The sequence below is a fragment of the Thalia democratica genome, chromosome 2 (assembly GCF_965202585.1).
Source record: "Thalia democratica chromosome 2, ktThaDemo2.hap1.1, whole genome shotgun sequence".
Taxonomy (NCBI): Eukaryota; Metazoa; Chordata; class Thaliacea; order Salpida; family Salpidae; genus Thalia; species Thalia democratica.
The window spans coordinates 76,101,754-76,173,842 of record NC_139166.1 but is presented as its reverse complement, the minus strand read 5'-3'; the positions used below and the strand labels follow the sequence as shown (position 1 = coordinate 76,173,842).

The window sequence follows — 72,089 nt, the reverse complement described above, 5'->3', positions numbered from 1 at the left end:
CTAAAAAAATTAAACATTTATAAATTGCCACGTGTTCTCAATGTTCTGCACCTTGACGTAATCAACCAACTTCTTCGAAAGGTTCTCGCAAAATGTCACTGTAGTTTTCAACTCATTCATAGTGTGGTGATCATTCAGCTTGTGAACCTCCCTTTCCAAAATCGCGCTCAATTTTTCGACTTGGCTTTGTAATTCTCCCTGGTTGCTCTCGAAGACACTTTTGGTTGTGGTGTCGTCCCTTAGGTAGAAGGCGAACACGTAAGAGTACATGAGAGTGTTGCGGCACTCCTTCAACACATCACACGCTTTCTTTATAACATCTCTTTGGAGCCAGTTTGCGGGCTTGTCATTGGCATCCGGAACATCTTCTTCATCGGTGTCCTCTTGCCAATCCTCGTTTTTGTGAACTTTTTGCGGTTTCCGGTACCTTTCGTAGATGCTCTCAATGGTGATGGCGCTTTCGAACTCGAGACTTTTCTTGTGTCCGGCGTAAAACTCGTGGTAACCGAGGTACCTTTTCAGCGCTCTCCTCTGATCCGAAATGTTTATGGCTTCCACCCGCACCTCGCACTTGTGCATGTTGTCGTGGTCGGAAACTTCGAGGCACAACCAGCAAAACTCGTACTTGCACTTTCCGCACAAAATGTGGTTGCATCCCCCGTTCTTTTCGATCTGAGCCTGGCAGTTCGGGCACTCTTTGGTGTTGGCGCCGATCCAGTTGGCAGTTTCGCTGTCGTCATTGCACTTTTTGATCCACTTTTTAAGCATGTCGCAATCCAATGGGTCGTGCCAATTCCATTGGCAATTAAAGCAGCTTTTGTGTCCCTTGGAGCATTCCACGTTGTAGTTGTTGTGAAACTCTTTACACCTGAATGCTATTTCGCAGTCGGTTCCGGGACACCAAGCAGTGTTTTTGTTGTTGTCCACGTAAGACTGACCAAACAACCGCAAGAATTTCTCCTGGAGTTCTTCATCTGCTAAGGCGTTTAAAATATCATCGAAACTTAGTAGCTGCTCGCAATCTTCACCAGGACATTTAATATCAACAATCCGGTTGTTCATGTTTTCAAGGATAGAATCTTTCAAGCACCCTTTACAAAGCACATGGCTGCATGCAAGCTTTGCTACATCATTTCGGCAGATATCATCCATACAAACTTCACATTCCAAATTGGAACAATCTGTTTGAATAGATTGGAGTTCAAGTGAAGCCGTTTTATTTCTTTTACTTCTACGTGTTCTACTTTTTTTTCTCTCAGTATTCAAGGCTTCAAGTGCTTTATCAACATCCCAACCGTTGTTTTGAAGCAAACGTCTGGCCTCCGGTTCACTGACACCATCTGCATTAGAAATGAAGTTTTCAATTTCAGGTTTAGCGCTTTCTAGAATGGCACGTTGTGAAAGCTCTTCGAAGACTGAATCTTTCGGAAGAACTTCTTGGATGACTTCTATTTCACTTTCACAGTCGCTGTAGCTGTTGTCAGAATCGCCCGTTTCAACTGATGATTCACTATCCGAAGAATTGCTCACATTGTCTTTTGGGGATTTTTTTTTAAACCATTTCATGTTTTAATTTTATGATTTTAAATCTGTTTATAAAATATATTTCATTAGTTATTTTTCAGAAGTACTCAATAGTTCTTTTCAAAACAGAGTTTCCCGAATTAATTTTTATTATTATCTCATTCTATTAATTAAAAACATTATTTAACCATTTAAAATATCATCCTTTTCTAGTAGTTACTTATCCATTAATGCACTTGTTTCTTCTAGTAATTGATTGTCATAGTTGCTCCTTAGCGGTAATGTTAACTACTTTGCCCCTATATTAGTGTATAAAGCTGTCTTGATTGACCAATAACTGTCGTGATGGGTCCTAAACTGTCCTCATCAGTTATCTTTTTTTAATCTTAAAATTTGCACACAAAAATTTGCAGACTTTGTAATTTTTTATAAAACAAAATTGATACGACTAAAAACGTACACAAACTAGCAAAACAGTAAAGAGCTTAAGCGTGACCACACCACACTTAATTATTTATGAACACTATCTATATTTCTGTTTTTATATTTTTTATTAGTTTAAATTATCACGTTGTACAATTTAAGATTATGTATAAGATGCTTTTTACATTTAAATGTTAAACTTTTTTTTTTGCTGTACATGATAATCAATAAAAGCAATAGTAGGCAACAGTTAAGAATATAGTAAAAAACATATTTTATTATGTTTAAAGGGTATAATAAAATTTAAATCACCATAACAAATTAGTATTTTCAACATATTGAGCATAAGCCTTAGTAGGTTTTAAAAAGCTTTATAAGTTAGTAGTGAACACATTTAACTTATAAATACTGTTATTGAAAGTAAATTAAGTAATTAAGTTGGATTAAAAAAAATTGCATTAATAAGTTTAGCCTAAGGAAAAATAAGTTGTTTAACTAAACATTTTGATATACTGTATCAATCAGAAAATTAGTATATACACACTAAACTTATCTTAACATAGAACTGAATGCAAATCTTTAACCTATTGATCTAAACAGACATTGAAAATTATAAAAATGGAAATATTAAACCTAAGTTAACCATTGAAAAACAAGATATTTAAAATAGCTTAAATACAAATCTTCTTAAATATAACAAAAGGCTGGTCTGACTTTTAAAAACCAAAAGCTAGCTTGGTACAGCCAGATTTTTTCAAAAATAAAACTAGTCCAAGTTAATATGGTAACTTTACTAATTTCAAACTAGTCTAAGCATGAGAGCCACATACCATCTATAAACAAATTCCTATGTATCTGAATTACTTTAAAAACTGTAGACTAAACTGTTTTAAAATATTTTTTATATTTAAGTTTTTTTTTTGATGCCATAGCGGAACAAATTACTTTAAGTGATTAGATATTATTCATAACTAGCTTTAAAAAATATAAATTCAATAGTGTTAATTGGAAGTAATTAGGTTAAATTAGTCAGAGTTACATCAAACTGACCCGAATAGCTTGTAAAAATATTATGAAAAAATAGCATGATCTAAAAACTAAAGAAAATACAAACATATCTTAAATAAAAGTATAACCACAATAATAAAAAGGCTGCCATCTACAATAAAACACATTTAAAAATATGTTTCTAAGTTAAAGAAACTAATACTATATTTTAGGTTTAGCTTTGATAAAACCTTAAAAAAAAGGAATGAGACAGACTAATGTTTTTCAAATCTCTAATTAAATATTTTAAACAAGCTTGAGTGCGTGGAAACCATGCAGTGAACAATTTTTATAAAAAACTATAGTAATGTTTCAACATTTTTATAAGATAGGATTTATAAGATTTTATTAAGATAAGATAAGAATATTCAAATTTTCACTTTTAAATGAAACTTTTTAGCTTAAGTAAAAAATTAAATATATAAATATTTAGATGTCACGATAATCATTTCTAAAAACTTTTAAATGATACTGTTGAAGTATCAAGATAAGGCAGCTTTATTTTTAGTTATGCACCAAGAACAATTTTGAAATGTCATTAATGTGATTTTAATGTATTCGCAGTTGCATGGTTAGTTTTTTAATTGAAATATTAAAACAACAATAATCTAACATTAAAAAAATGTCATAATAAAAAGTTCTCAGTGAACCTGCTTTGATAATACACAAATTTGTTTTTATTCTTTTTTACAGGGTAGTCACTCTCTAAGTTAATAGTATAAAAGTGTATAAAAACATTGAAAAAATGATGTTAAGCTACTTCAAATGTGTTTAAACAAAAAACAAATAAAAGTTTACATAAATGGTAGATTTTTTGTGCCAAATCAAAATTTTTCTACTTAAAATGTGAAAATGTTTTAAACTCCAGGTTTTGTAGTAATTTTATTCAAAATTACAGGTTTTTTTCTGATTTTTAGCCTAAATTGTCAAAATTCAGGTTTTTCTAGGTTTTTGGCAAATTTTTTTAAACAAATAACTTAAAATACCCAAAAGCAGTGAAGTACATGATTTATGCTAATCTGAGTATATATATAACTTTTAAAAACTACCTGCATAGAATATAATGCTAAATTGTATTTAAGTAAAACTCTCAAATTTTTTAACTATATTATGTCCTGGCTTCTGACTTTTTCATACCTGAGTTACATATAGTTAGTTAGCTTGAGTTTATAAAAAATGGGAAATATATTTGAACCAAAAAATGAAAGAACAATCTGTTAATAATCATTAAATGTTTAAAGTTTATAAACAATAGTAAAAGTATTAAGCACAAGCAAAACTTTTAAAAAATTAAGTACAAAAAACTGACCAAATGTATAAAAAGCTATTTAAAACTAACCTTAACTCTACGAAAAAATATTTAAACAAGCTTGAGTCAGGCTAAATTTTTCAAAAAGATTTAAACTAGCCTTAGTTATACTTTTATACCTAAGCTAGCCAGAATTATTCTGACTAGCCTAAATGAATGGCAACCTTGATTTAAGATACATAAAGTATTATTCCAGGAAATTTATTTTTTGCGAGTAACTAAGTATAATCCCACACTAAAAGCATAGAATTAAAAAATTTCATATAAAAACTTAATCTAGTTCATCATAACAATTTAAGCTAGTTTTTTTAAATTAAAAAATTGATAGAAATAAGAGGAGGATTCCAACTGCAAAAAAAATTATAAATAAGATTAAAACTGGAGTAAACAGGGTTGCCAAATGTTTTTGGCAAATTTTATCCAAGTTTACAAAAGTAAATATTTTTGGGTCTATAATATGTTTAAAGTTAAGTCTAGGAAAAAAATGGGAAAACCTAGTATAAAAACATTAAAAAGATACTGTATAGTTACTTCAAACGTGTTTTAATAAAAACAATTTTTGATTATGACAATAAAAGTTTGTAAATATGGTAGATTTTTTGTGCCAAATCAAAATTTTTCTACTTAACATGTAAAAATTGCTTCAAATTCCAGGTTTTATAGTAATTTTTGATCAAAATTTCAGGTTTTCTAGTTTTTTTTTCAAAATTTCTCAAACTTTATATTTTTCCAGGTTTTTTAGCCAAAACTGTCAGGTTTTTCCAGGTTTTCAAGTTTTTTGGCAACCCTGAGTAAAACAAATAACTTGAAATACCCAAAAGCAGTGAAGTGATTTATGCTGATCTAAGGATATATATCATAAAAACTATCTGCAATGTAATGCTGAATATTTTTAAGTAAAACTCTCAAATTTTCTAATTATACTGGGTCCTGGCTTCTAACTTTGACTTACCAGTTTAAAAACTGCATATTTTTTATTATTAAACCCAACTAAATTAGAATAAAAGGTTTGAAAACTAATAAGTTTTAATAATTTAATGCAAAACTATAAGTTAAATTCCTCTTTTAAATTTCTCAAGCATTATCCTTTAAAAAAAACAATCAAAAAATTAATATTAGTGCATTTTGTATTATTGTAAATATCCAGTTTGAAAATTAGTTTTTAGAATTTTTGTTAACTTTTGACATACTTTTTTAACTAAGAATATTAATGAAAGAAAAATATTATTTTAGATAACCTGTTTTAGAAAGCTACTCCTTTTCTTAATATTTATATAACTTTTAAGTTTAAGAGCAAATGTCTAAATATTTAAATATTGGTTTTTTAGCAAATTTAAGAAATTTATATAATCTAAGTGCATTGATAAAAAACAACTTAGGTTGGTTTTTTGTTTAACTTATTTTAAAATACTTTATAATATCAGAACTAAAGTGCTTTTTAAATATGCTTTTCATTAAATATCTAATTTTTATACTGAATAGCAACACTTACCTATCAACTGTCTTCTACAAAATGTACTAAAATAAAAAAATTCACTTACATTACTTTTACATATTTTGTTCAATATACTAAACTAAAAGCCATTTTGTAACTATAAGAACATAACCAGGGAAAAACAAAAGGAATAAAACTAAATACTACTTAGTAAATAGTAATAATTCGAAACTTTCTTACTAAATAGAAATTGCTATGTACTTACTAAACATTTTGTAACTTAATAAATGTTTGTTTAAAAAAGTAAAACTTAAATTTTTTTTTATATTTATTTCAAGCTGCTTTAAAAAGCTTTTTATTCCAAATTAAACTTGCAGTAAAATGTTGCAGAAAAGCATTTATACCATGTAACGCTTTAAATACACTTTAAATAACTATACACTACTTTAATACAGTGCTTCTGAACCTTTTTCTAGTGGCGGAACCCTTTTCTAAAGTTCAACTTTTCCGCGGAACCCCTAATTAAATTTTACATAAAATGTTTAATATAATATTTCCTGCAAAAAACAAAATAATTTCAGTGAAAAACGAATTTTTTAGCAAAACTATATCATTGTTAGAACTCATATTAATTGTAATAGTATGAAGTTGAGTCAAACTCAAAGTACGCCAGAGGCAATAGGTATTTTATGATTCTATAATAAATAAACGAAAACAAACATGATTAATTGCAACGTCATAGAAATCTTTCCTTGCATAATAAAAACAAAATGAGAGCTAAATAACGAAATGAACATGAACCTAACCGATTTCACAGATTACTGTAATAACCGGGTAAGATGCCTAACGAAAAATAAATAAAAAAAATTTAGTGCGAAACTTGAACTTGTCTCTTATCAAAAAGCATGTCAATGCGCGGCTGGATTTTGGATAGACTGAAACGGAGACAGGCAGATAAGGTTGGAGTCACCATACAGTTTGTTTGCTTCGTTTTAATGTTTGTTACATGCGAAAAGCCGAACTCGCAAAGATAAGTGGTGGTGAAAAGTAAAAGAAATTTTACTGCACGCTTTGCTAAGACGGGGTACTCTTTATAAAATAATATAATTTTTTAAATATTAAAAGTTTTTGTCATTTTCTTTAGGTATTTTTTATAAATGAATATCAAAAAAAATATCTTTGAGTTATGATAATTAAACAGAAAAAGCATTTAATAATTAAATAACAAACTTTAAAACTTGGCTAACACATAGACATTTAAACATTTTTATCATGTAAACTTAAAAAACTATTTCAAACTCAATTTCTGTTAAAGTTTTAAAGACCTGGCCACAACTTTTAAAAATTAGAGTATCATTTTTTATAATGTAAGATTTAAAAAAATTATTTCAAATTCAATTTTCTGTTAAAATTTTAGAGGCCTGGCAATAATTATTTTTTAATCATAGTTGCATTTTCACGTAAAAAAGTAGCTTTTATACATATTAAATTTTAAATCAAGCTAATAGACATTTTATTAAACATTTTTATAGCATTTGAAACAAAATAATATACCAGAAATAAGTTTCTGATAAAGATTTTTTATTTAGTTTTATTGTGTAAACATTTAGAATTTGTTTTGATTGCTCCTACATTGTTTGTTTTAGTAATAATACCAGTATTTTCATGAATTCACTAAAAAAAGAAATTCAAAAAAATTTGCTAAAATTTGCACTACCAGGACACCTATTAATAATGAACTCCTAAAAATCCTACCGCTAGATACACACTAAGCATATCAATAAATGCTATTTTGTATATGTTTTCCATTTTATGTGTTCCATTTTTTGAAGTTTTATGATTTATGTTTTTTTCTTTCAAAATTCCTTTTTAAATTTTGAAAGGCTTCGCGGAACCCCTGAGAGGCGTCGCGGAACCCTAGGGTTCCGCGGAACCCCATTTCAGAAGCACTGCTTTAATATATATTTCAAATATAAGTCCAAAAAGATTCGCATACTTTACTAATCAGCGTTTTTATTGAGTATAAATGCGTTTAATTAGCTTTATAACCCTGCTAAATTTAATAGAATATATTAATTGAAATTTAAATACTTTCATCAAGCGACTGCTATAGACATTTTAAATAACGTCAGGCTGAGCATACTTTAAATAACGCTCATTTGCTTTATGAAATGAAAAAAGTGTTTACAGTTTACATTGTTGAAAAAAATCTAAAAGCAAAAAAGTCCCGACTCGGGAAAATTTTAAAATCAATAATTACAGCTGTTTTATCACTATAGTAACTAAAATGCTAAAGTAACAAATTGTAGCTAAAGTTTTTCTTGTATTTTACATTTTATTAAATTTCATGAGTTAATCTTTATTGCCTTTGTTGAAACAAATTTTTTTTAATGTTAAATTAAATAAGTTTTATTTTACAATGTACTTTATCATTTTAGCACCTTGTTTGTAAAATTAATACTTTTTATTATAATACTTATAAAAATTTGCTTATTTTTTTTAACAACAAAAAGTTAAGTCCTCTAAAACTTTTTTTTACCTTGAAGTTTAGAAAGGATAAAAATACTTTTACAGTATAAGATTATTTTCTTCTATAACTTTACATTTTATTTATAATTATATTTATTGACTATAACTTTTTTGCATTAACATATTTAAAAGGTTAAATACATAAGTTATTCAAAGTAGAGAAAACTTAATTGTTTTTACATCCTTGTTAATTAATAAAAGTTTGAAACAACATTATTAAAGAAATAGTTTAATGTTTAATTTATAATATTTATAGTGAAGTTTGTTTAATGAAATTTTTTTTGTCCACAAATGAAAGTTGTAAATTAGTAGGCTGAATTTTTCTAATGTAACAACTAAATAGTATAAATTTGTGGCTATAATATGGATAAAAAATTTTAATAATGAACTTAAAATTTTTTTGTTAAAATCATTTTATACCTTAGCTTAGAATGGGAAAACAATCTTAATATAAAAAGCTATTTATTATAAATATGTTGTAAAAATTATTTATTTATCTTTTATGTTTAAAAATCCTACTGCTGGGGATCTTTAATAGTATTTGTTTTAGTTTTATTCAAAGGCGGCGCTTTTTACCATGTCTGGACTCCAGACCAGAGTTATACAAACCTAGCCTAAGTTCAAGGTAATGGTGAAGAAAAGCTAACAAGAACTAATAACTTGAAAAAACTGCGGTTCAACCTAGAACACCTAACAAATTCCTGTACAGAGATCCTTCATGCTGAGTACTTCCTGGGCATGCACTGCACATCCAGTCGAGTACGTGTTTAAAATTTCCATTCAGACTTTTTTCTTTTTCTTTTAAGCAGACTATTTTGGACTGAACTTTAAGGTGCATTTAAGAGGGAGATTGCTGCAATGACAAAATTACTTGAGTTTTAGAGTAAATGTTTTTTAATCCTAAAAACTAGCCAGAAGTTTATTTAAAATGCACTAGATTATGCAAAAATCTGTTAACAAAGTCTGAGTAAAACTTAGTTAAAGTTATCTCAAAGTATATGCTTTACATTAATTGCACAAAACCTAAAATAAAAATAATAATAGTTTTGTGATAGCTAATTGTCTCTTTTAACCTTTCTAACTTTACTTTCAACTTAGTAAATATCCATCTTTTTAATTTATTTTTAATTCTAAAAAACAAAGTATAATTATTTTGTGTAAGTTTAAGTTTCAGAAAAATTGTTAATTTTATTTTTAATCTAGTTGTTTTATTAAAGCAATTTTTTTTTCTTTTATTTACTGCTTGATTTATAGAACCATCTTGAAACCTTTAATGAAATCTATTATGCTAGGGATACTATCAAAAGTATTCAAAAAGAAGATTTTAAAAACTCTCTCAAGTTTATGAGTTATATTAAACTTTCATCTAAACACATATGTACGCAAAGTTCTGACTGAAAAAGTATGTAGTAAAAAGTAGTAGCTTTTTTATAAAAATAAGAGCATGTTGAAAATAATTTAACTGAAAAACAAATCAAAGAATAACAAAAACTAAACAAACATATATATAATGCACACTTCAACAATGTATAAATAAGAACAAGCGTCCAGTTTAATACCATAAAACCTATAAACAAGTATATTGAAATTAAAATTTGAAAAGAAAAAAACAAAAACAACAAATGATCAAAGTGCTGGTTATTTTCACGGCTCAGTGCAAGCAACAGGCGGTTGCCAACCGTCACGTTCCGAGCAAGTCGATTCGCCGTCGTTCGCAGCTACAAAGCCACCACTACATGTGTACTTGACCGTAGTTCCAACAAACAGGAGGAAGGTGTATACTCGGCCCCCGGCTTCGTCGTTCACATTTGAAAAATTCTCATTTGCAACATTGTCGTAATCGGAAAAATCTCTTAGGCATGCTGTGAAAAACGAAAACTTACTTGTGTGGTTGATATCTTGATACATTAGTTCAATATACTAATGTTATGATTTCAAAATATTGTTCAAAAATAAAACATTTTGCTTTAATTTTATCTGTGTAAATACAAAACTATGATCTTTTTCCCACAATTCTAAAACAAACAGAAAAATTATTTAACGCTACAAAACTAGAAATGTAGCAAAACTGTTTTTTTTTAAATTAAGTAAAATAAATTAATGTTAGTTGTACACAGCTTGTTTGAATGTACTCGTAAGTTTGAAACATAAGACTACTTTTATCAACAAATTGTTACACAAAGCTAGTTTTAAATTACCAAGGGCAAAAAAAAAAGCTTTAAATTTAGCTGCAATTACACAACCTCTAAGGCATTTTGGCAACGGATAAGGCCACCAAGGTTTTCCAGTTTCGCAAGTGAGCACTCTTTTGTTAACGTCGTCAATAAAATAATCTCGATAGCAGGATAAATTTCTTTGGCGCCTCGTCCAGCTTCCTTCGCTGCCAACATGAACGAATTCATCTGGACGATTTATAAATGCCAAGCTGTAGGGAATCGCTGCATTTTTAGGATCAGGGCAGGTTTCTACATAATCGCAATAGGTTCCACGTCGCAACCTGTTGCAAAACGTCAACAGTTAATAGTAGCGAAAGTGACAGAGTTCGTAACAGGTAAAAAAAAAATTCAAAAGATCATAAAAAAAAGCATTAAATAAAAACATTGTATTTTATATCTACTTTTGTTATAAGTGATAACTTTAAATTTTTTGATATATTTTAGTTAAAAGTAGAACTCACTTAGACAGCAGTTTGGAGCTGTTTCCGGGCTCCACTGGCCAGTCCTGCCACATGTCAAAAGAATTTTTCTGTCTCTGACGTCTGCAGGAAACAGTTCGTAATTGTCGGCCTTGCAAGAAGTGTACCTGACAGTGGTGTCTAAGAAATACCGGTTGTTTTCAACGCTGTATTTATACTCCACTTCGTATTCATCTACTTTAGGTGGTTCAGGACATTCTGTTAAGAACATAGTTGTTAAAAGTAGCCTTACTATACAGTTTTTAAAAAACTGCAGTGTACCAAACACAGGTTTAAAAACCCAAAAGTTGTGGTAATTATGTATTAAGCAGTTTTTGCCATGATACTTCAGTCAATAGTTTTAAAAATAAGATTACGAAAATCTAGTTTATATAACAATTTATCATAATTAGTCACAGTAAACAATATACTTTATTTTCAAAATTGATCTAACCTTTCATGCAAATTGCTTCTTTTGTGTTGTTCCAACTACCGTTGTCCAATCACTCGTAGACGTATTCAACTTCACTGTCATATAAAACAAAATCGCTGTCGCATTCAATTCGCACAACTTCTCCAGGCAAACGATTACCGGGTGGATGCTTTTGATCTAAAATTTCTACTGACCCGTCTGGCACATTAAGCGAAGGACATTCTGTAAAGTTATGTGTTACTTGGAATATATAACTATTCATTTGTTGACTAGTTTTAATTTAATAAACATATTTTAACTTATTTAAGATGACACCGTTTAAAAGATTGAGTTAGGAATAGTGGTTCTGATGCAAAGAGGTTCTCTTGTATTGTTGTAAGATCCGTTGTCTCAACACTTGTATACATAATCACTTGATGTTTCATTATGAAATATATAGCTATTATACAAGTATAACTTAAAAAATCACCATCTACGTATACTTCGCTTTTTTTTTAGACAAGACGTTAAAAGGTATCCGTGATGTAAGACTCGATAACCGAAAGGTTCTTCGTGCACCAGGTCCTTTGACCACACTTTTTGAGCGTTTTTTTTTTCTCGATCGAATAAAATATAGAAATAGTTGCCTGATAAATCTGACAATAAACATTGTTTTACCAAAATCGTAAAAATATGTTTTATATTATTATGTATAACTATTTTACAAAAAAACGAAAAAGTTATTACCTCACACCACTAAAAAAATAAGTAATTTTTAAAAGCAATTTTAGGTTATTTAAAACAGGAATTCAAAATCAATGATTGAAATATTATATATTTTTAGTTTTGAATTTTCTCAAGTAAAAGCAAACATAATATTTAACAATTAGGTTTTACACTTACAATTTTTGAAACTTCAGTGTTTTTTTAGATTATAACATGTTCAATTTAGTTATTTTGATTAACAACAACATTAACGAAAAAATAAAGTTTTTAAAGAAATAAACAATTTGACCAACTTTTTAAACATTCAAATTCATTTTTCTTCCCGTTTCCACCATTTACACAGTTGTAAGTTGTGCTCACAGACTCTGGCACCAAAAAGTACAAATTTTTGCAAGTGTAAGTAACTCTTTGCTCAATTGTTTCTGAATTAACTTGATACTCTAAGTTAATAGTTTTTTCTGCGTTTGGTAATGTTGGTGATTGGCCACAATCTGCAAAAATACTAGAATTTTTAGAAGTAATTTGTAAATTATAAAACTTAAAGTTAAGCATAACGTAAAAAAATTACAAAATAGTAATAAAGTTTTGTTAATTAAAAACAATAAGTTTCTCAATAGGCAATATGGAAATTTTCAACACGCAATAGATAGTATATAAGTTAAACTGATTTTTTTTTTTTACGTGTTGTAGTGTAAAGAACAGCATTATAAGTTTGAGGAAAAGAATATTCAAGTAAGATAAATAGTTATTTAAACAGAGCTTGTTAGATTATAAAAAAAAACTTTTATCACACCAACTTTTTACCAAAAGTATTGCTATTTTAGATAAAGATGTTAATTACATTTTCAAGACTTTTAACTATTTAACTCTTATTTAAGTACAGCACAATAAAAAAACATTATTTTTTTAAAAAGTATATCACTTAGAATAGAGTCAAAATTTTGATTAAAAAATAAGGATAATTCAAGCTGTTAATTTAAAAGTACAAGCATGTTTTATTATAGTTATCAATGAATAAGAAAAAAATTTATAACACATATTTGCTTATTCATCATTTTATAAGGTTTAATTTTGAAAAAAAAGTTCATTAAAAATAACATACTTTAAATTCTTAACATAGTAAATTTACTTATAAGAGCATAGACTAAACAAATACCAACTTTTATTACACACATTGTTTTTAAAACTCACTTATTTTTAAACAAACGGGCGGATATCCCTTATTCCATTCGTAAGTTCCGTTTTTCAAACATTTCAACAAATCAGAAGAGTTTTGGTTGATGTAGTACCCCTGAGTACACTTGTACTTATATGTAGACCCGTTTGTGGGCACATTTGGACCAGTATAATGCCCGTTTTCAGGTTTGGTGGTTCACTGCAAACTAAAGTATTTGTAATATTAAAATATGATTTTAACACAATCAATATTAAAAAATTATATTTATATTAAATGAAAAACTACTTTTTTAAATTCTCGATGAAAATAAGCATACAAATTTTGATTTGACCAAGGCAACTGTAGCATAAAAAACATTATCATAAGCTATTATTTTATTTTTCATTTCGTAAAAAACATTAAACAACTTGAAGTAATAGTAACTAACTTATTAAAGTTTGCCAAATTATAGATATTATACTACAAGATGAGCACTGCATTTACTTCATTCAAAGTTAAAAAAATATACTTTCCAGATAGTTTTAGTTTCACCTAGATTAGTTGTATAATTTAAAAGTAAAAAATAATAAACAGTATATATTTTACTATCAAAGTTAAAAATAATCTTTTTACAGTATACAGTGTTTTTTAAGAAATCAGTAACTTAAATTATTTTTTTGTAGAATTTATAAAGATCTTACACTAGTTCAATTGAAGCTTTTAAAAAGTAAGCTTTTTAAATCAAATAACTTAATTTAGATAAATTTTAGAGGTTCTATTGTTTGGTTCAAACACATCTTAAACTATCAGTAGTCAAATGAACGTACTAAACATATATTAAAAACGAAAAAAAAAATAACTTTTTTTTTAATAACTTTCAGTTAAGTAACAACTACTAGTAGATCAAAAACTTAGTTATTATTTAATTAGCTTTTTCTATATCAATATCTCAAACTTTAAGAATATTAAGTTGCAGAAAATATTTTAGAGTATTCAGTTTTATCATTTAATTTTTGTATAAATTCTATTTGAATAAGGCAGTGCAATTTGTAAGTAAAACAGAATTATTAAACGAATATGGGGAGAGAGTTACCAGTGCTATGTTGAAAAATAGATTGAGAATTTGAGTTTAGTGCAAAAAAAGTCAACTGGTAAGCTTATTACTCAGATGAAGGAAGTTAATGATAAATTTGCTGATCAAAAGAAAGTGATTGACTCTTTGCAGCATTCAATTGACTTTTTGTATTCAAAATTTGATGTTATGCGGACAGAGATGAAAAAATCAAGGAGGATGTAAAAACTGTGAAATTAGAAAATGAGAGTTTGACTAAAAAGATGTTTGATATAGAGAAAAATAATAAGCAAGAAAACATTAAGCTAAACCAAATTGAAAACTGGACTAAAGGCAACAATATTGAAATACAGGGTGTACTGGCTTGTGAAAAAGAAAATGTTGAGATTGTTGCAATAAAGGTTTTAAAGAAAGTAGATCCAAGAATAGAGAGACATAGGTATAATCCTATATTAGTTACATTCAAATCTAAAGATCAAAAAATTTAAATAATGAAAGAAATACAGAAGTTATTTAATGCTGATTTGACTGACATAAAGGCTGAAAGGGTTTATCTAAATGAAAATTTGTCAAAACCTAGTAGAAACCTTAATTATCTTGCTAAAAGGTTTCAAAAAGAAAAAGGTTGGAAATATGCATGGTCCTCAAGTGGCACAGTTTTGTTGAGAAAGGATGAGAAGTCAAAAGTAAATATTATCAACTCAGTTGAAGATATTGAAAAACTGCAGAACTAACAATAAGCTATTTGTTTATCTTTTAAACTTATTTAAAAATATTATATGTTTAAATGACTTCTGTAAAACTTAAATTAGATAGTTTAGTTGATTTAGAATGTGTTTGCAGGGTGTGTCAAAATGAATTTGAACCCCCAAATGTCGATTCTATCTGTTGTGAGAGATGGTTACATGTCCAATGTTCTGATTTAAATGATTATGAGTATAACTTTTATAGATCTTTTTTTAAGATCATTTTTATTGTAAAGATTGTGTGAGTGAGTATGAATTAGGGAAATGATGCAGGGAAATTATGAATATTGTAAAATTTGTTATAAAAAGTTTTCTTCTTCAGATGAGTACTTGTATCTTGATGTTTGCTTTATGTGGATGTATCATAAATGTTCCACTGAGTGTAACAAGAGCTTAGTTAAAATGAGTAAAAATGGTTTACTTTTTTTTTGTGAAAATTGTGAAATAAAAAAAAACTGTATGTTATAATTGTAAATTGCCTTGTAAAATTAAAAAAAAACATTCAAGTTGCTTTTTATGTTCTTAAAGATTTCATGTTGAGAGTGCTAAAATAAAACTAAGTGAGCATAAGAAAGGTATTTGTAAATTGTATTGTTATGACTGTGAAAATTCTGTCTTTTCTATTCAGAGTGTCAATAATTTTGATTATGATTATTAATTTTGCTTATTAATGTTGAACTTGGAAACAGTAAATGTGTTATAGTTGGTCATGTGTATAGACATCCAAGTTCTGTATTTGCTTATTTTGATAAAAATTTTCTTTGTGCTTTAGATTTTTTGAGTGAGAGAAAAAAGAATTATGTTATTGGTGATGTGAATATTAATTTGCTAAAACTGGCGTACTCTTGACTATTTAAACTGTATTTCTAGTGTAGGTGTAAAACAATTTGTTATCCCTCTAACATAGCATTCTGCTGATTTTTTCTTCTAATTCATTAATTGACAATGTGTTCTCTAACTATGATTGCAAAATTCTGAATGTTGGTGTAGTGAACTATAATGTCTCCAATCATATGCCTGTTGTGTGCAAAACTATTTGTGAAAGGGCTAAAACTGAAATTTTTAATAAGAAATATGTTTAAAATTTTAGTACATTTGATGTTGGAATCTTTTTGAATAGCCTTAGAATGAAATTGCAAAATATGAGGTTTTATGCAGTATGTTGTGAAAATGTGAATAAATGCTGGAAAGAGTTTGAAGCTATTTTTAGTAGAACAGTTTGTTATCATGCTCCAATCAAAGTATTAAATAAAAAAGAACGATTCTAAAAGCTAAACCGTGGTTATTATAGGGTATAATTAATTCAAGTAATAAAAAAACCTAATGTTTTAATTTGCAGTAAAAGACAAACAAAAACAAATTTCTGTTACAATTAAAAAATATATAAATTTACTTAATTGACTTATATAATTAGCCAAAAAACTTAATCTTTAACAAATAGTTAAGTATAATAAAGGTAACAGCAAAAAATTATGGAAAATTGTAAATATTATAGTCTGCACTAAATCTACTTCAAGCTGTAAAATAAATGGTGTGCTTGACGAAAGTGGTAAGATTGTGAGTGACCTGAAAAGAGTAACTGATTTAATGAAAAAAAATGTTGTTAATATAGCTGACAAGTTCTTTAATGAGAAGAGGATGCTTTTCATTTAAATCATGAGTTTTGTTTTAGTTCAGTATGTATTTATTTTGTATTCAAAGAATTCACTAATAGCGAAATTGAGATGTACATTAGGAATATGAGATCAAATAAAAGTATGCAATCTGATGTGCCAAGTATATGATTTGTAAAACTAAGTGCAAAAGTTATTGCTCCTTATTTATGTTACTGTTTAACAAATGTGTAGCGTATGGTGTGTTTCCCGAGTCGCTTAAACATGCTAAAGTGGTACCAATTTAAAAGTCTGGTAATAAAATGATGTCAATAACTATTGACCTATTTCCCTAGTACCCCTTTTTCAAAAATTTTTGAGTCATAAGTGTGTGAGAGGTTGGATTTATGTTACATTTACTACAAAGCTATTTAAATAATAGAAGCCAATCAACCGTTATCAATATGTTGTGTCTGAGCATGAAATTGTGAATTTCGGTATGCCGCAAGGTTCTTGTTTGGGTCCTTTGTTGTTTGTTGTGTATATTAAGGATATTTTTTTCTTTTACTGAGATTAATATGAGACTGTTTGCTGATAATGCCTGCTTAAGCTACCAACATAGTGATCCTGCTTGTGTGAACAGTTTTATTAATGAAGACCTGAGAAAAGTTGACTTTTTATTAACTATTCTAAAACTAAATCCTTGCTTTTTAACGATAGATCTAAAATATGTGATTTTAAGTAAATATAAATGGATTTAATATTGAACAGAGTGATAGTATAAAATATTTAGGTGTGGTTTTGGATGAAAACTGATTTGGAAGGCTCACTTAAAATCTCTCAAATCAAAGCTGTCTCTAAGTTGTTTTGTGTTGTCAAAATTTAGGTACTATTTGGATGTGAGTACACTTAAAATGGTGTATTATAGATTGTTTTAACCGCATATTCAATACTATATATCTGCTTGAAGTAGTGCTGCTGAATGTTATTTGAAACAAATTGTTAGTATGTAAAAAATAATAGTGATGTATGTTTGCAGTGTACCTGATTTGACCCCAACAAACCCACTGATTGTGAAAACTGGTCTGCTGAAATTAAATGATGTGTTTAAATTGCAAGTTTGTAAGTTGATGCAGAATAGTATGACTGGATTTGATGTAGTTTAACTCTTGCTAGTTCTTTTTATTTTATAACTGAAAGATATAGAACAAGACTTGCCCTAATTTTCTTTAAGTACTTGGGTCCAAGGTTTGGTCTAGTACCCAGAAAATTTACAAAAACTAAAAAAAAAGAAGAGTTAAAATGTGGTTATACAAATTTTCTAAAAACTTGCTACAAGAAGTAAAACTGGAGTGTTTTTAATCATATTTCTGAGTATATTGTTTTATTGGCTTATTTTTCTGTGCATTTGTGTATAAACCAGATTAATTATATGTTTTGTTTTCCCTTTTGATTTCTGTACAAATTAAGTTCAAATGATTTATGTTGTTTATCTTATTTTTATTATAATATTAATGTCCTTATATAATATATGACATTAAACTTTTCTGGTGTATGAATCGATAACTAAAAGGTTTTTTTGTGCACCAGGTCCTTAGACCAAACTTTTAGAGCGCTTTTTGTTCAATAAACAATATAAAGAATAGTTTCTGTTGAGATGTTGTACTTTTTCTAATATAACTTTGCTATGAGAGAAATTATTTGTCAAGTTTTTAAATCTGACTTTGTGTTAACTTATTGCTAGCAGTAAATTATATTAGTTTTTATTATACTGTTTATTGAAAAATAATAAAAAGCACTCAAAAAAATTTGGTCTAAGGACCTGGTGTACAAAGGAACCTTTTAGTTATCCAGTTGTACACCACATACGTATATATATCTTTTTTTGTTTAGAAGTTTGTTGTTTTGTAGTTATTTGTTTTTGACTTATACTGCTTAATGGTATTTGCTACTTAAATTTTCAACAGCTAATTGTGGAATATATTTGGTGGCAGTGATATCATAATCGGATTGTTGCTATTGTTGTTTTGTTCAGAACGTCAGCAGCTTTTGGTTGAAGATTTGAGCTTAAGGATATTTCAACACCATGTGGTTTTTAATGTTGAAAATTTTAACCTTGTGAGTGTTTGCCAAATGACTTGTTACCAGGGGTTTTTTCAATAAAAGATTAGGATTAGTTTTTTTTTTCGGTTAGTTAAAAGTTCTACTTTTTTTGTTAATAGATAGATTTTGTTTTAAGTTAAAGGTAAGTTTTATTGCTGATAAATTTAAAGATATGGCAGGTGGAATAACACATGATGTGCTCAAAATCACTCAATTTACCTTCAAAAAACGTTTATTGTTGCAGAGGAAAGAGTGAGTTATGATGTTTTTCTACCTAAAAAAAAACGAACCACATAACTAGCTACATTGTTTAAGATATAAAGTAACCTTTGGTTCTTAACTTCATTTTATTATCAAATAATTTAAAAAAATTAAAAAAAAGGTGTTAAACTTAATAACCATAATATGCTTCATTAAAGCAAATAATAATTTTCAAAAACTTATAGCACAAATATTACAGACAAGAAAGGTTTCATTGCTAAAATTAAAAAAAAACAAGTTATATTAATCATATTATAGAATATAAATCTTATTTTGCAATCACAAAATGGTTTGTCCTTTTAAAAATCATTTTTTAAATAAGCTTAAATTCACGTTTTTTTTATTAACTTTTCTTGATTGTCTTAAAATAAAATAAAGCATCAACCTTTGTATTTCTACTTTGATGTTTTCTAGTATCTTTGGTTTATTGTTATTTAAAGTTTTTTTGCAATTATAAAAAAAAAACAAAAGCTTATAAACTTTTATACAAGAAAGGCTTGTATCATTTACCAAAATATTAAGTGGAAGAATTTAAGTTCATTTGAACAGGGTTTGTGCGCGAAATTTTTTTTTTTAGCCTGACTGAGACCAATTTAGCCTGACATTTGTTCAAAGTAAGGAAAATCCCCTTTAGAAGTCATTTTAGGTATTAGGGGGGGGGGGGGCCTTGATTAGTACTACTATAGTCTCCGACTTCAACCAGCTTTATCTCAAAAATATTTTGAGCTTCAAAAGTATGCAGAAAGCAACTCATAGCTTAGTTACAACTCAATAAAATAGGACTAAATTGTGAAAAAGGTGATTGACCCCCTTATGCCCTTAACATAACAAAATCAGTGATAAGTTTTAAAATAAGTGTTATATCTTATATATTACTAGTATAGAAACTTAATGTATATTACTAAACACAATTGTTCAATTTAATTAAGCACTAAGTAAAAACATTATAACTAGAAGATTTATAATAAAACGACGTGCATTGTAGTGTGTTATTAACATTTAAAATGAAACGCTTACACGAGTATTAAATTATTAAAATATGTTTATTATAGTATTTTGACTAATACTTAAAATTGATACATAATTATAAATCCTAAACTCTAAATAAATACAGTGATTGTTGATGTCGTATCAGATTTAAAAAGCTTACACTTTAATTTGAAAAAACGTTTAAAATTTTGTTTTTGTAAAGAAAAATTAATTGTACCTAAAATTTGTACTCCCACAAAACCTAGTACTTATATCTTAAAGCTAAGTTTTAGCGTTGTGAATATCTCCAATAACTTAAAACAAACAGTAAAATATATGAATAAACTGCTAAGAGTTTTAACCTAAAAAGTATTTGGTATTAAGCCTTTAATTTAGAAATTAAAGCAGTTCAACAAACTAAGCTCTGAAAAACATAGCTGATGCAAACAAATTCAAACAAACAGATAAGTTGTTGAACTATAGTGTAATATTTAAACTGTATTTTTTATGAATTTTTATAATTATGACATATATAATCTACTCAAAACAAAATAATGAAGGTTATTAAACAAATTTAAAGTTTTAAGCATTTATTTTTACAAATACTGACTGATTTTGTCTTTAATAACTATATCTTTATTTAGAAATAAAAACACATTTCAATTTAATCATAAAAAGATTTCTCAATTTTTTTTAATCAAAGATTTTTAAGCATTTGAACTCAGAAACAGATTCTCAATTTTTTAAATAAAAAAACTGATTTAGCCTGACGTTTTTCAACTTATTTCAAAAATAACTGATTTAGCCTGACCTAGCTTGATTTAGCCTGACGCGCACGAACCCTGTTTGAATATAAGTGGATGAATTTGAAATATGACGTAGTGATTGCTTTAATCATTTTTAAAAAGCTTCAAGATGCTGAGAACCAATACGTCAACCAATGAAAATTGTTAAAAATTAAAGGCGCTAAAGAAGTAAACAATTTCTGGATTTTTGAAAAATATAACGGAAGCAGGGACAAATCTAGATTTTATTTCTTAAATTAAAGACATCTAAAAACAAAACAAAAAAAAAACATTCATAACAATCTATATTTATAACGTTATAAACAGATTTAATCTACAACTTTATATTATTATTGAAATATATACAGTTTAAAACTTATGATAACATTAAAAAATCGAACTCACTATAAAAAATAATCCTAAAAAACTCGATTAATTTACTATTTCTGCGTTTTTCAACAAAACGTCTATCGGAAAAAATGAAAAACTTTCTAAATCTAAATTAATTTGAATATGAGCATATTTAAAGCAGTGGTCTTCAAGGTGTACACAAAAACTATTTTGGGGTGCATGAAATTTAGTCATGCTTTAGTCATTTTAAAAAGTATCAAGCTGCTGTCAATCAATCCATCAACTAATAAAAATTGTTAAAAATTTGTAGTGCTAAAGAGCAAACAATTTCTAAACCTTTTAGGAGTAGTATCAGGAAACCAGAGATAAAACTATATTTTATTTCTTAAGTTAAAGACATCTAAAATCAAAAAAAAAAAGAATTCATTATAATCTGTATTTATATTAAAATAAAAAGATTTAATCTACAAATTTTTATTATTATTAAAAAATATATATAGTTTTAAACTTATAATAACATTAAAAAACCAAACACATTATTAATAGAAAATCCTAAACAACTCGAATAATTTAGTATTTTTTTGTTTTTCAATAAATCGTCTATCGTAGAAAAGAAAAAACTTTAATAATCTAAAATAAATTGAGTATGAGCTAATTTTAAAGTATTATAACTTAACGTACATAAAACAATTGGATTTTTTCAAGTTTTTTAGTTATTTATTTACTTTTAAATATAAATCATTAAGTAACAATGACTTACTCATAAAATAATGATCAAATTCAAAAACATACTTTAAAGTTAAAAATTAAAAAAAAAAGCCAGTGAATAAACATTTTTTTTCCAACACAAAAAAAAACGCACTACATTAAAAATATAAAATTAAATATTATAACCTTATCAGTTTTAACTAAAAAAACATTAAGTTTTTATTTTTTAATTAAGACATAAACCTTGTTTAAATGTTATAAATAGATCAATCTTATAGTATTTAGAATTTTATTAAGAGGTGGTTTTATGAAAAGTAAATAGTAAGTTTTAGAGTAAATGAAATTGTAAGTTTTAATAAAATCATATCTAAAATACTCTTAATTCTTTTTATAACCCTTTACACAATATAACAAAATATTAAATGAATGGTTAAAACATATTTAGCAAAGAAATTAAATCAAATTAAATATTCATGTTTTAAAAATCATTAATATAAAATTTTTAAGCTTAATAATCTGTTCAACAATAAAACTCAAATTAGTTATAAATATTTTGAAGGATTAAAAATATTTCAATGTGTAGCTGTCTAAATTGCGCGAGCGTACAAAATTGCACGAGTTTACAAAATTGCACGAAGATACTTTTGCACGAAGATACTTTTGCCCGAAGGGCCACTTTTGCCCGAAGACACTTTTGCACGAGCAGACAATTTTGCACGGGTTAATTTTATTTATTTACTTTTTAAGATTTTTCACTATTTTTATTAATTTTTTTTAATTATTTTTTTTTTGCTATCACTGATACCCCTAACCCTCGGTCGGTATGTAATTTTAATTATTATTTTTTTTTTTAATTTTTGTTTTCAAATTATTTTAAAAGTTTATTTTTATTTTTTATTAATTTTTTTTTACGATTTACCCCTAACCTAACCTAACCCTTACACTCGGTCGGTAGCATTTTTGAAAAATATATTTTTTATCTTTAACTATTTTTTTTTGTTTTTAATATTTTTATATAGTTATAACTTTTTTTTTTACAATCACTGTTACCCTTAACCCTTACCCCCGGTCAGTAACTTTTTTTTGTTTCTTATTAAATTGTTTTTTAGTTTTGTATTCTGTTTTTACTTTATTTTTATTTTCGTTATATATTTTTTACTCTCGTGCAAAAATGTAACTCGTGCAAAATTGAGCCTTGGTGCAGAATCATATTCGTGGAATTTTGTTCACTGGTGCAATTTTATGCCCTTGTGCGAATTTGGCTTTGTGCAATTTTATGCATTCGTGCAACTTTGTTGTCGTGCACTTTTGTCCCCTCGTGCAATTTAGTAACCTCGTGCAATTTTATCTTCGTACAATTTAGACCCGTTCCCATTTCAATAGGTGAGCTTCGCTGTTTTAATAGAATAAACTGATAAAGAACAAAATTTTCAGTAAAAACTAACACAAAAACGCTTATAAAACATCTTAAGTAGAGGTTTTTATCACTTAAAAACAAAAAGTAGTTTAAATGTTAATAGAGGAGGTTTACTTTAAAAACTTACAATAAATGAATATTTTCGCGAAAACAAATACAAAAGTACAATTAAAACGATTTTAAAGTTATCGTAAAAAAATATTCGATAAACAAAAAAGTATGTAGTAGGATTTATTTTTATGGTAGCCATGTAATGCAGACATAAAGAGAATGTAAAGGGTAGAGTTTAAAATTTTTTTAAGTCTTCGTGAAAATAATAAGCGTATATTTCGTCATAACAGCTCAAATCAAGGTAAATACTAATTTTAATTAGTTTAATATTGTTGGGAACTGCTACTATGTATTATCGTGTTTGTTTTATCAACTAATTTTTTTCAATAATTATGATTTTTTTTGTTTTTAGAATTATATTATGTAGTTTGAGTTATAATTGAATAAATAAATTAAATTGTGCAATCAGAAGTAGAACAACCTTTATTTTATTTATTTTCTATTATTTTTACATTAAGTACTAAATAGATTTATGCAAATTGTATATTTTATTCGCGACCGGTTTCGGTGGCAAGAGATTGCGACCATATAGAAATGATGGGACTTAGAGCTGTAGAAAAAAAATTAAGCAATGTAGAAATAGAAAAAATTAAGAAAAATTACACAAATTCACTAAAAGCATAGGCATAAATATAATTATAGAAAACCCCTCTTGGAAGATTGACTACTTAGACCTAAATTTCAACCTACTGAACCATACATTCTACCCATATAAAAAAGACAACAACAAAATAAGTTACATAAATTCAAAATCAAACCATCCACCAACCATACTCAAACAAATCCCAAAAATGGTAGAGACCAGACTTTCTAATAATTCAAGTAACAAAAACCTATTCATCAACATAAAAAAAAGACTATAATGATGCTTTTAAGGTAAACGGATACAATTATGAAATTAACTATACAGAAGAATTTAAAGATAAAAAAAGAAACAGGAAAAAAAAATTATATAGTTCAATCCCCCATATTGCAAATCAATAAAAACAAACATAGGTAAAAAGTTTCTAAAAATAGTAAACAAGAACTTTGGAGAAAATAGTAAGTTAAAAAAATATTTAAACAAAAACAATATAAAATTAAGCTACAGCTGCATGTCAAACATTGAAACAATAATAAAAAACTACAATAAAAAAGTAATAAACAATAATAAAGTAAACAAAGATGAATCATGCAACTGCAGAAAGAAAGAAACTTGCCCCTTTGAAGGAGGAGAATGTAGGGCAGAAATATAATCTACCAGGCAACAATAGAAACAGACATTTTAACAAAAATATACCTAGGACTAAGTGGTATTCAACTAAAAAAACGCATATCTACACACAACACAACAATAAAAATCAATCCAAATGACAAAAACTACCTTCAGTATAAACAAGCAACTGAACTCTCAAAATTAACCCTTAAATTAAAAAATGAAAATAAGAAATACAAAATTAATTGGAAAATATTACAAAAGGAGAAAAAACCAAAACCAGGAGTTATGACATGCAGGTTGTGCTTAAAAGAAGCTTTACTAATACTCGAATCCGGTACAAATTGCATTAACAAAAGAACGGAATTAATGAACTCATGCAGACACAGAAACAGATTTTTATTAACAAACTGGAAAGCGGATAAAACTTAAACCAAATCATAATTAAAGTAAAAAATAGGTGTTTTTTCTTGATTTTTTCATTGAGTTTTTGTTGACATTTGGCTTAAATTGAAAAAAAGTTTTTTTTAGACAGTTCTTAATTCAACATAAATAAATTTTTAGATTTTTTTTTAGATAGTTCTTAAATCCGTTTACATTTTGACTGTTATGTTAACTTAACACGAATTAGATTTTGAAATCTTCAGCGACTTTGAGTTTTATTAATGTTTTGTTGACTTTTGGCTTAAAACCACAATTTTAGACAGTTCTTAATTTCATTTAGATAAATTTCAAGGTATAAATATTTTATAATTATTAAAAAAAAAAAAAGCTCTGGACTCAGTTTTTTTATTTGACTCATTATATTAATATTAATTCAATCCGTTTTTTTTAAAGCTAGTACCAATTTTACCTAAATATACTCTGATATGCTTGAATTTTCGAACATGCAACATTTTTGTTTTTGTTTATATTCTTCACGCATGAATAAGTTTTTAAACAACAGTATAATTAACAAACATTGTTATATGCAGTTTCATATTTTATTTTTGCTTGAAAAGGTTGCAATCTCTTGCCACCAAAACAGGTCGCGAATAAAATATACAATTTGCATAAATCTATTTAAATAAGCTCTTTACATCCCAGTAAATTGAGCATTCTTTTTTAGTTAAGGCAAATAACTATACATTAAGTACTAAAATTATTTTTTAGGGAAATAACTTGTTGTTTTAGCAATTAGCATAATGATAGTTATAGTGCATTGTTCAAAAACAAACTTTTGTTTGGTGAAGATTTGGTTTCCACTACATCATTGTTTGCTGCTCAATATTTCCAGGTTTTAAAGCATTTTTAATGTTTTCCCCAGTTAATTTTCTAATTTAAAAATTGTAGTGTATAAAAACAAATTAGTAAACTAATTTTAGCCTTTTTGTATTAAAACTGTATTTTTCTTGACTTTAATGCAATTTGTTGTCAGTTTTCTGTAAGTAGAGTTTTATTTTCTATTTAAAATATTCTATTCCATTTTGTTTTATCATATACCTTTTCTTACATTATAATGTAGCCATAAAACCTGGAACCAATTATAAACTTTGAATTTGACAATTTAGGCTAAATTTTCCCATAAAAAACTGGAAAATAAAGAAGTTTTGAAAAAAAAACCTAGAATTTTAGACAATTTTTACATGTTAAGAAGTAAAATTTTGATCTGAAAAATCTATCATATAATTAAAAAAATTTTATCATCATTAAACTTTTTTTTTGATACAAAACACATTTAATGTAGTTTCAAAGTGTCTTTTCAATGTTGTTATACTACTCAGCACAGTTTAAATCTGAAAAGTAATTTTTAACAAAAAATAGATCTAAAAATGTGTACTTTCAAAAACCTGGATAAAATTTCTCTAAAACCAGTGACCACCCTGTACATTACTTTTTTTTATTATTTAGCATAAAATTTGTTTATTGAAAAACATATTTTTAGTAGTCAAAAGTATCTTTTCAATGTTTTAATACTATTGTAAACAATTTTTTTAACTTAAGTGTAATTTTATTCTAAAAATGGGTAAAAAACCTTTGCTAAAAACCTGAAAGAAATTAAGAATATCTGGATTATATTTACTAAAAACCTTTGGCAACCCTGCTTGGTGTAAATTGTATTGTTTTTTATAAAAGATTTCTGCATATAAAAAAAATCTTGAAAGGATTTGCCAGTGATTTTTTTAAATTGATAAGTTTGCTAAACAAATACTTACAAAAAATCATTTTAGATATAAGTTTGTTTTACATTGTTTATGATAGCTTGTGATTTGTTTTCTAGATAAAAATGTGTTTTATAATATCATAGTGGCTATCACAAAAACTTTAATTTCTTAAACTGTCTATTTATACTAAAATGAATGTTTAAAGAACTATGTTTGTAGCTTATAAAATTTCAAAAGTGAAGTTTACATTTTGAAAATTTTGCCACATTAACAGACTACAAACGAATTGAAAAACCATTAACAAGTATTAAAGAATTTAAAATATATATATAATACATATATTTTTAAATAATTTAGAAAAGTTTGTTAAGGCATAGGGAGAGGGTACAAAATTTTTATTTTATAAAAATTAACATTGACTCTTATATAAAAGCCTAAAGTATAAACTAAAAGTCAGTTTGTATAGTATTTAAACATTTTATTTAATTTTTGAAGTGCTATAACTTTTATGCATAGACGCAAATTTTTTATTGTCAATTTTATCAGAAGTATAAAAATTTATTAAAAATATATCTGCTCCTTCATTTTTAAGCTAGAGAATTCAAATTTTTAGAAAACATTCCTTTTATAATGTAAAAGACTTGAAATGTTGAAATTTTAGAAATATCGAATTATTGAAATTTTAGCTTGAAAAATAAAAAGAAAAAAAAGTTAAATTTTTCAAAAACAAAAATTGTGCATTAAATAAATTCAAATATTAACAACGGATTAATTTTAAAAATTTGAAGAAGATTGGTAAAAAATTAAGGAGAAGATAAACTTTTGGTGAAATAGTTTATTTTTTGTGTTTTTGGTTTGTGCCTTCTATAAGGAACCTATTGCAGTCACCAACTTTAATGCTTATATCTCAAAAGTTACTTTGAGTTTTGTTAAGTGGTTAAAAATTTCTGATAGCTCAGATTCAATTCTACAAAATAAGAACAACTTGTGAAAACCAAGGTGGATCCCCCTATACCTATGGCCTTAACAAGAGTTTGCTCATTTTATTAAGCTTCTGTAATTTATACATTTTTGCTTCTGTTTTTAACCATTTAAAACATTTTTTTTTGCTTCAACAAAGGAGTTAAATTATATTGAGTTATATATTAAATTGATGATCAGAAACAAAATATATTATCGAAAATTATAATTTAGAGTTTTATATGCAATGGTTGTTTTTAGAAATTTTACAGCAATATTTACAAAAGTATATTGAATTTGGAATATACATATATACTTTTTTCAAAGATAAACAGAAGATTTTTTCATTATTATTATTTATTAATAAGGTTTCTATTATCTGTATTTTCTTTGAATAGTCCAAAACCTTTCTACTCATTTTTTAGTAACTTCTATAACTTGTTTTGTCTATAGTTTTTCATTTTTTTATTTCTTGCAGCTATGTGATATTAAAGTTTACTTTTGTAGCAAAATCTTGCTATTAATATAAGTTTATAAAACCAAGTCAGATGTGTTTTTAAGGATCATGAATAGCACACTAGTAAAAAATTAAGTTCTTTTTTATATGATATTGTCAATACAAAGTTTGTTACAAAATTAGTTTTGTTGATAGTAGTATCAATTTGTTGCCTTTATCTTTTTTATCAGATAAGAAATGTAAAAACAATTTATTTTGTATTTAAGATCAACAATCAAAAAATAAAAATTTAAACGAAGTAAATTATAATTAAAGCAATTAATCTTTTCATCTGAGTATTTCACAAAAAGCTTTCTTTTTGTCATACTTTTACAAAACTATTTAGTTATTATCATTCAAAACAAATTAATCTTTTTTCTTGTTACAAAGGTATTTGTTCACCAAAAGTTTAAATCTTTTAATCTATAATCTGATGTTAGAAAAGCTGTATAGTTTGTATTTTAAAAATAACAATGATTAGTTTGTTCTTATATTTTAAAATTAACTGGAATTAAAAACATATAAGTATAATTGATTCAATGTACACTTGAGTTTTAAACTATTTTACTTGTTTATTTTGAAGCATTCAATATACTTTGTTAATTTTAAACATTTAAAATTGTAGTCCTGGACAAGATGTTAAAAGGTGTTTATGGTGTGCAAAAGTGCACTAGGTCCTAGGACTAAATATTTTGAGGGTCTTTTTTTTTGTTGTTCTATAAACTGTAATTACAGTTTTCTATCAACTAAAACTTTTCTAAAGTTCGATTTGTTATGTAGTAATAGTCATAAAATACTTTGTCAAAAAGCATTTCATAAAAGTAATTTCAGGTTTAAATTAATTGTTTTATTTACAAGTTACAATTATGATGGTAAAAATAAGTATGGAAGCTAAGAATTATTAAACAAAGTTTATTGAATGTTTAAAATAAAACAAGTTAAATAGTTTTCAACTTAAAAGTACACTGAATCTATTATACTTAAAGTATTTTTAATTTCAGTAGTAGAATGACTACGCTCTTAAAAACTGAGACAATTAGAAAAAAGGTTATTTTATCAAAATGTTCTCTACTGATAGAGTTTTATTTTAAGTTGTTAAAGTGAAATTGTTACAGAAAAGTATCTTGTTTGAAAGATTATATAAGAAAGCATGACTAAATAAGAATTGTAGTAGTATTTGATCATAATACTAATCATATAATTTTATATAATAAAGAATGATTGAATTTTTTAATACACCTATAAAGCTAATACAAAGGTAAGTTTTAATGCATTTGGTAGAGCAGAGATTTTTAAGCTTTTTTACCAAAATGGTTATTACCAAATTTACCCCTTTTTAAAAGGTAATTACCAAGTTTACCCCCAATTTACAAAATAGTGTTGAATTTCAAGGAAAAAAACTAGATATTTTGAACTTTAAGCTAATAAAATATAAAAAAATTTGAAACTAAAAGAGTTTACTTAACTTAAAAAAATAAAGTTAAACACTAATTTATAAACTAAAAAGACAATTGTTAGAAATTAATCGTAATAATTTTTTTAAATACTCTTTAAAACAAGGGAATTTACCCCAGGGGTAAATTTACCCTAGGTTAAGAATCGCTGCTGTAGAGTGAAACCTACATGTAAAAAAATAACATGTATTTTTTTAGGGTTTGTACTTATGAACTATCTAAAAAGCTTTGTATAACTATTAACTACTAACCAGTTTGAAAGTGAATGTTAATTCAATCAATGTCTTTATTGCATTGAAACAAAATAATTTGATTAAAGTAGATGTTATAAAATGTTTAACCAATTTGGATAGTACTCCTTAGTACTTGGTAAAATTTGTTTATTAGAAAATGTATTTTTGCTTAATAATTTTAAAATATTTGTTGTATTTAGTTTTTAAACTTAAAATTTTTTGATTGAATTAACCTTATAAAGTTGAAAAACTAAATAAAACAAATACTTTAAAATTATTAAGCAAAAATAAATTTACAAAAGAACAAATTTTACTAAAACTAAAAACATTATAATATATTTTTGAATTTTATCTAGGGGATATTTATGCTAAAAAACTAAAGTTTCTTGAAACAAAGCAAATCTTATTGCCAATTGTAATAACCTGGTGTGTAGCCTGTGCTTATAAGAAGCTACTGCCTTGTATAAATGTGCGTTGATTCAAGAGGACGTTATTAAAGGTTTAAAAAATCTTAAGGTTAAGTTAATACTAAATTTCTAAGCTTTATAGTAACTTATTTGAAGTTTTATCATTTTTGGTTGTTATTTTGAAGCAAAGTAAAAAGTTTTGCAAAGTACCAAAGTTCAAAATGTTATAATATTATTAGTTTTTGTCTAATTTTTTTCATCATTCTCTGTACAATTAAGTGTTGCATTTTAATTAACAAAGCTGATGATTGTGAAAAAATGCTGCATGAAAATATGTACAATTTTTTTTGAATTTAAAAAATAATAATTTCAAGTGGACTCAATGAAAGTTGGTTTAATTATTTAAATCTTAATCTATTTAATATGTATATTTATATATACATACTTAGTTCTGATGTAATCATTTTTTGTTATATTTATTTTCGTTTTTAATAACAGACTCAATAAAGTTAATTTTTATAAGTATACAAAAGATAAGTAGGTTTGAAAAAGTATATAACTGTTTATATACTTCGTTTTGAGACATATTATTTCTATCAACATTTTAGTTTTATACTGGATATACATGCAGTAATCATTAAAAAAAATTCAATTAAAACTTTAATATTGGTTATCATTTGATTTATAAATTTATAAACAAGATTTTAGACATTTAGTCACTTGAAAAAAGTTATAAAAGGCTGATAATTTCATGATGATAAATAATAGTAATAATACTTTTAAAAATAAAAATTAAACAAGTTTTTGTCCTTTATTTAAATTTTAATTTTTTAAAAATAAATAGCCATTGAATTAAGTAAAGAGTAATACAAAGTTTTTTTTTGACTAGTATAAACGTTTAACATTGTAAAATACAAGGAAAGAACAAAACTTGTATAAACTTTAAAACATGTGAAGTTTAATTTGAAATGAATGGTTCACTTACCAATTAAAATACTTTTTCTTTGTTTTGAAGAACAAAAAACATTAAATGTGAAATAATGCTCATACAAGTAGCTTTAAAGATTATAATTTACTTTTTTAAAATGTAGCGATTGTTGCACTGATAAACAAAAATTGGTTTTAATAAACTTCTTTAAGCTTTGAGGTTAGTTATTAAAGGTAAAGTAACTAGTTGTTGAAATGTTCTAATTTTGTTTATTTATTACAATGTTTTGACTTATTAGTTTTTGTGTAAATATGTATAGTAAGTTTTATTTTTGTTAAATGGTGATTTTTTGTCATCAAAGTAATACTTGTGTTTAATTTTAAGTGTCTTTCATTTTTATATAGGCTATTTTTAAACTTTCTAGTTACATTAGCAATAATTTTTTTTATATAATTATAGTTTATTTGTATGTATTTTCTTATAAGTATGATGTTTTATACTCTATATTTTCATTTTTTATAATGCAAAGATACATTTGACTGTTCGAGAAACTATATTTTAAACAAAATTTTGCTATATACATTTATAATTTAAGTTTATAATATATATACATTTATAATTTATTGAAAAAGTGCGATTTTAAAAATACTGGTACATATGTTTCACAAAGCTTTAATTTTTAATAAAGCCTTAATCATCAGCCAGTTTAATTCAAAATAAAAAACACTGTACTAAACACTGTACATTTAAAGCTTTAGGAAACATATGTACCAGTATTTTTAAAATCGCACTTTTTCAATAAACTATTTAAAAGCCCTTCAAGTTGGCTCTGTAGAAGGTGTTCAAGTTTGAATAATAACCTTATTTTATATATATATATATATATATATATATATATATATAGTTTTTAGTTTTGTAAATCTTAATGACCTATAGAATCAGAAATTTATTCTGTTACAGAGATACAAATAGTTTTGTATAATATTATTAACTTACTTATATGGTTACATATTGTTTCTACAACAAGAAACTGCTTCTAGTTGTTGAATTTTAAATTAACAGCAAAGTATGAATCTCGTATAATATCATAACCTTGAAAAGTTATTGTTTTTAGTGCTTTATTTTCACTCACAGAAAAGTGTTAAACATGTTTTGATTTGATAAAACAGTCGTAACAACTGTAAAAAAGAAAAAAATTGAAATGAGAGAATTAAAAAATGCCAAGTTTACTCAAATGAACTCTGTTTTAGTTGCTTTACATTAAGAACTCACCAAAACTTTTTTAAATAAGTTCAAACAATTAACGAAATTTCTAAAAATTTAAAGCATTTATAAACAATCTAAATAAGTTTTAAGTGTTTTTTTATTACAATTTGTTGTTTTGTCTTATCTTTTTTATCAGTTTAAGTTTTTAGAAAAATCTTCTTTTTAGATAGACTATGCTCAAGCCAAAGTTTTACTGTAAAAATAAATAACAAAAGTTTATTTTGGGTAGCTATTGTTTTAAAAAAGGTTACTTAGGTAAATTTTTAAAGTTTTATCGAAAGTATTTATCCAAAAGTGTTTGCTAGTAAAGGTTAAGTTATAGTTTGTCTAGTTTACATTGTCAAAACTTATATATACGTCCATGTAGTACTTTTAAAATGAATTTTATTATTAACACTTTGAAATATCAAATTAAGTCATTTAAGTTGAACTTTATGTGTTTTACACAAGTAGAATTTAGTTAGTTTTTATTTGAAAGCAAATAAACTTTGATATGATTAAATTATTTTTACAATTAACAATTACTTTTCTAAAAATGCCTTTAATGTTTTTTTTAAACTTTAATACGTTTTAAGGTTTTTGGACGTTAAAAAACAATACTCTTGACTTTGCATATGTCACATATAAACAAGTTTTATCACCTATAAAAAAGTTTATTTTTTAATAGTAGCAATTACATTAGTTGTTTATATCGAATAATAATTTTTAAGGTTTTTATACCCAGACAGTATTTTTATAAAGAGATTAGGTTAAATTATTTGTTATTGAATTATTTACTATAACCTCACCAAAAGGTTTTATCTTCTTTATATTTTAATACTTTATAAGTTTTAAATAGTATTTTATTGCTATTTAAACTTGATGTTTTAAGTCTTAAAAGTTGATGAAATAAAAGTTGAAAAAATTGTAAATATATTTCATGTAGCTTATTAAGTGTTTTTGATTCGTATTTGTAAAATCTATCAACACTTTTTTTTCTAGCTAACTTTTTTAACTTTATTTTACATAGTTAAAATGTGTCAAGTCTAATTTTATAAGCTTATACCTGCTTAAAAAGTTACATAATATGCCAAATTAGGTGTGGATTAAAAATAACTTTGTGATAATTGTGTACCAAATTTTTTTAAACTAATTTACTTCATCTCTCTTATAGTGTTTGCTCAAAAAACTTAAACTAGACGATTATCAAGTACTAATTTGTTGTTTTGTATGCTTACAAAACATAATTAGCTCTATTGTATATTTCTATTTGAAGCATCTTGAAAATGGATAATTTATGTTCATTTTTTTATTAGGTGTTTAAGTTTTATTAACTGATTAGCTGATAGTTTCCAAAGCTTAAAACTATTTTGAAGAAGTAGATTAAGTATAGTTTTATTTCACTCAAACTTTTAATAATAAATTGAGAATAATTTTTTGTATATAGAATAATGTATAAAAAATATTTTTTTTAATTTCTTTATTAATTCAGTATAGTTAAAATTGTAAAAAGTTAAGTATATAGTTTCAAATTGGTATAAAAATATATAAAACTTATATAAATGTGTTAATAAATTTCTTTTTTAGGTTTTAAAAGCTATAGTTATAAAAAGTTTAAAAAGTGTTCATTTAGTTATAAAAAATGTATATTTTTTTCAAATGCATTAATATGAGTTAAATTGTTTAAAAAAGTTTCAAAAATAGTTCAAATAACCAATTGTTTGCATTAAACTTTTACTCTGACAGTATAAGTTAAGCATTTGATATTTTAATTACGAAAACCAGACTAACGTTTTACACATGAGAGTTTACTAGCAAGCATATGACAACATGCATACTTATCTCACATATGTGCTACTTGTACAAAGTAATATTGGCAATAAGAGCGTTCAATTGTCTTGTTTTATTTGGAATTTTTTAATAGTTTCTATTTAGTTCCACTGTTTTAGTTTGTTTAAAGTTTTAGCGTTTAGTTTATATCGAAGATATTTTCATACGATATACGTTAAGTATGTATTTTTAACAATTATGGTTTATTATTAAAGTATCTTATTTTTTATATAAAAAGATATTATCAGTGTTACTGTATGCTTAGAATTTTTAGACTTAAAAATTAAAGCAAAGCTTTTAATTTACATCAGATTTTATTCATTGTGCTTATTCTCTGTGTATAGTAATCGTTCCAAAAATGAGTTTATAGTTACACTAAAGACCTTTTTTACATGTAAAACTTTCTAAATTATTTTTTTTTTGTTTTAAAAGTGAAAAAATTAAAAACTCTATGTAAAAAATGCTTAAGTTGTACAAAAATATATTTGTACAAAGTTCAAATTAATTCCTTAAATTTAAAAGCTAGCTTCAGTATTTTTTGCTCCAACAATTAAAGTTTAGGTAGTAAAAAGCAAAGTTTTTGACATTGAGTTTTTTTTTTTGTAAGCAGCTTCATAGTCACTTAGGCACAAAAAGATAGTAATTAAATCCACAAGTTTTCCTTAAGTAATTTGTAATATTTTGCAATTACATGTGTTGCAAATTAAAGTTTAAATATATTTCTAGTTGTGTTTTGTGTTTACATTTTATATTCCTACTTACAGTTAGTTCAAATAACTAAAATGTGATTAATTTAAAACATTAACTACGTTCTAGTATTTATATTAATTTTATGTACTTGAGTAACATAAATATCGAACTTTGTCAGTATATATAATGATTAAAACATAATAATAAATATTTCACAAATAATAAATGTTTTAAAATGTTTAGTTTTATTACAAAATAAAAATTAATTACTATCACAGACAAAGAGTGAATTATGTTGAAATGTTTAATTTTGTTAAGTTTTATCGGTCTTGCACTCGGTCAATGGCAGTTTAATTCTTATAAAGTTTACGAAAATGGAGGGTCAGATGAATTTGTGGATGATGTGAGTTTCTGTTGAAATAATTATGTATGTTTGTATAGTATGTCTCTCTGAAGTATGTGGTACATTGGTTGTTCTTAAACATGCAAGTTTGATTTTTTTAGCCTCAAAGTATGAGTATCAAAGTAACTTAATTTTAATTTTTTTATTTGTATTATAATTCTAAACATATTGTTATAAGCTTGAAGTTTTAGTTGAAAAATATAAATTATACACAAAAAAAGCTAGTACAGTAAAGTTACACGAAATTTTTAAAGTTTCAGTTAAGGTACAGCTAAACAAAAAATAAAAAACTATAATCAAGCTAAGTTTAAAATATTTTTAAATACACATTAAGTTTCAATAATAATATTTCTATGTCCTTTTTGTACTAGGTAAACTTTGTTCTCATAAAAATTTTGTAATACTCAAAAACTAATTCAAACAATAAGTCTTGATGATTTTTTAAACAATTTCTGACAGCTTGAAACAAAAATAATGGACGCAGGAAAATATACCAGCTTGACTTTTGAACTGTTTGGAGAACATGCTATGTTCAAAATGGAGGGAACTAAACTATTAACAAAAGGACCATTGGACAGGGAAACCAAAGATTTCTACAACATAACTGTTTGTTTGAAAAAAAAACATTGATTAAAATATTACCTACCATAGTCTAACAATACTTTATCAGGTAAAAACGCTGAACAACGGTGAACCTATAGAAGAGCTTTCGCCGAAGCAAATAACAATCAAAGTTGGAGACGTAAACGACAACTCGCCTGTGATTGATGAGGAACAAACTAAATTCTATGTTTCGGAAAACATTGAAACTGGTTTGTTTCAAAACGCTATTAGTACGTGTTGGGCAATTTAGGTAACTGTTAAGACGTTTTATGATGTGTTGTTTATGTAAAGTAAAGCAGTTAGTGGTAATACTGAAAAGTAATAAGTTTCCAGATAAGTTCTGGGAAAATAATGCATAATAATCCTAAAATTGTTACTAAATTTTAAGTATTTGAGAAAAAGCAGTTGAATAGTGTAATAAAAATAAAATATTGTACTGCTTGTGAGTTGTATAACTGCTAAAAGGGATAATAGTTGATAAACAATTATAGACTGTAAATTTGTTTTCATAGTCAAAACATATTTGAAAATTTTTTCAAATAAGAAGTTATAAAAGCTTAGTAGAATAATAGAATAACTTTATGCAAGTATGGCAGTGTAGCGTCAATAGTATCCAAGACTAAATAAACAAGCAACTTATACCAAAGTAAATTTTAATTAGTGACCAAATTATTTTAAACTGGCTTCATATATAAGCAACGTTTTATAAAGGTAAAACGTCAAACATTGTTTGATAAGTTAGTAGCTACATAGTAAATAGTTCCTAAAACTTTTGTAGTTTTAAATATAAATACAAAAAATTTAACAGTTTCTATAATCATTTTACAATACTGTACATTTTACAATCTTTTTAAATTAAAAGTAAAACAAAATTTGAACTTTTGTAACTTTCAATAACTAGTACATGAAACATTTACATTTGTGAAAAGTATTAAAAAATTGTATTTATATGAAATGTATGTATCAAATAAAAAACTAGTTTTTTATATAAACGGTTTTATAAAAAGGCTATTACTTAGGTATGTATAAATATATTTAATGTTTTATTTATTTGGTACATATAGCATAAAATTAACTTCTTATAATTTTTTTGATTACTTTATTTATGCTGATTACTGTTTAAAAGACATTGGTATGAGTAAGTTTTGATAAAAAGCAGAAAAACAAAGTTTTTAAAACTTATATCTGTTTTATTTCAAGTTTTAATTTTGGCGGTATTTTTTATAAGTCTGGTTTATGTCTTGTCTTTATAAGTTTAGAGTTTTTTTCCTATTTAATGAAAATTTTATCACCAGTGTTATCAGATAGATAAAACACGTTGCTTTGCCATAGTACAAGTCTTGATTTAAAGCATATTTAATTATTTTAAATAATATAAGTAATCTAAACGCGTGTAAATTTTATGCTTGTTATTTTTATCAGATCACGAGGTTTATAAACTGAAACCATTTTTTCTTAAATCTAGTGGATTAAGTTTTTGAGTCTAATAGAAAAATAGAATTTAATTTTGAATAGAATACACTTGAATTTAAACATTGTTGCTCAAATGGTATTTGAAGTTTATAAGATTTATTAAACCTTATGTTAAGTTTTTAAACATGTTTACCTTTAGTCAATTTTGCTTAAATATTTTTTTTATTTTTTCATTACTATAAAAGCTGTTGTTAACAAAGTTAGCATGTTAACATAGAAATTAAATAGGCCTTGATAAAACCAAGGTTTTTAAATATTAAAAAAATTGTCATGCCTTTACAGTTTTATATATACGGTGATAACTATACTACATTTATTTTTAGACAAACTTCCTATGAATAAAAGTTTTAGCGCTTTCGCAAATAGTTTCTAAGATATGGCTGTTTCCCACAAAACATTTTGTAACTTCGAGAGATTATTTTATAATTTAAAAGCCTTCTTCACAATAACATTTCAGTTCAATAATTAAGTATTACGTTTTATATAGTACTTAGAAAAATAGTATATCTTGTTCTATTTATTAATGTTTAGTACAGTTATGACACATTTTCAAGTTTACTTTGTTAGATTACAACTACTAAATTAATACTATTAACCTACTATTTAAAGTTAAATGTAAATCTGTGTTATCTTTAAACTGTATTATAAAGATGTATAACCAAAATAAGTGCTTTCAGAGTATAAAAAAGTGCGTAAAAGTTAAAATACTTAGTAGAAACCTTATGCCATATCTCTCATAACAAACATATAAAACTTGGAAAAAAAATCAAGTTTTGTTTTACAATTTAAATATATTTTGCTAACGCAGCGGGATTCAAACTTCTAAGTTTTCTCACTAAAATTTTTTAATAAATTTGCCACACAATGTTTTTTTTTGTTTGATGTTTAAGTTTTTTTCGATCCGTATTTTAAATTTGTTTTCAGATAAATTTTATTTTGCTATGAAACAACATTTTGTGAAAAAAAAGTTAAATAAGGTGTTTTTTAGTTTGATATGTTAGTTTTACAATACTGTTTTAAAATCTTCGAAATAGAAACAGTTAGTTGTATAATATTTTTGTAGATTTGTTTGAATCAAATTTTAAACTTGACTTTATAAATATACTGATTACAAAAGAGTTTTGATTTACAAAGTTAAACATTTTAAACACTTCTGACTCATTTATGCTAAAAAAACAAAAAACTAAAGTAATTCAATAATAAATACTTCGTTTAATGTCTTAATGAAAATTTAGACTATAGTTTTTATGTCAAATTAATTGTTATTTATATAAGAGAATGACTTATACTATAAAGTTCTTGTTTATAAGCTCAAGTATATATATTTAAAATTAGTAAAGTATTTTACAAAATTTATTTTTTCATGTTCAAATTACCAAAAATATTCTTATCTTATGTTAAAACTAATACTGTACATTTAAAATTTTTGTATAAAATGATTTATGATTTAAATTTTAGAAGCAAGAAAATATTTTATTTATGATAATATATATATTTAATATAGATTGGTGTGAAGGTATATGAGTGTTAATTACCACAAAGCTTAGTAATATAATAACTCAGTAAAAATACAATAAAGTATTTAAATTAATAAACATCACAAAACTTACTTGATAATACTCCGTAAATTAGAATTTTTTAATAAACAAATGATAGTTACTCACAGCAATAGAACTATGAAATTTTAATTTTTTTCATATTATTGACTTTTTAAATACTATTTTTTTAACAGGCGACAAAGTTTTTCACGTCGAGGCTTCGGACAAGGACGAAGGCGCCAACGCCAAACTTCATTATTTGCTAAACTGCACTCGTGACGTCACAGATGATGACGTCACGAACGATTGTCCGCTCGTCATCCATCAGAACGGTGACGTCACGCTGAGCTCGCGGTTGGACAGAGAAGCCAGAGACGAGTACAAAGTCGTGGTGACGGTTAGTGACTTCTGGACATTCTATGATTAAATTAGTTTTAAGTGTACGGTGTAAGTTGTGAAATTGTTGATAATTTTAATTTTAAGTAAAATAGTAAAAATAAAATAATGATTTTAACTGTTTTTGAATTCGAAACTTTTATTTTCTAACTGCCGCTTAAATATTTATTAACTTTCATTTTTCAAACCCGGTCTAAGATCATTTAAAATATTGGTCAGCCACCCATTCTATTCAAAAATGTCGCATTTAGTTCAAACATATTATTTTGAAAAAAATGTTCTAAACAAATATATTATTCTCGCCAAAAATCAGCGAGAAGCACTTAAAACTTTAAGCAACTGTCATTGGTTGAAATCACCACACAATCATTTTCAAGGTCACGGACTGCGTCGGCTGCCCGTCTCACATAAAGAGAAGAAAGGACCAATCAGAGTTCTTTATTTCAGTTGAAGACGAAAACGACAACGCTCCTTATTTCGATTGGAACGTTGAAACGGTCGAAGTTGGTGAAAACGCAAGTGAGTTTAAGTAAGGTGTTAGTGAAAAGTTGACAGTGAGTTTAAAAGTGCAAACTGTGTGTTTACATGTACATGATTGATAACATATTACTGAAAATTTATTACTTGTTGTTATAACGCTTGTGGTAATTATTCTAAAAACGTGAAGTTCAAAAGGTTCGTGTGTTCATTTTAATACTTACATGGGCACATAAAGATAGGTTTTATTGATATCTACTAGCAATTTTATCTTTTTGTTAAATTTTTAATATTTTTTGCGATATTAAAAAAATACTAAAAATATATATACTTTAAAAGTTATTTTAGCCATATCTAATACATACTTAAAAATTATGAAATAAAGAATAAAATGACTTGCAGATATTAATAAGAAATACATTCATATTTTTTTATCTTTTTCAAACATGTACTACTTTTTGAGTTGTAGCCCTTTAAATATTTTTTAAATAACTTAAATTGTCGCGCACCCCATGGGTACATTATACTGTTTATTACTGCAAATATTTAATAGTTATACTTGTTCTGGTGGGTGTAAGTAAAAGTATATGTTGAAAGGAAATTCGATAATAAGTGAATGATAATAATCTTTTTTTGAGATATGAAGCCTTTGTTTATTTTTTAAATGAAATTTGTTTTTATCAAACCTTATCTTAGTTAATTTACAAGAAAATTAAGTATAAGTTGTTGTTTTATAGCTTATTGGATTTTTGAGTTTTGTAGATTGCTGTTTAAGTTTTGGCAAAAAAAGAAAAGCTTAAGTTAGATTTTAGCCGAAAATAAACTAAATTTTTAAAACGTTATTAAATAAAATATCTAATTTTTTAAGAACAATATAAATTGATCAAAAAAGTTAAAACATTTATTTCATTGATGAAATTCAAACAATATTTAAGAATATATGTTTTCGTTTGTTTTTCTTATTCTTGATATAAACTGCGTAATTACACAAATTTAAAGTACACTTTAAAATTTAAACAATGCAATAATCTTTTTGTACTACTTATAAGGTTTTAGTTTGAATTTTTTTGTTTCATTACTGAGAAATTTTTTTCAACTTAAACCTCTATCAAAGCCTATTTAAATTGATTTTAAAGTTGTGTGAAAAGATTTTATTTTACACTGTTTACTTTTTCGTCCTCTTACATTTATTTATTTCCCCTTAGTGCGACCCACTTTGAAATACCCTGGTTTAAATCATATTGAATCGAAAAATGTTGAAATTCAATGAATAACATATTGAAAAGTATTTTAAAGTTTTATAATAGCTAGGCTAAAATATTAAAAAAATTAATAACTTTTTAAAGTTTAAAAATCCTCCCCTTATTTTTTTGCCCCTTTACTAATTATGATTCCTAATTGTGAAACTTTAAAATACATGAAAATGTCAGTTAATCTGTTCAAGCAGTTTATCTTTACATTTACAGCATACAACACCAAACTATTGAAACTGAACGCCAAAGACAAAGATTTAGGAGAAAATTCGGAAATGACTTATCAGTTGTTGAATAATGAAGATGAAATATTCTTTGTTGATAATAAAGGAGTGCTTAGAGTTAAACAAGTTTGTTTGTTTAATATATAAAAAGTATTTAGTTATTATAAATAATTGAAAATTCATTCATTTCAAAGTATACTATATCTATTTAATGCTTGAGTTTTAAGTAATTTACATTTGTTTAGAAAAAAAAGTGCATATATTTTTGCAATAAATTTTATTTAAGTTACGGATTAAGTTTAAATTGCTTGAATTAATTTTGAAGTGTATGTTAAAAATTACAATTTAGCTAAGTTATTTCAATTTAAAATAAAATAAACATTTTTTGTTTCATCCTATGTAAGTTTATTATTATTTCTACAAAACCATGTTAACTTTACAAGCTAAGTTTTAAGAAGACATTAAAATACTGATAATAGCTTGTGTTATTTGTTGTTTTTGTTTAAAATAAATTACAATAATCTTTGTTTATAAACAAACAAAGACAGTAATTAGCTTCGAATAGAAAAGGTTTCAGTACTTTGTATTTATAAATAAACAATGACAGTATGTAATTAGCATTAAAAACAAAAAAAAATCAATAAAAATTTATAGCGTAAAAACTAAAGACAACATTTTTGTTATTTAACAAATGTTTTGTTCGATATGTAAAAAGCTTTCTTAAGTTTTTTTGTTGTACAAAAGGTTAATATAATAACTATATTTTTTGCAGTTTTCCTTTAATAATATTACTTATTAAGCTTTAATTACAAAGTATGTGAAATTTTAAACATGAAAATGCATTTGTACTTTACAGTTAGAAAATGTTTCAATGCATATATAAATAAGTGGTATGAAAAAATATATTAATACCAAAACGTCTCTAAAATATTCAAGAATAAGTTGGATTATTTGTTTAAAAACTTTGCAATTAATTAACTATAACAACAAAGAACCTACTCTTAAAAATATTTGCCCTATACCCTATATAAAGAAAAATTACTGTAGTTAGTCCGTAACCAACTTATATTTTATGGGAAAGAGTCAAAATTGCACGAGTACAAAATTTCACAAGGTAACTAAATTGCACAAGGGGATTAAATTGCACGAAGACAATTTTGCACCAAGGGTCAATCTTGCACGAGTTACAATTTTGCACGAAGGGTCATTTTTCCACGAGAGTATTAAATAAATAAAAAACGAAAAACAGGAAAAAATCTAAAAGATAAATTAAAAAAAAAAAAAAAAAGTTACTGACCGAAGGTAACAGTGATAATAAAAAAAAAAAACTAATAAAAATTATTATAAAAAGAATAATGAATTTAAAAAAATTCATTAAAAGAAAAAAAAGCTACCGACCGAGGCTAAGGGTTAGGGGTAACAGTGGTAGTAAAAAATAAACTAAAGAAATAATTAATTATAAAAAAAAAGTTACCGACTGAGGGTAAGGGTTAGGGGTAACAGTAATAGCAAAAAAAATTAAAATTATTAAATAAATAATAAAGAAAAACTCAACCCGTACAAAAATGTCTCAGTGCAAAAATGTCCCCTCGTGCAAAAGTGTATTCGTGCAATTTTGTCCCCTCTGCAATTTTATACGCTCGTGCAAATTTGACAGCTACCCATATTTTATAGCTAATTAGGATAGCGAATAGGAAACTAATTACAATATGTTTATAATAAATACCAACTCTTAAATGTTAAATAAAATTCAAAATAGATTTTGGATTACGAAAAGCGAGATGAGTACAATTTAGTGGTGAAGGTTTCAAACAAAAAGGCCCTCGTTCAAGGGGCAAAAACGTCCAATCACGACGAAGCAAATATTAAAATTAAAGTTCTGGACGTGAACGAACCACCGGTGTTGTTGGAAGATTCTAAGAATGTGCAAGGTTTTTTTTTGAGATTGATTTTGTAATGTAAAAGTAAAGTCTGACAAAAAGAGATGGTTAGCAAATTTAACGATATTTTTTACTTAAAAATAAAGTTATACTTTAAAATATTTACAATTTCTAAATTTACGAGTTTACTAAATAGTTTTTTTTTTGTAAATATAAATGATAAATATTTTGATTATAAGAAATGTTTGAATAATTTGTATAATTTATACTGATATAAGTGCATTTATTAAAAAGCTTTTGATAATTACTTATTTACAAATTAACAAATTGCTTCTTGGGTCTTACATAAAAGAGTTCTTCGATACTTAAATTATATACTTCATAAATGTTCTATGGAGTCGTTGTCATATTTAAGTATTACTAAAACATATTTAGAAAGTTTCAATTGGTTTTTTTAACGCTTTTCTTTAAATTTATAATGTAGTTAAAAAATTCTTTGAAAGCTTCACTATAAGATGTCTTTAATGCTACATTGTTTTGACACTGTTGCCAAAAGATCCTATAAATTCGATTTTGTTTTATTTGGTACCAATGTAGAATGTTTAATATAACTTTGAAGTAAAAATGTTTTTAAACTACTTAATAGAAAAATATTTCGCTTCAATTATAATAAATTTACTTTTAAATAAAAATGTTTTAAACTTGTACTTTCTTTATATTCTACAAACTACTAACATTTCTTTAACTTAGTACAAAGTATATATACTAAGTAAAGATTTTTTAACTAAAAGCACCATAAATACAAACAAGCTTTATCTTGAAACAGTTTAGTTCACAGACATTATACGTCAACACTTGATAATAATATTCAAAAAATTAAATTAGTCAAATGTTAAAAACTTTTTATTGTTTCCTATCCAGTAAATCATATGTTTTACAGTTTAAAAAAGCTAATTAATCAGCAAAAAGTTGTTAAAACTGAATAATTATAATGATAAGTTTCGGTTAAAAGTACTCACCATAAATGTAAATTATACTACTAAAGTAGATATTATTTTAGTTTAACATTATTTCTTCATAATATGTCAAATAATTTATTTTCCGTTTATTGCAAAAAAAGACATGGTAGTTTATTTCTTATAAAAGTTTTATTAAAAATATGTATGAAAAGTAACTGAAATTACAACTGGTTCAAAACTGAAATAGTAAAGTTCTTAAACTATATATATATATATAAATAATTTGATAAAATGTTCAGTATATTTTAAACAACATTTTTATTACACTTAACTTTAGCTATAGATTTAATATTTTACAAAATAATTACAAAATTAAATAATTGATAAAAACAATTTTTTTTAGTGTCTGAAGATGCGGTAGTTGGTAGAAAAGTTGCGAAATTAAATGCAAAAGACCCAGAGAGAGACGCTTTCAAGTTTGTTTTATCTTAATTATAAAAAAAAAAAGTTTTAATAAATGGTTTTAAGTTTGTTTTAATTAAACAATCTAAAAAATGTTACAAATAATTAGGAGACGGTATTAAGTCTGTTTTAATTGAATTATGATAAAATTAAGCTATAATACATGTTTTGTAAATAAGTAAATAAAACCACTTTTCTAACTTTTTTAATTTAAATTTCAAAATTAGATAAATAGCAACTAGTGTAAAAACTATATTGTTATTTTGGTAAAAATTTAGCCTTAAAGTAGTTTAAGCTTGTATAGAATTATTTAAAAGCTAATAGATATAATTTTAGTTTATTTTTTAGTAAAAAAGGATAATATCTAATAGCATGACAACTAAATAAAAAGTTGCAATTGTCCTAACAAGATACATGAGTAATGAAAGTTAATAATTAAATTATAACAAAAATTCTCCTCAACCAATAGAGTCTGCTCTTTTCGTCATTGAGTCATAATCGATAGTCTTACAAAACATCGAAATAGACCAGTCCCTCAAAATAACATTTTAACAATAAAAGTTATTGCCAATCAATATTTAAATCAACATTTTTGCAATTAATTAATATTGACTCTCATTTTAAAAAGTGGTATATTTTTCTAAACTTTTATTTATTTACAGGGTTGCCACTTTACCTGGAAACCTTGAAAAACCTGGAATTTCGAACAAAAATCACTAGAAAAACCTGGAATTTTAACAATTTTCACATGTTTAGTAGTAAAATTTCAATTTGACTCAAAAAATCTATCATATATATAAAGAAAAATTATCATCATCATTTTATTAAAAAACATATTTAAAGTAGCTTTACAGTATCTTTTCAATGTTTTTTATACTATTTAACACAGTTTCTTATATAGAAATTTACTTAAAACTAAAAATAGACCCAAAAATGTGTACTTTTAAAAACCTAAAGAAACTTGGAAAACCTGGAAAAAAATTTGAAAAAACGAGTGGCAAACTGTATTTAGTTTTTGACTTTTTACCGGCGAATTTAAGTATTAGACATAGCGATAAAAGTATAATTTAATAATTTATCATTGTTTATATACTTTTGTTTAAAACTTTTACAAATGAAACCTTGGTTAATATTAAACTATTGTTAGTTTAATTCTAATTTTAAACTTTTTTTATCTACTAAAGATGTTTTTAATGTTATAGTAGGTTAGTTTTATAATATAAATTTAGATTAACAATTTAGTTTTAATTTCAGAAATGTATATGTAATAAAGTTAAAGATTGATAACGTTTTTCGTTTTAATTAGAATTTATTAAGTATTTTATAATTATTTTTTATTTAAATATTATAATTACAGCTTTGAAGGGTCTAATAAATACTTCTCCGTAAACTCAAATGGTGACGTAGTTTTAAAATCTCAATTGAATTACGAAAGCGAAAAACAACATGAATTGCAAGTCACTTTGAAAGGTATAAATGTTATTAATAATTCTAAAAAAGATAACAAAAGACCCACTACCTTAAATAAGTATGTTTTTAATAATTAGCAAGTATTTCTGTAAAACGCTATCAAAATACGTTAATCAAACACTTATGTAAAATTATGAGAATTTAAAAATATATAAGGTATTTTATACAAATATAATTTTTTTAGATTAAAACGATATAATTAGTCTTACGATTCCAATTACAATTTAGTGAAAACATTTTGTAGTATTAGAATAAAGTTGTACAAGTTCTACTTAAGTTAATTTTGTTTAAACTTTGACTAAACTAGTGTACAAAGTTAACACAATTCCATAAAATGTTTTCCCAAAATAAATCACTTGTCATTTAAACGAAAATTTAAAGACAGCTTTAAGTACTTATTTAATTATTCTTTTTTTTTTTAAATGCCTACATATGTTATAAATTGTTTAAAGTATAAACTTAAATCTAGCGAAAAGTTTAAAGTTATCACATATAGAAAACGTACAAAATAGTGACGTAAGCGTTAAATTTAACACACTGTAAAACAGCTTGTTGTAATTTTTTTCGTTTTTAAAAACCGTTACATTTGTTTTTTGTTTTTAAGTAAGTAGTTCTAGGTTAATGAGAAGTTAAATTATATCATTTTAAAAATATTGTAGTATAATTTTTAAAGTAAATAATTTTTAATAAGGCTACTTTTTTAGTATTCATTTAAACTCAGAGAATATAATATAATCAAGAACTAACAATATGGTTGAAATATTCAAAGTTTTTTTGTTTTAAACAAAATCAAATAATTCACTTTAAAAAAGATCAATAGAGGATAAATTATATTCACTAATATAAGTAAGCTTTAAAAAAGTGTTTGTATTTAAACAAAAAATATTATTTCATGGAGAGTTTTAAAACTAGTAGTACAAACTGTCCAACTCTTAGGTAAAATATCATTTAAAAAAGGTGTTGACAACAAGTTTATTAATAATTCTGCAAATTTTGAGGTATTTTTTGATAAAGTTGTTAGATTGGTAGATAAAATGTACAATGACATATGCTACTTTGAAATTTCCTCATCAACAATGTCACTTTTGTTTTGGTTTGAACATAGATTTGAAAATATAAAACTACTAAACTATCTATTGTAATTATATTTTAAATCACTTTATAATGCTTTTAACAGATAAATCAAATGGAAATAACGAAAATACAGAAATAGTTTTTGTACAAGTGTTAGATGTGAACGACAATGTTCCCAAGCCGTTGAACGAATCAAGAGTTTTAACGTTGTGTCAGAACAATCATAATGCGTCTCAGGTAAACTTATTTATTTTTTAAAGTGTTAAAAACTTTTGAACGATAGAAGCATTAGATCATTATCGAAATAATCGTAAAATTTGTATGTTTTTATATTAATAAAACATATTGTCAAAAACTATAAGCTGACTTATAAGTTAAACGAAAATATTTTAACTGATAAGTTGGTACCAATATATTAGTTAGTTTAACAAGTATTAAAAAAGTTGCGTCACATGTAATTGATAACAAAGAGTTTAATATCAAGTTTGAATATAAAGTATTTTTTGCATAATTTTATTTTTAACATGTGTTAAGTCGACAAACATAATTTAGATCTTATTCCTAAAAAAGTTTTAGTCGAACCAAAATATGTAAACAAAATATTTCTATTTAATATTTGCACCTAATATAAGAATACTAAAGTATATATACTTCAACAAACTTTTATATGAAAAAAAAAGTTTTATACGGTAAAACCACAAATTAAAAAAAAGTGCAATGTCTGATAAAGTTTTATATCAATACGAGTTTTTTTATATATGAATTTGCAAATTTTAAAGGTTATTCAAAAATAAACTAAACTCCCAAACTTTAGTCTGCTTTCCCAATAGGAGATAAAATTTCAAAGAAAGTTGTTATCTTACACAAATAATAAAATTTTATTAAATGTCAACAAGTGTCATGTGTTTTTATCTAATGTTTATATAGGTTTTTATATTTTTTTAGAAAGATAGAATAAAATTAAACTTTTTATTGCTTTCCTAAAATGTTTAAAACAACTAGTGTATGTTAATAATTAATATGTTTGTATTATACACTTTAAGTTTTTGTTTCTTGTTAAAAACCATAAAAATTATTTCTCATTTGTGTTTCTGTTGATTAAGTTTGAAACGTTTGTATTTTACTATAGCTTATAAAGTAGCTTAATATTTTTTTTCAATGCATAAAAGTCCATATAAAGCATGGCATGTGAATCAAAAAACATCTTAATATTTTAACTTTATGCTTTTAAAATAACCTAAAAATATATTTTAAACCTCGAAACAAAATAACTCAAGGTGTTTTACAAAATGAAATAAAAAAGTCAGTAACCGATTTCTACTTAAAATCCAAAATTAGTGGTAAAGAAAATTTTTCTTAATTGTAAAACCGCTGACTAAAAAGAATTCCCTAGCCAACACTTTTCATAGCAGCAAGTTGCTATAGTTACAAGTTCAGTCGATCGCTTAGTGACAAGTTTTTGCAACTAATTTCTATAGCAACAAAGTTTCTTTACCACATAAGCAGTTTGATTTAGTTTGTAGGACCAAAGTAATTTATTAGTTCTGGACTTATTTATTGAATCAAAAACTTCGTGTAAACATGTACAACTAATTATAAAATTATTTTGGATTCTAATTGATTAATCTTAGGAATATTTTAAACAAAACTAAGTTTTTGATATAACTTTAACTTAAAAATAGTTAAATTTAAAAGTTTTTATAGCTTGCTTCCATATAGTATTAAACCAACATTCAGATTTTTACTTTTTTGATAAACTTTTTTTTTAAGTACAAAACTGATTAAAGTATACTGAACACTTAATTCAAAATCCAGGCTAAAAACTATTGCTTAAGGTATCAAACTCGAGTTAGAACTTAAAAATATCGAACAAATTGAACTTTTAAAGCATGTAAGGTGTCATGTTTACGAATTTAAATCGATTGAAAAGTGTCATCAAATTACATCGGTGTAAAAAGTATTCGATTTTTTAGAATATTGATTATTTCGAATCTTCGAAAATGTTTGTTTAAAAATAATTCTTATTGATTTATTTTATTTTTATAATTTCTTCATGTTACGCATTTTACACAGTATCAATTAGAGTGTTTTATAATATCTATTTTTGATTCGATGTTAGTATTAATTAAAGTTTGATATCAGTTATATTTTAGATGATTTTTATTTTGAATTAATGCATTATCATTTATTTACAAAACAAAAAAAAATTATATATGGTATTGATTTCAAAAGTTTTTTTTATATATAATGTTTTCAATTAAGATTGTATTTAAAGCTTTTTTGTTAAAATTAAATTTTCACAACCAAAAGCTTGAAGTATTTTTTCAAAAATAGTTTGACCATTTTTAGTTTTAATGGTACAATCAAACAGAATTATTAATAATTAAATTTTGCAAGCAAAACATAAAAGTTACAAGTTGTAATTTTAATCAATAGATACTTGTTTTTTTCTAGTTTTTAAAAGTAATAAAGAAAGTATCATAGGGATAAAGTATGTTTTTTATTATTTTATTATTTTTAGGTATTGAAAGGGGTGTTAAAAGCATCAGATGAAGATAGTTTAGATGTCAATGGAAATCTTTTCACTTTTTCACAAGATCCGACAGATCAAACTTATAACGGAAATTTCCAATTATTCAATAGAGATGGTCAGAATTTTTATATTAGTTTCAAAAAAGAAAGTTGAACAAAAATTAGTTTGAATTGTTGAAAATAAATTTCTAACAAAGAATCAACTAAATTGATTATGTTTATTTTTAACTAAACAAATGAATTAAATTGCAAAAAGTTAATTTTGCACAGGTCAAGGTTATATCAGAACTGTAAGAGGGGATTTTGATAAATCAGTTACTGACAAATACACCCTGAGTTATATCATATCCGACAATGGAAACCCTAAATTTAAAGCAACATACAATGTAGAAGGTTACTTTTTTATTACTTTAAAGTAGTTCTTAAACCTACTGTGCACACTCATTTAAAACTGTACATTATGCTGTGCGCACTTTGAGAACACCGCCCAAAAGCTTGTGTTATTTTGTACGAAATTTCGCAGTAAACGTTTGCGAGTGCGGAGAAAATGGTAATTGCGTGACGTCAGGATTGTACAAAAGCGGAGGTTCCGGTTCAGTGAACACAATCGTGGTGGCGTGCTGCGTTTTGTTGGCTGTTGTACTGAGTGAGTTTCAACATAAAAATATAAGTAGTAGTATGTTCATATAGTTATATAATATTTTTATAATAAGTTATAAAAAACAGCACCTTGTGGTAAAGTAACCTCCGGTAACGTGGAGCATTCGTGCTTTTATTTTTTCGTAAATCGTATGTAAAATTTACTTCACAAATCTACTAAATAGTTTGACAAAACCATATGTAATAAGTTCAAGCTGTAATCCTTAATACTTGCAATACAGTTGTTAAATTGTATTTGGAAAAGTTTCAAGTATTTTTATTAATCGAATTAAAATAGCTTGCCTTTTGACTCATTGATATCGATTGTAAAATATTATTGAAATGAAACGTTTATTAGATTAAATTTAAGAATGTTTAGCATTGTTGCCATAATTTAATAATCATAATTCATAGTTTACGCTTAAATTGTCTGACTATAATTATTTAATGTTTAAATAAGTTTGTTTTTGTTTAATTTTATCATTGCCAACTTTATTACTGATTTTCCTATAAATATACTATAAAAAAAGAAGTGTTTTAATTAAAACTTAAATAATAAGCATTCTTTAGTCAAAAGAAACAAATAAGTTGTATGAATAAATTTTTACATTTTGTCTTTCTATTGATCTCCAAATAAAATAAAAATATTTTTACAGCTGTTCTTTCTATATTATTCTATTTTTTAAACCATTTTTCTAAGTTGTTCCTTTTATTTTTTTACTATTTATTAAGCTAGTTATTTTTACAGTTGTTCTTTCTGTTGTATTCTGTTATTAAACTTATTTTTAAGTTGTTCCTTTTGTGTGTTTTATTTATAAAAACAATTATTTTTTTACAGTTGTTCTTTCTGCTTTCTTTTATCAAAGAAGTAGACGCGATAAAGAAATGAATAAAAGTCTTATTCATGTTAGTTTATTTGTTATAAGTAAAGCTATTTTAAATATCATATATATACAAGTTGAATTAATATAAATCACTAAGTCTATAAATTTAAGTATGAACTTGTAACATTATTTTATAGATAAGTTCTATGTTTAAGAAGTGAATAATTATCACACAAATAAAGTTAGTATTTATTGTTTATTTTAAAAAAGAAGCAACATTTTCTTTTCAATTTAAATTAGAGTCCTCTGATTAGTAATCAGTAGTGTTTGCATCAATATTAATCACTTCTAATATCAAAGCAAAACAGTTACTTATGTTTTAACCAAAAATAATTTTTAATAATAAAATGTGTATATAAACAGTATATAAGTTGGTAATTAAAGTTTTAGTTTTTTGTTCGTTTCAAAGCTAATACAAAACAAGTAAAACATAAACATCTTAAATAACCTAATTTTGAAGTTTCATAAGACTGATAGCAAACATTTTAATTTAACAATATAATTCACACAAGAAAGTAGAATCTCCGGATAACTGTTGATGGATTAATCTTTAAAATTTGGAATTTAAAAAATGTATTTAAAAATTAAATCAACTGGAAAAACTGTTGGGGGCGGCAGCAGTCTCCTGCAGTGCGCGCCAGTCAAACCTGAAACAAATCGCAGGAGGCGGAGTGTTCCGACTTGTCGTGGCCACTGGAGGCGATCGAGGGCGGGGGAGAGGAGGACAACACGGAGTGGAACCTGCGAGCGTTGAGGGACGGGGTGTTGATGGTCCGGGAACCCCCGGTTGCGGGGAGCCACGTGCAAACGTTCGTTTTGTTTGAATGTTTTTATAAATGCAAGTTCCTGAAGTTTTTTTCGTGATCGCCCTCTTGGCGGAAAACTAATCGCTGTTTTGTATCACCTCTTTGGCGGTGACCCGCTTACTTTTAGCGTTTTGTTGAGATATCTACAGTTTCGTTTTGATACAAACAATGTTATAAAATAGACAGGGTTGCCACACACTCAGGAAACTCAGGTTATAGAAAATATTTTAAGTATAGTATTTGTCAAGTTATAGAAAATCGGGAGTTTTGATTCTTTTTTTTAACTCAGGGATTTTTGGATTTTTCTAAAAATATCAGGGAAAAATTTTTCTAGATCTAGAATGAGATTTAGTTAATCCAGTTTCAAAACTTTGTACTAAAAAGTTAATTTTGTTTATTTTTAAGTGCTTATTTAGACATTTTTTAGTCTTGCAGCTAGTTCTTCTATATTCTTAGAATTAACATTGTAATTTTTTAATAAATAATAAAATTTTTAACGATTTGAAAAAAACCCAGGGAAACTCAGGGAAGTTTCTGTTCACTCTGGGAAGATTTTTTGACTCAAAGAGTGGCAACCCTGAATAGAACTTAAGTCGACAAAATCTCTATATTAGGCTCTTAATTTTAAAATTACTTAGATTACCAGTGTTTTAAGCATTTAACCACATGTTTAGTTCAAAGTAATGCTAAGTATTTGTTACTACTTTTGCTTGAAGCTGCGGCTAGCGAAAGTTTTGTTGGAAATTGTTTCGTGTAAATAATAAGTGCATATAATTGATTAAAAACAAATAGTAATAAATAATCGAGCATTTTTGTGTTGAAATTCCAAGTATTTAGAACTTGCAAGTTGTTTGAACAATACTTTTGTCGTTGATACTACAATAAATTGAGTATTAAAATTATTTCAAGTTAGTTTATATAAAAGAATTTTTTTGTCAAAGTAGTTATGAGTTGGCTCTGCAGCCGGTTACGTTAACTATCATCTGAAATTAAAAAAAATGTGTGTAACAAAAAAGTTTTACTTAATGTTTTTATGAACACAAAGCTTTTCTTCTGTGAATACTATCTGTTGAAACTAAACTTATACGGTTTATTAAACTAGTGTTTAATTTTTTAAACAACTATTTTTTTATCAAGGTCCCCACCAAAAGTAGACACGCAACTTATTGACGAATGCAAACAAAACACGGATGATGACCCAAATAATCTGCCTTATGACGCAATACAGGTGCTTTTTTTATTTTATTAGTAAATACCCAAACATTATTATTGTGAAATACTGGTGTTTATTTTATTTACTATTGTAAAAAAAATTATCCAAATATACACTATACGTATCTATTTTAATGACAATTGTTTATGATGAAGAATTTAAAAAAATAATTTTCCAAGCAATATTACCGCGTAATACAGAATTTTAATCATTTATTGTATATTGATGATTAATTTTTCAATCAAGTCAATTTGATATTTTCCTCACTTCCAACCTAATATAGAAGAAGCAAATTAGGTAAACTGTCCAATACTAAAAAGTGCAAGCAACATTTTGTTTCACACACAACGCTCATGTTGAAAACCTTCATTTTTTACACAATTCTCAACATTCACAATTCACGAAGGTTTACGAATACGAGGGCATCGAAGGATCGAGAGCCGGATCCCTGTCTTCGTTGGAATCCTCAGGGGTCAGATCTCGCGATCAGGATTACGATTACCTGAATGAGTGGGGGCCCAAGTTCGGCCAGGTGAAGAAAGTTTACGGACAGTGACGTCATAAAGGTAGTTTGAGTTGTGACGTCGTAGACTTATCTTAGTCGTTTTACATGACGTCATAAAGCGTTTTCAGAAAGTTTTTTAAGTCTTGCAAAGCTTTAGAAATTTTTTAATAACATTACTGATAGTTGTATTTTTTTTTAAATAAAATATTAAGGTGTAATTACATTCTTTATTTTCATTATTACTGAAATTTCGTTAAGTTATTATTGTTTTGATTGTACTCTTAAATTTAAGAACTTTCAATTGGTTTTTTCCTTTGTTTAACTGCTTTGAAAAATGTTTAATTTGGAAATTATCTTTAAACAGAATTAAACTTTTGATATTTTAATCTTAAATAATAGTTAAAAAAGTAAAAAGCTTTGATGTGTTTTACTAGGAATTTTTAAAGTTTTAAGCGTTTTTATTTCATAGTTTTAATTTAAGGTAATGAAAATGGTTACGAAATAATAGCTAAAGATTAACATATAAACTTTTTATCTGTTACAAAAAAGTCGTTAAAAAAATAAAAGTTTCACGAAAATAAAATTACCTGTTTTTTCATGTTCGTATAAGTTAAGTTAACTTTTAACCATAAAGCACCACATGTAATTTTATATCAAAGCGTAATTTATTCAAAAACAGTATTTTCATGTTTTTATAATTGATTTAATCATAAAAATTTTTCATTAAAAGAAAACAAGTTTTGTTCGTTTAAGTTTGTTTTGGTTAGAAAATTTAAGTTAGTGTTTTTTTTTTTCATTCCTTTTTTCGCTATAATAAATCATATAGTAAAGTTTAAAAAATGAAGTTGTTTAAATTTTTAATAAGCTTATTAAAAAAAATAATTTCATAAAAAGCTATTGACTATTCAGAGTAAATTTTGTTGTAAAATTTTAACTTAAATTTTTTTAAAGACTGATTGATTTATTTTAAATTTCACGTATTAAAATAGTTTCCTATAATTTTATAGGATACTAATATGTAAATATATAATTATTTGTCAGGTTGTTTCTAAAACATACTTTTATTGTAATGTCATTCTTATCATTAAATCAATCGGTTATAAAATGATGATATTATCTAGAATAGGTTTTATTTTAGACGAAAGTAAGTGTTTTTGATATTATTAATTTTATTAAGTCTAAACTGTAGCAGTTATTTTCCAAAACCTTTAGTATTTCTTAAAATAGTAAGGCATAAATCACCATAATGAAAAATTACTCAAATATTTCCACCCTTCATTTATTTAAGACTTCTAATATTTTGTTTTAGATCTTTGTCTAATTAAAAAAAATTATATAAGTTTATACTTAGTTAAGGGCTTTTGTAAATCGTTAATTAAGATAAGCAAGCCAAAGTACCACCATTTTATATAAAAGTTCTTTGGTTTTTAGTAAAAGTTATAAGTGCTATAAAATGATAAACGTATTAGAACTTGTATCAAATATTTTTCTTATTACTAAGCTATTTATAACGAGCTCATATACGAATATCTAAGTTTCCATTAAAGCAAACAATCATTTATACTCCTCATGACGTAAAACTTTAGTTTGTGACTTGATAATGGTGCGCTTGAATTTCAATCACTATTAATGCTCAAGACAATGTAGACTAATTACTCTTCTTTTGTGATGAAATTTTAGTATTAAGGAAGTGTGAAGTTCTAATATTTCCATTGTAATGATATAAAAGTAATCATCAAGTTGCTATACAAAATGTTACATCTATCATTATAAAATCAAGGCACACCTACCGCAGGGGTTCGCAAACTACAGCCCGCGGGCCAAATGATTAGTTGCTTGGAATAAAAATCCACAAAAATAAAAGCTTTAAGTTGCTTTGATCACTTCCAAGTCAAAAGCAACTGTCAAAAATGTATTACTTCAACAATGTTTCACACATCAACCTATAGAACCAATACAACAAAATGATTTATTTAATTTCTTTTACGTTTACATAGTTATTTTTTTATTGTTGTAGTTTTCTTTATCTCTAATTGAAGATAGCCGAAAGTATATAAGCTTTAATCAAATAACTAAATAAATGTTTTGTTTATAGTTTGTGTCATTCAGTTTGTTTGTTTTTATTTTTACAATTATATGAAGAAACTTATAATAATTGTATTCTAATCAAGTTATCAACGAATCTTTAACTTAGTCACATAAAAAGTTATTTGTAAATTTTAAATTATATACATGATTCTCAAGTAAAAAAATCTAAATACGCATGAAACATTTAACAAAAGTAAACTATTTTTGAAAACAATAAGCTAAAGACTTTCTATAAACTTTTCAACCAAATTACAGTTCAAAATGTTATTTTACATCCCTTTTGAGTTGTTTCTCAGGTTTTTGAAGCATTTTAGTTTGATAAACATAACTTGTTGACATTGAAGTTTTTGAAAAAACAATTCAAACTAATCCCTTCAATTGGTTTGACACAGGTTACAAAAGTTCATGTGAGTTAATCCTAAGTAAACTAAAAACTTGTACTTCAAAGTTTCATGAAGTTCAGCTTGAAACTTTTTTTTTTTTGTAAAGACTTTTACTCTGAAAACTAGATGATATGTTACCAATTTACAACATCGATAATAACTTTTAAGAAAACCAAACTGATTAATGTGAATTATTTTTATCTGATTTAAACATTTGTTAGTTTTTTTATTCTGTTATAACCAGCTTGGCAAAGTTAAAGTAATTTAGAATGTATTAGTTGTTTAAGTTAACAAGTCTTTTGTTCGTCTATTAGCAGGAGTCATAAAGAAATGACCGTACGTATTGTTACGTCATAATGTGAGCTGTTAGTGACATTAGACAGATGTCACAATTTTTTTTAAAGTTATGCAGCTATTTGACAAGATAACTCGATGATGTACTTAATGAAAAGCTCATTTTATTATTTACTAAAATACTTATTGGTTTTTATCAGTTAAAACATGCTTAATCGCTTAAATTATGTTTTTTTTTTCGTATACATTTCATATCGAAGTATATATTGGTATATATATGTATGTAAATTTTCTATTTTAGCTTCCAAACTGATAAAATTGTATTAAAAACTACTTATAATCATTGTTTTTTTTTTAACATCAGCTTTAAAATTTAAACTAACATTGAACGGTAAAAAATAGACCCTCAAAATTATTGGTCCTAGGACCTGGTGCATGTAGACCCTGGGTTATAAAAGTTAGCTTTAGCAATTTCACTAAGTTGTAATAGACTTTTAAAAAACTTTTTAGTTATTTTGCGTCATTAATTAGGCCTTACATTAAAGATACATTAAATTGTTTTAACCGTATGGACAACATTTTAGTAAGCATCTGATTATGTACTTCGGTTAAAACTATTATAAAATTTGAAAAAAACTTTATTAATATATTTTTGGAAGTTTAGTATAAAAGTGTGAGCTATATTTTAAATATTTTTTACAAATAATTAGTAAAAATATTAAAAAAAAATTTTTGTGCTACCATTCTAATATGTAGTAAAACTTCACAAATTTATTAAAGTTTGTAAACTATGTTTGTTCTTCAATAAAAGCAGGTTAAATGAAAAGCAGTTAACTAGCAAGAACATTAGTTTTAATTCATAATGATAAAATAATTTCTATTAAACTCATAGTTGTGTACTAAATTCTTTAGAAAATAGAAACTTTGCAACAATATTATACTTTATTTTACAACATTTAAAAAAATACTTGCAAATTTATAAAACATAAACTTATAAAGGGAAAGGTTTATAAAAGTCAGCTATAAATTTAGTACAGTTACGAATAAAGTTTTAGTACAAATAAATTTTAAAAAAACCTATGAAAAAGTTATTAAAGAGCGAAATTAACTTTTATTTAATGACAAACGAGTTTTTTTACTAAAGTTTGATCCCTGTCAAAAATGAGTATTTTAATTTCAATGAATTTAATTTAATTATAACTTTAATATTTCTAGTGTTATAAAGCAACTTTAAAATGATATGAACTCTTTAGGTATTTTGCAAGATCAATATTAAAAAACTAAATGTTGTAAAAACAAATTCCAAGTATCAAAAAAGTGTATCAAACTTGTTTGCTTATTAAAACATCTTTTTATTTACAGTTTTCAAATAAACAGTATCTTATAAGAAGTTTAGAACTCTATAAAAAAAATTCTGCAACTAACTTTTTATGTACTATATAAACAATTCTGTATTTTTTTAGTTGAATCAAATAGGTTTATAAAGACAACTTGTTATAACATCCTTACTAAAAAGGCTAACTAGTTACAAGCTTTAAACCTTATTGATTGAATATCAATAATCTTCTACTCAAAGGCCGTCTCCCTAAATGAATTAAACTTAACTACTTGCCAAGTTTGTTTACAAGTTGGAAAGAAAACTCTTTATACGGTAAAGAGTTTTAAAGGCGGTGTTAAAAAATAACATTAACTCTTATACTTGAACATTTCTACGCAAAAAGAAGCTCTGCAAACTTAGCTATAAGTGTGTTTAACTTTATACAGATCAAAAACTAAAATGTTTAGTATTTGAAATAAAATTTAAACTGAAATGCTTAAAATCTAGCTCACATTAAATAATCATGCAACTGCATTAAAATTACTAGAAATAAAAATTAATTACTGTTGTTGAAAATTATTATTAAACAGTCTTGAGTTTTTCAACCTCAGTCACTTTAAAAATATGTTTAGCACTTATACATTTGTAAAAATTTAAACTCCCAAGAGTAATAATTTTGACTTAAATAACGAATCTAACTAGTTTAGTCACAGCTGTTAGTTTTAACACAGAAATAAAAATTGATTTAACATTATAATATAAACAAAATGTTTAAAGATTTGTTTAAGAATATAATTTTTCAGAGTTTTTTAGGATAAACATGTGTTTAAACCAAATAAGAAAAGACAAAATAGCTTTACGTATTTTATTAGCAATAGTGTTTTATATTTTAAAATGTAGCAAAAACACTGTTTTTTTGTGAAATAATTAAAAAGTTTTTAAGTAATACTTTTGAACGACTGTTTTATAAAAAACACGTAAAAGTTTGTAGCGTTTTATGTATAAAACTATGTTCTGTAATTTCTTTTTAAGTTCGCATGTTAACTTTACTTAAACCAACAGTTTTTGTTTTAGTAAAAAAAAAAGATTGTAATTTTAGCATAATACTAATGTTTAGAAACAAACGAACTAAAGTTTAAATTTACTTTGTTATGTTTTAAGAGAAAAATATTTGAGCTTATGAATTGTACGTAGTTAATTATCTTATAGTAGCAAAACAAATTGAATTGTACATATGAATACAATATAAACTATAAAACTTGTGCATAAGTGTTTTCAATTTGTAAAAATAGCTAGTGACCTAAGATAGACAATATTTTTGACCTGTTTTAACGATTATTACATAGTTAAAAAAAATATTAGTTACTAAAGTTTGAAAACTTTACTTATTGTTATTTTTTGGTTGTTTTAAACGAAATAAATCTGACAAAGATTACTTAGAAATGTTTATACTTAAATGAAGTGAAAAAAATAAAAAATGCAAGCTTGGATATAACATTGCATTAAGTTGTATCAACTTCAAACAAACGGAAGTACAAAGTCCTTTATTTTATTAGTTGATAAACAAGTGGAAGAAATGGTATAAACAATAACACAATTTAAACAATAAAGTAAGTATTGGTCAACAACAAACAACATTTAAGTTTACATGTGACATACGACATATAAACGTAAGCACAATAACTACTTTACATATTTAATTAAGTAGCTTTCGATATACACTTGTATGTATATTTTTCGCACAAACTTAGAGTTAGTGTTAAGTTATATTTTCTAAGTTGCTTAACAAGTTGTAAACGTGTTTAAAACAGATAAGCTTGTTTTTAAGTTACAGTTACCTAATAAATAATAAAATCTGATTTCCTTCAAGTATATCGAAAAATCTTCCTATATTTGTTTTTTTTACAAAAAAGAGTCAGTTCTTACTGTATTTTATTTAAAACACTTAAAAATAATTGAGATTTGAATGTTTTTATTTAATATCATTTAAGTATTTTACATTCCTGTTTTTATGTTTCAGATTTATATTCTAAGCGTTACTTAGTTTTAATACTATTTGAGTAACAGAGTTTTTCTAAGTTTTTTGAAAATAAGTTACATATTTAGATTTAATGTATTAATTTACTATAAAACTTTCTAAATGGTAGTATCGAAGTTTTTTTACCCATAAATAATAATATTCTGCATTTTTTTGAAAAAAAAAAAAGGTTTATATTAACAGAAACTTAGTTTATTTTTTTTGAGTAAAAGTGAATAATTTACTTTCTAAATCATTAACATACTATTTACATATTTATTTACATATATTTAGAAAAAATTTATTCTAATCAAAATGTCAACTTTTAAATTACTACAAGTTTTTGAGGGATATTATTGGCATACATGTTTTAAATTTTTTTTTATCGGTTTAAAAAGCTTTATTAAAGTTTGCAAAGTTATTTTACCACTGTTGAATAGGTACAAATAATTAAATAAATGTCGTTAACTTAGAAAGGAGTTTAAACAGAGTAAGTATAATTAAAAAAAGGTTGCAAAGTATTGTTAATATTAAAATACGTTTTTAAATATACAACATTAAAACACATGAGCTTATATCAAACATATTTTTTTTACATCTTATTGTTTTCAGCAAGATATTTTTGAAAAATCTTTATCGATTAATGATTAAAATAATGCGTATTAGCTATGTCCAACAATGTAGCATTTTTTAATTTGTAAATTATGAGTTTTAACTAGGAAAAAAAAGTAAGATAAACAAACATTTTTTATACCAAATTTAGAATTTAATTCATAAGTTTATATTATTTTAGTTGTAGTTTAAGCAACAGTAAGTTTGAGTGTTTGAACTATTATTTCATATCAAACCGAATACAATATTATTTAAGCAAATGCAACTTATCAATTATAAGTAATTATACAGTATGTCAGTGCAACAAACTTTAAAATAAAACTAATGCGTGTGTTTTAAAAGCTAACAATAAATCGGCATTAAAGCTTTACAAAAAAGCTAATCTCACAACCTAAAAAAAGCACAAAGTACTATTTTAGAACAAAGCTACAACTTTTAAATCATTTTTTTTGTGGTAAAACTTAAAAAATTAACAGTATCAAGTTGAAAGACTATGCCCAATGACTAAACTTTTTTTTATACTGTAGTATCAACATTTAAAATAAAATTACTGATTAGCTCCGACAAATTTGTTACGAATCGAATATGGGCGACATAAAAAGAGCTCACGAACACTTCATGGAACATTACGGCCAGCAGTGGGACGAAATAAAAAATGAGAGAGACAAGAGAGAGCGTTTCGAAATCGAGAGAACGCGGGAAAACGAGAGAAACTTTGGGAGAGAGAAGTTAGAGGTTGAAGTTCAGGAATACAAGCAACAAAGTCAAAGCAACAATGAAGATGGTAGGAACTGCTGTTGTTCCATACAATAACAGCTGTTTTGTATTTTGCGGTAAAACTTTGCGCAACAAAATACTCTTCTATTTCTTCTCACACTTGTAGAAACACTTCTCTGTTGTCAACTATTTGAGTGCTTATACTTTTTTTTTTTTACTAAGGATATTAAACTAGATAAATACTGATATAATTTTTTGTTTATTTGATAAAATTGTTTTATAAAGCACCTTTAATCGCCTTTTTTATTAATTTATTTCCGCTCATTTATGGAATTAAATGTTCAAACTAGCGTTTGCGACATTAACGTTTTTCAACAAAAGTTATACATTTACCTAAAAAAATCACTCTTTGTAATGAAAAGTTGCTAGTTATTTACTCAAACTTTACAATTTAAAACCATTTAGCATTTCCTTTGCTAAACTTTAAACTTGCGTGTTTTAAAAACTTAAAAAAAAAACTTAAGTGAATAAAAGATTAAATGAAGAATTTGTAAGTATAGTCGTGGAGTTTATATTTATCTTGTAAGTATTTATTAGAAAACATTTTTCATTTCAATCCTAAGTAACCCAGCTCAACTCAAATTGAAAACTAATTGAAAAAGTGTATGTACGGTTTTCACAAATAGTTATAAAGTAAATCAACGTGATATCTACATAATTGTAAGCTTTTACAGCATTGAATTAGTTTGTTGGGAATTTTAAATAAAACAATGTCAAAATTGACTCCAAAAAGTTTAAATAAAAATTATGTAATTCTTAGTTTAGTAAACACTGCTAACATTTTAAGCTTTAAAATTGACAGCATTTTTGAATATGTAATGTTTTAGAAAACCATGATATAATAAATAGAAGTGTAGAAAAAATATTATTAACAATAAGTGCTACTGTAGAAAAAAAAAATACTTAAGTTTTCGAGTGCTTTTTCTAAAAAAGGACTTATTAAGTTTTGTGAAATATGAAGCTTATTTAATTTAAATAACATAGCAAAACTATTTTAAACCATAAAATTTTGTTTTTATTAATTACCACTTTTAAACTTATTTTCATAACCTAAAAGTTCTTTTATAGAACTACGATTTTCCCTTGAAGTTTATGTTAATTAAGTGTTTTATTAAGTACCATAGATGCACATAGTTTAAAGAAAATACAGAAATATCATTTTATTCCTTCTAAATTATTTGTTTTCATAAAAGTAATCATTTTCTCTTAATTTTTTATTTAGTTTTCACTGGATTATTAAACTAATTTCAATAAGTATATACCCTTAATAAATATACGTTGTTTTTTGTTTTGTTTTATAGTCATTTTAACTGTAGAAAATTTAAAATTATCATACTTTTAACTTACACTTAATAAAGTTTTTTTAAACTATTTTAGAGGCCTGAAAAAACTTATGCTTATCGCAATCATATTTATTGGCATTTAGTCTTTATTAGATAGATAATTTAAAGTATTTTCAGTCATAGAAAATTTATTTTGTCAAAAATGGTAGAAACAAACATATGTGTCTAAATGCTAATGACTTATATTTATTAATAACCTAGCATTTTAATTTAAATTCATAGAAAAAAATTCTTTTTTATAATGGACATTTGTAGATTTTTAAAACTAAAAGCATTTAAGTATATATTTTGCGTGTATCACATACTTTTATATTAATTATTTTTAAGGTCATTTATAAACTTAACATATTTGTTATTCTTAAAATTTTATAAAAAACCCTTTATTACTTTTATGCGCATATTAAGAAGTTTTCTATGGTTTAATAGTTTAAAGTTTTAGCTCAGGGCTGGGGCGTAGCGTGGGTTGAAACATTGAATCAGAATCTAAACATAAAAAAAAATTACTTTAATATTAAAACTTTATTTAAAAAAAAGTGTTACGAATAGTTTGTTGTAGTTCTTATACTTTTATTATAATGTATATACTTTTTATTTTTAACTGTACACTTATCTTAATACTAACTAAAATAACTACGCTCGCTATTGTTTAAGAGTATTCGAAAGTGGGCGGTATTGACAAGTAAGTTTACAAAAAAAAAAGGGTAATTAACTAGTAAGTGGGCGATTAGTTTCTATATCGATTTTTCTTGAGTTTGCACTTTTGAGGCTTATTACATACGCGCGAACACATACAAAACATTGTGGATGTATAAAAAAGTTATAATCAATAAACACAACTGTATGATTTACTGACTAATAGAAATTTACCTATTTATAAATCTTCATTTAATATTTACGAACTTGGAACGTAATATAAATAAAACAAAATCCCTTACAAAGTAAATTGTGCGTCATAAAGTTTTTATAGCTTTTTCTAGTTTTACAAAAGAAATAGATATACTCAGATTTTTTTTAAACAAATCCATTTTAAGTAATTAACTTATTGGAAAATTATAGTTTTTTAGAGCTTAACTATTGCAGAAAATCAGTATAGAATTCGTCATTTTTTACTTTCTCAGTAAAAAAAAGAAACAAAAACTGACGCTAACAAAAATTAAGTTTCACAAATAGTTTCGAAGGAAACTGAAAGTCAAAAGTGCTTGTGATTTTTAATGATAGTTCAGTAAAACTAGCTTAAGTACAGTACAACATATCAGAAACAGTTTGTATGTGAAAAACGATGAAAACTAATAAACATATAATAACATAAATAATAAACTTAAAAAGTTTAAAGGTAAAACAAAATATTTTCAAAAAAAAAAGACATTCAAAAAAAAATTAACAAAGCTTTAAAAAATGCAATATCTTAATAAAACAGTTTTAATCTGATAAATCACATTTGGAAAAAACATCAACGGACTAAAATAATTTAAGAAATAATAAAAAATTATTAAAAAATTTGAGATGAAAACTAGTTGTTTATTATGTAAGTAAGTAAACATAAATAGTCCTATTCAAACATCGTAAATAACAATTTTGCTCATTTTGTTGTCTTTTTTATTATCATGGATATTTTTATTCGAGTAAAAACGTTCTATCAGTTCTGAGTATTTCTTGTTTATAAAGTTTCTCCTTACTTTCAATGTTGGTCCTATAATAATAAAAAAAATTTAATATTCTTTTAAGTATTTTTGTTATGAAAACGTCAAAATTTAAGTATAAAATTTATCATTTCAAAATATCTTATATCAAATATAAAATCAATTTATTTATCATTTTTTAATGCTTTCTGTGTTTATTTATGACTAGTTTTTAGAGTTTTTACGCTTTTCAATTACTATTAATATTTCAGTTAATTCAAAAATGCACCTTGAATTTTGGATTAACTCACTTTTGTAACTAGTATAATAACTGGGATATATTTATTATTTTCATGAATGTTTATACAGTTAATATTTTTTTACCTAGCTCCCCGCCTTTCACCGTGAAACTTTCGGGCAAAACAGCCCATTTTCTGATCTTTTGATCGCTAGAAGTCGCCTCGGAGTTTATATTTTCTAATGCTATCTGTTGAATTAAGATTTTGTTGAGTTTGAAGAGTCAGAATAACTGAAATTAAAATAAACATTTGATAATTTTTTTGTTCAATAAAAAATTAGTTTAATAAGATTTTTTTTAATGAAATTACGTTTGGAGATTCGAATGTTTTTTAATTTTAATTTTTTTTAACATAGAAATTAATTTTACGAACATAACTATCGAACGTATTTTTTTAAAGCTTATCATTAAATACTAGCAGAACGGTAAATAGTAAGTATGAATTTTTATATATTTTGTAAAAAACGTCACAATACCCTGATTTTCTCCTCAACTTCAGGGTAAGCCCCGAAGCTGATCTGCGACAAGCGGAAAGCCGAACTTCCCCAACCTCTCAGAACTTTCACGCATTTGGGAGAAAGCTCGTCGCCAGGTGTCGCCGTTGTCGTGGCGTCATCACTTTTCGCGTCATCGTCGTCCAATTTGCACTTGAAGATGTTGATGAATATTATTAAATTTGTTTACGTTTAGTATTGTTAAGTACTTGGTGAACTGAAAAAGAGGACCAAACTTTTATACTTTTTTTGTGATTACTAGCATCTTTATAGACTGTTTAAACGAATTGACATTACAAAAAAAATTATCATAGATAAACGTAGGTTAATAAAGTGTTTTACATATTGCAAGTAAACAAATAGTAAGTTTTTATTCCGATAAGTTGTAGAAAAAGTTAATAATACTTTTTTGTTTTAAAAAATATTGTTGAAAGCAAATTTTAAAAAAGATGGTATAATTAGTAATAAGTGCTTTTTTATTGTTGTAAAATAGTTAGTAATTTAGTTCACAAAATGCAAATTACGTGTAAATTTGTGCTATTCAGGGTTCGTGCGCGAATTTTTTTTATTTAGCCTGACTGAGACCAATTTAGCCTGACATTTTTTCAAAGTAAGGAAAATCACCTTTAGAAGTCATTTTAGGTATCAGGGGGTCTTGATTAGTACTATTGTAGTCTCCGAGTTTAAGCAGTTTCATCTCAAAAATATTTTAAGCTTTAAAAATATGCAAAAAGCAACTCAAAGCTTAGTTACAACTCAATAAAATAAGACTAAATTGTGAAAAAGATGATTGACCCCCCCCCCCCCCCCCCCATGCCCTTAACATGACAAATTCAGTGATAAGTTTTAAAATAAGTGTTATATCTAATCTATTACTAGTGTAAAAAATTAATATTACTAAACACAATTGTTCAATTTAATAAAGCACTAAGTAAAAACATTATAACCAGAAAATTTATAATAATACGAAAGCATTGTTGTGTTTTATTAAAAACTTTTAAATGAAACGCTTACACGAGTATTAAAATTCAAACAAACAGCTAAGTTGTTGAACTAAACTGTAATGTTTAAACTGTATTTTTTTATGAATTTTCATAATTATGATGTATATAATCTACTCAAAAAAAAATATTGAAGATTCTTAAATTTTTTTAGAGATTCAACAAAAGGTTTTAAGCATTTATTTTTGTAATTACTGACTGATTTTGTCTTTAATAACTAAATCTTTGTTTAGAAACAAATTCACGTCTCAATTTGATCTTAAAAAGATTTCTCAATGTTTTTTTTATCAAAAATTTTCAAGCATTTGAACCGAGAAAAACTGAGATTCTCGATTTTTTAAGTAAAAAAACTGATTTAGCCTGACGTTTTTCAACTTTTTTTTTCAAAAAAAATAATTTAGCCTGACTTAACCTGATTTAGCCTGACGCGCACGAACCCTGGCTATTATATCTAAACTTGATTAACAAAAAAATTACTTGAAACGCACATAAAAGGTTAGTAGAACAGAAAGAAAGTTTTTCGAATCGCCCAAAACAAAACAATTTTGAATAACATCAGGTATTTGATTTCTCACCGAAGCTTCAATTCTCAACGATGGGACGTTTTTGCCACCAGATGTTATTATCAAATCTAAAGTGTAGGTGTTGAGTTTGCACAAAATGTAAAAAAAATAAAAAAAGTTGTTTTCAGATTGAAAAAGTCTTAATATAATAAGTTAAAACAGTTTGATCGAAAAGTTTTGATCACACACGTTGGGTTGTAAGTACAGGGTTGCCACTCTTTGAGCCAAAAAATCTTCCCTGAGTGACCAAAAATTTCCCTGAGTAACCTTAAATTTCCCTGAGTTTCCCTGAGTATTTTTCAAATCTTAAAAAAAAAATTCTCTTCTAACACAAATTATTAATACCTCATTCTCATTTTTCTTCTTTAATAATAAAAGGAAGGTTGTATGTGTATGCTTCTGCATTAAATTTATGAAAAAAACTGTTTTCAAAAACTCAATCTTAAAAGGTTTAAACCAATTAAAAATTAAAAACTAAATTTTTGCACAACTTTGTGTAAACTTGTTAGTTAACTTTCTACATAAAAGAATAAAGTTTAATTTGTTTGACATTTTAATTAACAAAATTTAATTATACTATAATAATAATTTCACATGAAGTACTCACTTAAATGCATACAAAATAACTTCATTATGACTTGTATGTCTTTCCTAGCAACTGTTCTGAATGCAGTAAATAAAACTTAAAAGCTTAACATTATTGTAAAAAAACCTGCAAAAAGAAAGTTTTTAGAAATTATACTTAAGTAAATATAAATTTAAAACTTAAAAAAAACTACAATGTTAATACTAAGAATATTGAAGAACTAGCCGCAAGGCTAAAAAAATTCTAAATAACCACTTAAATAATAAAAATTACTACTTTTGAACAAAATATTGAAACTGGATTAACTAAACCTCATTCTAGAACTAGAAAAAAAATTCCCTGAGATTTTCAAAAACTTCCCTGAAATTTAGAGAAAAAATCAAAACTTCCCTGAGTTTCCCTGAGTTAAAAGAAAAATGCCAAAATTCCCTGAGTTTCCCTGAGATTTTCTACAGTTTGAAAATTCCCTGAGATTCCCTGAGTTCCCTGAGTGTGTGGCAACCCTGTAAGTAGCTTTTAAAATATTTTTTTGCAATTATTAAAGTTAACAAAGTAAGATAAGAACGAAAACTTAATAAGATTTAATAGCTATTTTTCAAGATGTTGTTCATTTAATTTCGAAACATTTAGTTTTAGCACTTATATATTTACTTAAATTTTTACCTAAGTATTACCATCCCTTTTTTTATAAATCACACATCTTGTACAAAACAGTTTTTTTTCTAATGAAGAAAATATTTATCAAACCCTGACATTTTACTGTGGTATTCTAATTTGAAACTTTCCAACCTTTGAGTCTTCCCGTTACAAACAAGAAGCCATCTTCATCGGAATGACCCTTGTCTCCTGTCATGAGCCACCCCTGGTTGTCATAGCAACCCTTCATTTCCTCACCCATGCTCAGATAGCCCATGCAAATGTTTCGACCCCACAGACAAATCTGAAAATTATTTCTGTCAAGATATTTTTCAATGACTAGTTAGCAGAAATAGAAAAGAAGAATTTAGTAACATTAAATTAGCATCGTCAAAAGATGTATTTTTTATACACTATCTAGTTCAAAAAAAAAATTTTTGCTATTATTGTTACCTTAGTCAATACCAAAAGTTGACATCAACATTTATAAAAGCAAATCATTTCGTAGAATCAAAACAAGTCTGCAATCTTTTGTGATGAGGACATTATTTTTACCTCGTTATTTTGATGATCGACTCGAACTTTGGTTCCCGGCAGGGACTTGCCGACCGACTGAAACCTGAACTTTCCCGGAAGAGACACCGAACAAACGTGCGGACCTGAAAAAATCTACTTTTTTAAGTAAACTAAAATGACTATTCAGTAACAGGTTGTTGTTGTTGAAAAGATGCAACAAATGAGCATATGTGACTAAAACTTTGATTTATTCATAATGATATTTTGTAGTTAAGTTTTTTTTTAAAACAGTGAGAAGCATTGTTATTAATACACTTTCTTGACTACTTTTCTGTTCAAAAATACGAGTCAAGCACTTAAAACTCAATAAAGTTTACGTAAAACTTGTATTATCTTATTACAAAAGTTAAATTTCATAGAATATTATACCGCTAAAACAAAACTCTCACTAAGTAACTGAGTCGAATTTATCTAACACAACCGACACGTTTTAGAAAAATACTTTTAACAACATCAAAAAAATCACTGAACAGCTACTGACCGCAAGACTCGCTCAGTCCGTACATTTCAACGAGCTGTATGCCGTTCGACCAGCAGCTCAGTTGGGTTCGTTCGCCCAGCGGCGCGGCGACCGACCCCATCAGCCAGCACCTGTCCAGCCCCAGCGTCCTCCCGACACGCTCCAGTGACTTTTGCGCCAGCCTTCTCCCCACCCACCCCGCCGACGCGCCCCTGTGTGGACGGTTCGGTGGTCTTTTGATTTAGTTTAAAAAAATTTCGGTTGTTAAGAAAGGCGGAGAGTAAATTATTGATATGCAGTCAAGACGAGCGGTTGCTAAAAATTTATTGTTTAAAACTTAGATTTGTTTTTTTAAATTATTCCGAAATTAAAAAAGTAGCGCGCGTGATCTGTTAATGTGAGTTAATGAGAGTCGTCTATTGGTAATTTAAATAATATCAACATCGAACAACTTTGCAAACCCGCTGCTTTTAACTTGCACGGACTTCAGGCTGACGCTCTCGCACCATCTCTGCCACACTTCTACCAACCTCCCCCAACTGCCCTCCTTCCAACTGTCAATTCTCATCACTATCTTCTCCCAAACTCGGGGAACTCCCAGGAATACCGTCGGTCTGACCAGCTTCACCGTCGCCGCCAATTTGCCCTGATATTTTTGATGTTGACCAAGTGTGGATTCAAAGTTATATCGTTAAATCAACAGTCAAGGTTTGTAATTGTTTAAAGTTGTGGTGGCAGATATTAATAGATTACAGCAGCTACTCTACTGCGTTTTTAAAGTTAAAAAACTAAGGAGCATACGTATTCAATAAAACTATAAAAAAATTTGAACAGATTTGTTTCCATTCTAAAGCTACCCACCTTGAGCGCATCTTCAGGGGCGAAGTAGACGCAACATTTCGCCACTAGAGGCGCCCACAAGTCGCACATCTGGGCAGTTATGTGGGACAGGGGCAGGTAGGAGACCAGGGTTTCCATGGAAACTCCGCTCCATTGGCAAAACGCGCGTGACGACCATGTGATCTGTTGTTACGTCACAAACAAAATGATAAAACAAAATAACAAAGAAGTTATCAATAATATAAGTTTTAAACAAAACTACTGTAGTTCTTTAAAAAAACTGTTTCCAAGACTCTCTTAAAGTTTTAACCACTGATCTATATTATTTATAACGTTTTAAAATATTATTACTTTGTTTTATCTATATAATTATCAAGTACTTTCATAATAACATTAACAAAATCGATATCAACTATTTAAAAAGTACTTAATTTGTTAAAACATTCCTAAATTATTTTGCGTATTTTTCACAAACATTGTCGTGGCTCAGCATGACTCCTTTCGGCTTTCCGTTGGTTCCAGAAGTGAACACTAGTTGGCAGCATTCGTTCGGACGTTGCTTCGATATTCGATCTTCAACTAACTCGTCGTCAACTTCATTTCCTAACTCTATAAATTCCTGCCACTGTTAAGTAGTTGTTAGGTGTTTTCATTGTGTCTTTACATTGCCAGCAGTTATACCGATGTATACTACTGTTTTCCGTTTAAGAAAGCGCTCGAACACAAAACAAATGTGTTAACTTAATCAGTAGTTTGTACTGAACAAAGTAGTTGAAAAGAAAATATGATGTTTAACAAGTTTTTAAGTTTTACAACATACTTTGTATATGTTTTGCTCTGTTTTGCTCGAGCCTCTCAAGGTTTCATTCATCAAAACAATCAGAAGGTCATGAGGCAGCTCTTTCCGAATCTGAAAATATTTGTTCCTTTTCCTTTCAGAAATAAAAAAGCATAACTATACAAGCAAAAAAAACATCGATAATTTGTATTTTATTTGCTTTATTTTTAATACAAAGGCAGTCGTTTTCTTATTGTTTTTTTTTACTTTTGTATACTGCATAAAAGTCAAAAAAATACTTTTTATAAACACAACAATTACAAAATTACGTCGTTTATGAGTAGTTACACTGGTAAATCTACGCATTTACAAGAAATATTTGTTCAAGTTTTAGTTGAAGAAGATTAGCTAAACCTGATTAATTTTCTTGAGCTGTTTCTCATTGCAAAAGATAAATTTTGATTTCGTCACTCTGATGACGTAACTGCATGCCTGTGCGCTGTTAGTTGTGTAAATTCCACATCCTATTCCACTGTGATGTCATAAAAACAAATAAATACAAAATGATTTGTATAATAAACAACTTTAAAGTCTTCCAAAAAAAGACTATAAATTTAAATCACAAAGCAAGTTTAAATTATTATCTAACGAGGTAGGTGACTTTGTTAGACATAGCTCTGTCTTAAATACAACAAAACTAAGTCATCAAAAAGTAATAAGTTAAAAATATTAACGGTTAAAATGTAAAATACTTAATTGATATATTTATATATTTTTTCTTTCAAAAAGCAAGTGAAGGCGAATAACAAATAATTTTTTTTTACTATAACTTTATTTCGTTTATCTAAACTTATGAAAATATAAGAACTTAATGTTTTCACCTACTGCTTTATAAATTTTCTAAGAATTAACCTTTTTTTGAATGTTATTTTTAGAATAAGCTTTAGTTTACCCGGCTAGTATTGAACCCATGTTTGCAAAAAGCCAATTTGGTGAGTTTGGTCCAATTATGCAAGATACGTCTTTTGGGTTGTGTCCTAACTTTGAAATAGTATTTGTTTGTTTAACAGAACTTAAGTAAATAATCAAACTATAAAAAATATTTTAAAGTTCAATTTATTTTGATTTATATAGAAAAAAATTGCAGTAAAATTTATTCATTCTTCTTTTTTTTTCTTATATACATAAGCTGTAAAAGTCTAAATGTTTTACTTCAAACCAAATTTTTTAGTAAATATATTTATAATGTATTTATACCAGGGTTTCCCAAAGTGGGCCAAGTGGCCCCTAGAGGGCCATGACAGATACTCAGGGGGCCATGAGCAGCAAAGGGGGAAGAGGGGGGGGCATGAGCAGTTAAGGAGCCACAGGGGGGGGGCATGAGGCCATAACTTGAAAATTACACTAGATATTCTTGAGTTGCAGATGAAGAGAAAAAAAAAAGGTCTTATGTGTATTTTATGGCAGTTTAGAAACTTACACTAGATTTTCTCGAGTTTCAGATGAAGAGCAAAAAAAAAAAGTCTTATGTGTATTTTATTGTAGTTTATGAGTAATCTATATGTTGAAGGGGGCCATTACTTTTTCAAACTCTTTAAAGGGGGCCATTAGCAAAAAAGTTTGGGAAACCCTGATTTATACACTGCCAAATAAATGTTTCTTTACATAAAATACCAACGACGG

General features: G+C 25.9%; 3 protein-coding genes across 3 annotated transcripts in view; 1 reads left to right on the top strand and 2 right to left on the bottom strand.

The window, feature by feature from the left end:
• Window positions 1-9: 9 nt before the first annotated feature.
• LOC145828959 (E3 ubiquitin-protein ligase arih1-like) lies at window positions 10-1,566 on the bottom strand. Its single transcript, XM_082936702.1, has one exon. It carries the CDS (start codon window positions 1,564-1,566, stop codon window positions 10-12), a length of 1,557 nt encoding a protein of 518 aa, XP_082792828.1.
• A 33,642-nt stretch (window positions 1,567-35,208) lies between these two features.
• Window positions 35,209-53,962, top strand: LOC145829631 (cadherin-19-like). Its single transcript, XM_082937480.1, has 17 exons — window positions 35,209-35,335; window positions 35,795-35,941; window positions 36,006-36,147; window positions 39,144-39,346; window positions 39,723-39,864; window positions 41,289-41,425; window positions 43,059-43,230; window positions 44,542-44,614; window positions 45,958-46,070; window positions 47,248-47,381; window positions 49,666-49,792; window positions 49,947-50,069; window positions 50,200-50,322; window positions 51,154-51,221; window positions 51,863-52,008; window positions 53,143-53,233; window positions 53,625-53,962. Exons 1-17 carry the CDS (start codon window positions 35,225-35,227, stop codon window positions 53,772-53,774), a joined length of 2,202 nt encoding a protein of 733 aa, XP_082793606.1. The 5' UTR covers window positions 35,209-35,224; the 3' UTR covers window positions 53,775-53,962.
• A 10,146-nt stretch (window positions 53,963-64,108) lies between these two features.
• The window catches only part of LOC145828957 (long-chain-fatty-acid--CoA ligase ACSBG2-like), an 11,757-nt gene continuing 3,776 nt past the window's right edge, over window positions 64,109-72,089 (bottom strand). Inside the window, exons 4-16 of the mRNA XM_082936701.1 lie at window positions 71,359-71,447; window positions 70,821-70,938; window positions 70,449-70,538; window positions 70,104-70,253; window positions 69,650-69,811; window positions 69,250-69,434; window positions 68,810-69,000; window positions 68,308-68,411; window positions 67,906-68,056; window positions 66,522-66,598; window positions 64,949-65,119; window positions 64,559-64,661; window positions 64,109-64,245 (exon numbers count right to left, since the gene is read on the bottom strand). Coding sequence (XP_082792827.1) covers window positions 64,109-64,245; window positions 64,559-64,661; window positions 64,949-65,119; window positions 66,522-66,598; window positions 67,906-68,056; window positions 68,308-68,411; window positions 68,810-69,000; window positions 69,250-69,434; window positions 69,650-69,811; window positions 70,104-70,253; window positions 70,449-70,538; window positions 70,821-70,938; window positions 71,359-71,447 — 1,728 coding nt within the window. The remainder of the gene's footprint in view (window positions 64,246-64,558; window positions 64,662-64,948; window positions 65,120-66,521; window positions 66,599-67,905; window positions 68,057-68,307; window positions 68,412-68,809; window positions 69,001-69,249; window positions 69,435-69,649; window positions 69,812-70,103; window positions 70,254-70,448; window positions 70,539-70,820; window positions 70,939-71,358; window positions 71,448-72,089) is intronic.

Bases quoted from the DNA above. Each gene is read 5' to 3' on its own strand.
- LOC145829631 (XM_082937480.1), top strand. From the start codon at position 35,225: ATGTTGAAATGTTTAATTTTGTTAAGTTTTATCGGTCTTGCACTCGGT. The intron at 39,347-39,722 runs GTTAGTGACTTC...ATCATTTTCAAG, and splicing joins AGTACAAAGTCGTGGTGACG to GTCACGGACTGCGTCGGCTG. The intron at 43,231-44,541 runs GTTTTTTTTTGA...AATTTTTTTTAG, and splicing joins AGATTCTAAGAATGTGCAAG to TGTCTGAAGATGCGGTAGTT.
- LOC145828959 (XM_082936702.1), bottom strand. From the start codon at position 1,566: ATGAAATGGTTTAAAAAAAAATCCCCAAAAGACAATGTGAGCAATTCT.